This window comes from Pinus tabuliformis, chromosome 8 (assembly GCF_031772625.1).
Source record: "Pinus tabuliformis cultivar Carrire ecotype Pingquan chromosome 8, CPIR1, whole genome shotgun sequence".
NCBI classification, from domain to species: Eukaryota; Viridiplantae; Streptophyta; class Pinopsida; order Pinales; family Pinaceae; genus Pinus; species Pinus tabuliformis.
The window spans coordinates 1,448,657,401-1,448,729,489 of NC_142294.1; the positions used below are offsets into that span (position 1 = coordinate 1,448,657,401).

Sequence of the window (72,089 nt, forward strand, 5' to 3'; positions counted from 1 at the left end):
AATAACCCTTGTCCAAATTCAACCATAGTTTCAGTTTCTCACTTTTAAAAATTCAATGGCTCCTAAATTTTCCATTTTTGATGATGGTTAATTCTTATATTCTCATTTGGTCAACGTCTTAAAAATGACATGGATTTTATTGTTGAGTGATACTTCAAATGGTTGTTTATTGTAAACATTACATTCCACCTTATTGAACTCAAGTATTTACATTAAGGCTAGACAAAATCCCTTTCTCAAACATTTTTCATAGTACATTCCACCTTATTGCACTCAGGTATTTACAATAGGGCTAGACAAATTTCCCTCCTTGAACACATTTCATAGTGTGTGTGTGTGTATATATCTATATATATATATATATATATATATATATATATATATATATATATATATATGAGAGAGAGAGAGAGAGAGAGAGAGAGAGAGAGAGAGAGAGAGAGAGAGAGAAACTCATTCAATAGAAAATACAAAAAATTCCCAAGAAGTTGATGAAGATTTTGCATTGGCGAAATAAAGAAAAATTGTGTGGGAATGGTAGGTGGAATTATCATAAACATAGTGTGCTTTCCACTACAAATCTTTAGTTATTTTCCTACCCATTTGATTTCTAATGCCAAAAACAAGATGCCTGGTTTTACCCTGCTATACATTCATCAAATCCTAAAAATTATGTCCAAACTGGCTGAAAAATACAAATACAACTTTATGTAGAAAACCTTGTCTAGAAAAAAAATCAGAACCGATAATAATGGAGAATGAAGGTTCTATTTAGAATTTTTTTTCTTATTGTTTTTTGGGTGAATATTGAAAAACTTGTCAAGTACTTGAAAGTGTAGTCAAATTTGTTTTTTTATTTGTAAGTTTGACCAAGCTTGATTTGTCAATTATTTTAGGATTTAGTCAATGACTACTATAGTTACTAACCAACAACTATAAAAAAACAAATAACATGTTGAATATTATTTTCAATATTATTAGGCATGTTTTATGTTGAGGGAGAATTGGCCTTATTCCGTTGATGCATGACTTCATGCCCATAAATCCAATATCCAATGCTCAACTTTCACATTTTTGAATATTGTTTATATTTTTGGTTAAATTTAGTATATTGTTGGGGATGCATATTGCGGTCAATCCAAATGTTGTAAATACAACATTTTGATGATTAATTATGTTTATTTCCCTGTGTAGACTAGTGTAGACTATTGTGACTACATAAATTTTCCTTTCTGGTAAGAGAGAAGAAATTTATGTGCTTCTTTGATATGTCACAATGTTAGCTTAGGACATTTGGCAAAAGAGGAAACCAACTATTGCCAAACATGTTAGATAAAATGCATGGGTTAGAACAATGCAAAACTTGATGTTGAAGCATGTTTTATGTCCTTTTTTCCTAATGAATTTTAAGGATCTAGCATTTTGGATTTATTCTACGGATTTAGTGTTTATGTAGCATTCTTGGTTTTTATTTATGCAACTTGATTTATGATATTTAAATTTGGTTTTCAATAGTGCCATGAATAACATAACTAGGTGTTACTCAGGGTAGAGCAAGTTCTTTTTTCCATAGGTGTTACTCATGGAAAATAAAGTTCTTCTTTCCACATTGGCCTTTGTCCTTTGCTTTTATTGTGCAACATCCATACGAATATCTTGTTTCTCAAATTAAGATTTTTAATGTTTAAGAAAATTCTTTAGCACAAGTAGCATGGAATTTTAAGTAACGGGTGAGGGTTCTAGTCTCTACATCTTTGTTCTTCCATATTTTATGCTTTTTGGATTGCACGCATCTATGGATTTTCAACAAGACTAAAATTGTTTAATGTGTTACATGGATTACAACCCTCTGTCTCTAGTGCAAGCCTTTAACATATTGTTGTTGGAGTTATATTTCTTGTTGCTAAATTTTTTAAGGTTAAACTGTCATTAGATGGATAGAGGCCTTGGTGGGGGTATTTTGATGTGACTCCTCACCAGCATGAGTGTTAGTTTATATGCTCTGATCTAATCTGGTGTTTCTGTAGAGTGTTTATAATTATAATATGCTCAAACTTTGCATATTGTCATCATATCTATATATGTTCTTTGATTTCTTATACACCTCTTGTTGTTAGGCGAGATATATTTGAAAGCAGGGGACTCACTATTGTAAGCGACTTGTCAATTTGTAGCATGTGCGCATCTACTCACTACAATTGTTAATTTATGTGCAGAGGTTGGCAATCAAATGCTAGATCTATATGAATAAACGAAGTCAACATCCACTTCAAATGACATCAACTCTCCTCAAGCTGTGGATAATAAATTAAAGTCTTTATATGAGAATATTATCCAAGTTTAGTCAAGTGAAAATACCATATCAAATGTCACTGACATATGCAAGATTCCATATTAAGAAGTGCATATGTTTTTTAGAAAAGAAAATTTTCATACTTTTTAGGGAAACATCCACCATATATTTGTTAGAGTTATTTTCTTCATAATATCCCGAGTTTGATGATATTGTAGGTTAAAAACCAAATATAAATCCATGTAATGCCAAGGATGCAAAGAAAGAGCACATATGAAACAATAAAGAACTCAACTATTGAGAGTAAGCTAACGTCAATGATAAGTCCACGTAAAAGGAGTAACTGCATGGATATACAAGAGCATTTGGTCAATACAAATTCTAATCTTATTTAAGTTAGAGGCATCTTAATTTATTTGTTGTTTATTTAAATATTGAGTGTAGTGCAATGTAGGGAAAGTAACCTGGAGGATAATTGATGAAACTATTAAAATATCTATGTAGAAACACTATATTATAGTGAAGAGGTAGTAGCAAAAGTGAGTTCTCTTTTGGTGCAAAATACATGCTACCTACTATGAAATTTTCATCTTGGTCTTTGTTTTATATTTCTCAAAATATATTTGGTGTGGATTTAATATTTTTCATAAGATTTTATGGTCTCTATTTAATACTCTTTTATTCTTTAATGTGCAGGATGGTCATGGACAATTTTTGAGATTGTAATGAAGAATTTGTCTACTATTTCTCTTTGTTTTTTTTGTTATTTTCATTTCTTTTTGCTATTGTTGTTGCTATATTTTTTTTTATTGCTTGTTCCTTTGTTTTTGTACAACTATGATTGTTATATGTTTACATTTGTGAGCAAGGCCATGCTAAATTGTGGTTTTGCAGTTTGTTTTTCTTGTTTGCTTCTTCTTTTTTTAATTAATATATTTTCATTTATTTTATTTTATTTTTATATACCTTTGTTCATGGTTTTTATTTTGGGTTCCATGAGTGGAAAAATTAAGGCAAGTCTTAAAAAAACATATTATGGATTTAGCATTGATGAAGGTTCAATAGATGCAATGGGAAAATATGAAAGATGTATGTATGAGGGACTTCACTAGTTTGTTGTTACATAATTTAATGGTTCCACTTTGTTTTAATTGAATTATTTTGTTTATTCTTATGTCATGTGTGTACATGTAAATTTATTACAGGAAATATTGATAAAGGAAGGTAATTGCAATCTTCAAGCATAAGAAAAGCTTTCTTCTTATTGAGTAGAGTTTGTAAATATGGATGAAACAAAAAAAAAAAATCCAAGTTATGACATACTAGTTTTCATCTACAATTATGAGGGTAGTAAGCACTTTGTGCCACTCGAGAGTATGTGTTTCTTACATTTGTATTTCATTCTCAACATTTTCATTAAAACATGAGACAGGTGTCTTTTTAGCCCCATAATATCTACAACTTTATATATTGTTGTCTCATAAAACATGATACATTTGTCTTTTTAGCTCCATGATATCTACAACTTTCTATATTGTTGCTTCATAATTGAGTAGAGTTTGTGGATATGGACAAAACAAAACAATTTTTTCATCCAAGTTATGACCATAGTAGTTTTCATCTACGATTGGGAGGGGTACTAACCACTTTTTCAATCCAATTTATGACCATACCAAATTTCATCTACAATTGGGAGGAGTACTAAGCAATTGGAATGTTCAAAACTCCGTTGAATTTATATACACCAGAAGTTGGATACATTACTGATGTGATGAGTACTACATCCCTTGTGGGCTCTTCCCTTGGCTCAACACTTGTGTTGGATGTTAACTTGATGTTGAGTTGAGATTATATTCAGTGAATTTCGACCTTTGGTTAACTATGGTGATGGAATAAACATAGAGATTGGAATATAAGCCTAATATTTTTTTAATAAACATTATAATTTTAAATAAATAATTCTATAAAAATATATAAAATATTTCTATGGAATTTTAAATTTATTAAATATTATAATTATCATTTAAAAAAACCATGTAGCTTGTTTAATAACCAATTTCGCCATTGAGGTTCACATATATTTTAGAGTATGGCTGGAACCAATTGGAACAATTCAGAAATTGTTTAGTAGCATTTCCTTTACCAATATAGGTTTTACAATCCCCCATACCATTTCCTCTAGTGTTATTCCTTGGAAAATTTTAGGACCTGGCTCCTTTCTCTCCGGGATATATGAATATTGATGGTAAAGGCTTCTTATGATGTTTGGTCTATAGGAAAATACTTTAGCAAACTTTGAAACATTTACAAACTTTCCCTGTAATACTAGACGAAACTAAGATGTGGAAAAACACCTTAGATGGTCAATCATAGGCTAGTGCATAACTTATGAATTTAGGTTGTCTATTCCCCACAAAGGACTAGATAAATTTATGCAAACTTCTTTTATTTACTTCTCTTAAGAACCATAAGGTTATTTTTTTAGTGACATCTACTCCTAAGAAATATGTCCTTATTGGTTATACATTTTGAAGCATTTAATGTATTCTATGACTATTTTCTTGTGGATGGATTTTCAAGAATGTGATAGGACCTCGAACTTTGATCTATATTGTATGTTTGAAATCAGTTTATCCCTTCATCATAATATTGCAAAACTGTCTATGCTGAAGAAAAATGTTGTGCAAGGGATTTTCTCACAACTCGGACAACCTCAACCAAAATCGCACCCTTAATAACTTTAAATCTTAGATTTTTGAAATTTAAGTAACAAACAATGAGAACCTCAATAGTATCCTACCAATATGGTATCTAGCAACATAGAAAGGTAGGTCTAAATAAGACCAAAATATCCCTATCACTTTCTCAACTTCACCCTTCCTGTGCTCTTTAGGCTAGGTTGAGATTCAACCCCTAGGTGTAATATGTGAAGCAAAAGAAACCATGCTTAAAAAATACACTGTTATTAAAGGGGGAGAAGTGGTTTCAGCTGGAGGAGGTGGACAAAATGCAAAAAATGAGTTCAACCATAGTTTTAGTTTCTCACTTTTGCAACTTCAATGGCTTCTAAATTTTCCATTTTCATGATGGTTAATTCTTATATTCTCATTTGGTTAACTTTTTAAAAATGACGTGGATTTTATTGTCAAGTGGTACTTCAAATGGTTGTTTGTTGTAAACATTACATTCCACCTTATTGCACTCGGTATGTATAATAGGGCTAGACAAATTTCCTTCCTTGAAATTTTTTTGTAGTGTTTATATATATACATACACACACACACACACACACACAAACACACACACACACACACACACACACACACACACACACACATAGATGTATAATAAGGCTAGAAAAATTCCCTTCCTCGAATTTTATTTGTAGTGTTTATATATATATATATATATATATATAGAGAGAGAGAGAGAGAGAGAGAGAGAGAGAGAGAGAGAGAGAGAGAGAGAGTGAACGAGAGGGGGAGAGGGAGAGGGGGAGAGAGATACAGAGAGAGAGAGAGAGAGAGAGAGAGAGAGAGAGAGAGAGAGAGAGAGAGAGCAAAAAGTTCCCAAGAAGTCGATGAAAATTTTGTTGTGTGTGGAGCATGATTGTTCAGAGGTCTTTGTTTCAGCCAGATGTATACCCCAGGAAGTTTGTACACCCCTCCACGCGGGGGGGTGCAGGGGGGACTTGTCCCCCCGCGGGGGTTCGGGGGGGGCCGATCCCCCCCGGCTGGGGGGTCCGGGGGCCAGCGCCCCCGAAGCTAAAAACAAATGTAAAATTGCCTTGTAAAAGTATAGTAATTTCTAGTCAATCTGGGCTGTTCATTAGGTAGATGATCTGACGGTAGAACTTATGTTTAGTTTAGGGTTTTTTCCCTAGAAGGCAACCCCTCTCTTTGTATGAGGCATTGTATTGGAGGCTGAGATATAGATGTGTATTCTGTGAGCGAAAAATAGAGAGGTGAGACTGTGAGAGAAAACAGAGGATATTACAGCGGATTTGTTGTAGGTTGTGTCTCTTCATTTTGCTGGATAATAGAAAGGAAGGACTGGCTGTTCGAGGTGGACGTAGCCCAAACTGGGTGAACCACGTATATCTGTGTCTCTCTTGTTTTGTGCGTTTTCTGTGTTTATATTTCTGCAATATCTTATGTGTTCCATTGCTCCGTAATATATAATTTTCTAACAAATTTTGCATTGGCAAAATAAAGAAAGATTGTTTGGGAATGACTCCACTACAAATATTTAGTTATTTTCCTATTCATTTGAATTCTAATGCCAAAAACAAGATTCCTAGTTTTACCCTGCTATAGATTCATCAAATCCTAAAAGATATGTCCAAACTGGCTGCAAAAATACAAATACAACTTTATGTAGAAAACCTTATCTGGAAAAAAAATTAGAATCGATAATAATGGAGAATGAAGGTTCTATTTTGATTTTTTTTTTTCTTATTGTTTGTTGGGTGAATATTTGGATCCCACATGATGAATATTGAAAAACTTGTCAAGTACTTGAAAGTGTAGTCAAATTTATTTTTTTATTTGTAAGTTTGACCAAGCTTGATCGGTCAATTATTTTAGGAATGAGTCAATGAGTAATATAGTTACTAACCAACAAATGTAAAAAAATAAATAATATGTTAAATGCTATTTTCAATATTGTTAGGCATGTTTTATATTGAGGGAGAATTGGCCTTAATTGTTTGATGCATGACTTCATGCCCAAGAATCAGATGCTCAACTTTCACATTTTTGAAATTTTTTTTCATTTTTTTTAGTTCAATTTAGTATATTGTTGGGGATGCATATTGCGATCAGTCCAAATGTTGTAAATACAACATTTTGAAGATTAGTTATGTTTATTTCCTTGTGTAGACTATTGTGATTGCATATATTTTCCTTTCTGGTAAGAGAGAAGAAACTTATGTGCTTCTTTGAGATGTCACAATTTTAGCTTAGGATATTTGGCAAAAGAGGAAACCAACTATTGCCAAACATGTTAGAGAAAAGGCATGGGTTAGAACATTGTAAAACTTGACGTTGAAGCATGTTTTATGTCCTTTTTTTCTAAAGAATTTTAAGGATCTAACATTTTGGATGTATTTTACGGATTCAGTGTTTATGTAGCATTCTTGGTTTGTATTTATGCAACTTGATTTATGATATTTAAATTTCGTTTTCAATAGTGCCGTAAATAACATAACTAGGTGTTACTCATGGTAGAGCAAGTTATTTTTTCCACAGGTGTTACTCATGGAAAATAAAGTTCTTCTTTCCCCATTGGCCTTCATCCTTTGCGTTTATTGTCCAACATCCATACGAAAATCTTGTTTCTCAAATTAAAATTTTAATGTTTAAGAAAATTCTTTAGCACAAGTAGCATGGAATTTTAAGTAACAGGTTAGGGTTCTAGTCTCTACATCTTTGTTCTTCAATATTTTATGGTTTTTGGATTGCACCCATCTATGTATTTTCAACAAGACTAAAATTGTTTAATGTGTTACATGGATTACAACCCTCTGTCTCTAGTGCAAGCCTTTAACATATTGTTGTTGGAGTTATCTTTCTTGCTACTAATTTTTTTAAGGTTAAATTGTCATTAGATGGAGAAAGGCCTTGGTGGGGGAAATTTTGATGTGATTCCTCACTAGCATGAGGGTTAGTTTATATGCTATGATCTAATTTTGTGTTTCTGTAGAGTGTTTAGAATTATAATATGCTCAAACTTTGCATAATGTCATCATATCTATATATGTTCTTTGATTGTTTATACACCAATTGTTGCTAGGCAAGATATATTTGAAAGTAGGGGACTCACTATTGTAAGTGACTTGTCAATTTCTGATATGTGGCCATTTGCTCACTACAATTGTTAATTTATGTGTAGAGGTTGGCAATCAAATGCTAGATCTATATGAATAAACCAAGTCAACATCCACTTCAAATGACATCAACTCTCCTCAAGGTGTGGATAATAAATTAAAGTATTTATATGAGAATATTATCCAAGTTTAGTCAGGTGAAAATACCATATCAAATGTCACTGACATATGCAAGATGCCGTATTAAGAAGTGCATATGCTTTTTAGAAAAGCAAATTTTCAGAATTTTTAGGGAAACATCCACCATATATTTGTTAGAGTTATTTTCTTCATAATAGCCTGAGTTTGATGATATTGCAGGTTAAACACCAAATATAAATCCATGTAATGCAAAGGATGCAAAGAAAGAGCACATATGAAACAATAAATAACTCAACTATTGAGAGTGAGCTAACGTCAATGGTAAGTCCGGGTAAAAGGAGTAATATGGATATACAAGAGCATTTGGTCAATACAAACGCTAGTCTTATTTAAGTTAGAGGCATCTAAATTTATTTGTTGTTTATTTAAATATTAATTTTAGTGCAATGTAGGGAAAGTAACATGGAGGATAATTGATGAAATTATTAAAATATCTATGTAGAAACACTATATTATAGTGAAGAGGTAGTAGCAAAGGTGAGTTCTCTTTTGGTGCAAAATACATGCTACCTTCTATGAAATTCCCATCTTGGTCTTTGTTTTATATTTCTAAAAATATATTTGGTGTGTATTTAATATTTTTCATAAAATTTTATGGTATATATTTAATACTCTTTTATTATTTAATGTGCAGGATGGCCATGCACAGTTTTTGAGATTGTATTGAAGAATTTGTCTATTATTTCTATTTGTTTTGTTTTTGTTATTTTCATTTCTTTTTTCTATTGTTGTTGCTATATTTTGTTATTGCTTGTTCCTTTGTTTTTGTACAATTACGATTGTTGTCTTTTTACATTTGTGAACAAGGCCATGCTAAATTGTGGTTTTGCAATTTGTTTTTCATGTTTGCTTCTTCCTTTTTAAATTAATATATTTTAATTTATTTTATTTTATTTTTATATACCTTTGTTCATGGTTTTTATTTTGGGTTCTATGAGTGAAAGAATTAAGGCAAGTCTTAACAACACATATTATGGATTTAGCATTGATGAAGATTCAAGAGATGTAATCGGAAAAAATGAAAGAGGTATGTATGAGGGAGTTCACTAGTTTGTTGTTACATAATTTATTGGTTCCACTTTGTTTTAATTGAATTATTTTGTTTATACTTATGTCATGTGTGTACATGTAAATTTATTACAGGAAATATTGATAAAGGAAGGTAATTGCATTCTTCAAGCATAAGAAAAACTTTTTTCTTATTGAGTAGAGTTTGTAAATATGGATGAAACAAAAAAAAATATCCAAGTTATCACATACTAGTTTTCATCTACAATTATGAGGGTAGTAAACACTTTGTGTCACTGGAGAGTGTGGGTTTCTTACATTTGTATTTCAGTGTCAACATTTTCATTAAAACATGAGACATTTGTATTTTTAGACCCATAATATCTACAACTTTATATATTGTTGCTTCATAAAACATGATACATTTGTATTTTTAGCTCCATGATATCTACAATTTTCTATATTGTTGCTTCATAATTGGGTAGATTTTGTAGATATGGATAAAACAAAACAAAATTTTCAATCCAAGTTATGACCATATTAGTTTTTATCTATGATTGGAAGGGGTACTAACCACTTTTTCGATCCAAGTTATGACCATATCAAATTTCATCTACAACTAGGAGGGGTACTAAGCAATTGGGAGGTTCAAAACTCCGTGGAATTTATATACACCAACAGTTGGATACATTGCCGATGTTTTGAGTACTACGCCTCTTGTGGGCTCTTCCCTTGGCTCGACACTTGTGTTGGATGTTAACTTGATGTTGAGTTGAGATTATACATAGTGAATTTCAACCTTTGGTTAACTATGGTGTTGGAATAACCATAGACATTGGGCTATAAGCCCAATAATTTTTTAATAAACATTATAATTTTAAACAAATATTTCTATAAAAATATCTAAAATATTTCTATGGAATTTTAAGTTTATTAAAAATTATAATTATCATTTAAAAAAACCATGTAGCTTGTTTAATAACCAATTTCGCCACTGAGGTTCATATATATTTTAGAGTATAGATAGAACCAATTGGAACAATTCAAAAAAAATTTGAATCAGGAACCGGAGAATCCACAGTAGGTATAAAAATGTTCATACTGTGGATTCTCCGGTTCCTGATTCAAAAGATACAAACCACAGATCTCTTAAATACAAATTCAAAAATTGTTTAGTATCATTTCCGTTACCAATATAGTTTTTACAATCCCCCATACCATTTCCTCTAGTGTTATTTCCTCGAAAGTTGTAGGACCTGGCTCCTTTCTCTCAGGGCTTTACGAATATTGATGGTAAGGGCTTCTTATTGATGTTTGGTCTATAGGAAAACACTTTAGAAAACTTTGAAACATTTATGAACTTTCCCTGTATACTAGACGAAACTAAGATTTGCAAAAACACATTGGATGGTCAATCATAGGCTACTTCATAACTTATAAATTTAGGTTGTCTCTTCCCCACAAAGTACTAGATAAATTTATGCAAACTTCTTGTATTTACTTCTCTTAAGAACCATAAGGTTAATTTTTTAGAGACATCTACTCCTAAATAATAATTCCTTGTTGGTTATACATTTTGAAGCATTTAATGTATTCTATGACTATTTTCTTATGGATGGATTTTCAAGAATGTGATAGGACCGTGAACTCTGATATATATTGTATGTTTGACATCAGTTTATCCGTTCGTCATAATACTGAAAAACTGTCTACGCTGAAGAAAAATATTGTGCAAGGGATTTTCTCACAACTCGGGCAACCTCAACAAAAATCACACCCTTAATAACTTTAAATCTTAGACTTTTGAAATTTAAGCAACAAACAATTAGAACTTCAATAGTATCCTACCAATATGGTATCTAGAAACATAGAAAGGTAGGTCTAAATAATACCAAAATATCCCTATCACTTTCTGAACTTCACCATTCCTATGATCTTTAGTTTAGGTTGAGATTCAACCCCTAGGTGTAATATGTGAAGCAAGAGAAACCATGCTTAAAAAATACACTGCTATTAAAGGGGGAGAAGTCGTTTCAGCTGCAGGAGGTGGATTCAATGTAAAAAATGAGCCTTGTCCAAATTCAACCATAGTTTTAGTTTCTCACTTTTGCAACCTCAATGGCTTCTAAATTTTCCATTTTGATGATGGTTAATTATTATATTCTCATTTGGTCAACATTTTAAAAATGACATGTATTTTATTGTCAAGTGGCACTTCAAATGGTTGTTTGTTGTAAACATTACATTCCACCTTATTGCACTCAAATATTTACAATAAGGCTAGACAAAATCCCTTCCTCAAACAATTTTCATAGTATATTCCACCTTATTGCACTCAGGTATTTACAATAGGGAGAGAGAGAGAGAATAAATTTTATGAGAAAAACTCATTCAACAGAAAATCCAAAAAAAATTCCCAAGAATTCGATGAAAATTTTGCATAATTTTGCATTGGTGAAATAAAGAAAAATTGTGTGGGAATAGTAGGTGGAATTATCATAAACATGGTGTGCTCTCCACTACAAATATTTAGTTATTTTCCTATACATTTGATTTCTAATGCCAAAAAGAGCATTCCTGGTTTTACCCTGCTATACATTCATCAAATCCTAAAAAATATGTCCAAACTAGCTGCAAAAATACAAAACTTTATGTAGAAAACCTTGTCTGGAAAAAAAATCAAAACCGATAATAATGGAGAACGAAGGTTCTATTTCGAATTTTTTTTCTTATTGTTTGTTGGGTAAATATTTCAATCCCACATGGTGAATATTGAAAAAATTCTCAAGTATTTGAAAGTGTAGTCAAATTTGTTTTTTATTTGAAAGTTTGACCAAGCTTGATCGGTCAATTATTTTAGGGTTGAGTCAATGAGTACTATAGTTACTAACCAACAACTGTAAAAAAAACAATTAATACGTTGAATGTTATTTTCAATATTGTTAGGCAGGTTTTATGTTGAGGGAGAATTTTCCTTAATCCTTTGATGCATGACTCCATGCCCAAGAATCCAATGCTCAACTTTCACATTTTTGAGAATTGTTTTATTTTTTTGGTTCAATTTAGTATATTGGTGGGGATGCATATTGTGATCAGTCCAAATGTTGTAAATACAACATTTTTATGATTAGTTATGTTTATTTCCCTGTGTAGACTATTGTGACTGCATATATTTACCTTTCTGGTAAGAGAGAAGAAACTTATGTGCTTTGAGATGCCACAATTTTAGCTTAGGAAATTTGGCAAAAGAGGAAACCAACTGTTACCAAACATGTTACAGAAAAGGCATGGGTTAGAACAATGTAAAACTTGATGTTGAAGCATGTTTTATGTCCTTTTTTTCTAATGGAGTTTAAGGATCTAACATTTTGTTTGTATTTTACGGATTCAGTGTTTATGTAGCATTCTTGGTTTGTATTTATGAAACTTGATTTATGATATTTAAATTTCATTTTCAATAGTGCCGTAAATAACATAACTAGGTGTTACTCATGGTAGAGCAAGTTATTTTTTCCACAGGTGTTACTCATGGAAAATAAAGTTCTTCTTTCCCCATTGGCCTTCGTCCTTTTCGTTTATTGTCCAACATCCATACGAAAATCTTGTTTCTCAAATTAATATTTTGATGTTTAAGAAAATTCTTTAGCACAAGTAGCATGTAATTTTAAGAAATAGGTGAGGGTTCTAGTCTCTACATCTTTGTTCTTCACTATTTTATGCTTTTTGGATTTCACACATCTATGGATTTTCAACAAGACTAAAATTGTTTAATGTGTTACATGGATTAAAACCCTCTATCACTAGTGCAAGCCTTTAACATATTGTTGTTGGAGTTATCTTTCTTGCTGATAAATTTTTTAAGGTTAAACTGCCATTAGATGGACAAAGACATTTTTGGGGGGATTTTGATGTGACTCCTCACCAGCGTGAGGGTTAGTTTATCTGCTATAATCTAATTTTGTGTTTCTGTAGAGTGTTTAGAATTATAATATGCTCAAATTTTTCATAATGTCATCATATTACATATGTTCTTTGATTGTTTATACACCAATTGTTGCTAGGTGAGATATATTCGAAAGTAGGGGACTCACTATTGTAAGTGACTTGTCAATTTGTGACATGTAGGAATCTACTCACTACAATTGTGAATTTATGTGCAGAGGTTGGCAATCAAATGCTAGATCTATATGAATAAACCAATTCAACATCCACTTCAAATGACATCAACTCTCCTCAAGGTGTGGATAATAAATTAAAGTCTTTACATGAGAATATTATCCAAGTCTAGTCAGGTGAAAATACCATATCAAATGTCACTGACATATGCAAGATGCCGTATTAAGAAGTGCATATGCTTTTTAGAAAAGCAAATTTTCAGAATTTTTAGGGAAACATCCACCATATATTTGTTAGAGTTATTTTCTTCATAATAGCCTGAGTTTGATGATATTGCAGGTTAAACACCAAATATAAATCCATGTAATGCCAAGGATGCAAAGAAAGAGCACATATGAAACAATAAATAACTCAACTATTGAGAGTGAGCTAACGTCAATGGTAAGTCCGGGTAAAAGGAGTAACATGGATATACAAGAGCATTTGGTCAATACAAATTCTAGTCTTATTTAAGTTAGAGGCATCTTAATTTATTTGTTGTTTATTTAAATATTGAGTGCAGCGCAATGTAGGGAAAGTAGCATGGAGGATAATTGATGAAACTATTAAAATATCTATGTAGAAACACTATACTATAGTGAAGAGGTTGTAGCAAAGGTGGGTTCTCTTTGGGTGCAAAATACATGCTACCTGCTATGAAATTCTCATTTTGGTCTTTGTTTTATATTTCTCAAAAATATTTGGTGTGTATTTAATATTTTTCATAAGATTTTATGGTCTCTATTTAATAATCTTTTATTATTTAAGGTGCAGGATAGCCATGGACAATTTTTGAGATTGTAATGAAGAATTTGTCTATTATTTCTCTTTGTTTTGTTTTTGTTATTTTCATTTATGTTTTCAATTTTTGTTGCTATATTTTGTTATTGCTTGTTCCTTTGTTTTTGTACAATTATGTTTGTTATATTTTTACATTTGTGAGCAAGGCCATGCTAAATTGTGGTTTTGCATTTTGTTTTTCATGTTTGCTTCTTCTTTTTTTAATTAATATATTTTCATTTATTTTATTTTATTTTTATATACCTTTTTTCATGCTTTTTATTTTGGGTTCTATGAGTGGAAAAATTAAGGAAAGTCTTAACAACACTTATTATGGACTTAGCATTGATGAAGATTCAACAGATGTAATGGGAAAATATGAAAGAGGTGTGTATGAGGGAGTTCACTAGTTTGTTGTTACATAATTTAATGGTTCCACTTTGTTTTAATTGAATTCTTTTGTTTATTCTTATGTCATGTTTGTACATGTAAATTTTTTACAAGAAATACTGATAAAGGAAGGTAATTGAAATCTTCAAGCATAAGAAAAACTTTCTTCTTATTGAGTAGAGTTTGTAAATATGGATGAAACAAATCAAAAAAAATTATCCAAGTTTTGACATACTAGATTTCATCTACAATTATGAGGGTAGTAAGCACTTTGTGCCACTAGAGAGTGTGGGTTTCTTACATTTGTGTTTCAGTCTCAACATTTTCATCAAAACATGAGACATTTGCCTTTCTAGCCTCGTAATATCTACAATTTTCTATATTGTTGCTTCATAAAACATGATACATTTGTATTTTTAGTTCGATGATATCTACAACTTTATGGACAAAACAAAACAAAATTTTCAATCCAAGTTATGACCATACTAGTTTTCATCTACGATTGGGAGGGGTACTAAGCAATTGGGAGGTTCAAAACTCCATGGAATTTATATACACCACCAGTTGGATACATTACCGATGTTTTGAGTACTATGCCCCTTGTGGGCTCTTCCCTTGGCTCAACACTTGTGTTAGATGTTAACTTGATGTTGAGCTAAGATTATATTCAGTGAATTTCAACCTTTGGTTAACTATGGTGTTGGAATAAACATAGAGATTGGGCTATAAGCCCAATAATTTTTTAATAAACATTATAATTTTAAATAAATAATTATATACAAATATATAAAATATTTCTATGGAATTTTAAGTTTATTAAAAATTATAATTATCATTAAAAAAAACCATGTAGCTTGTTTAATAACCAATTTCTCCACTAAGGTTCACATATATTTTAGAGTCTAGCTGGAACCAATTGGAACAATTGAAAAATTGTTTAGTAGCATTTCCTTTACCAATATAGGTTTTACAATCCCCCATACCATTTCCTCTAGTGTTATTCCCTGGAAAATTGTATGACCTGGCTCCTTTCTCTCTGGGATTTAAGAATATTGATGGTAAAGGCTTCTTATTGATGTTTGGTCTATAGGAAAACACTTTAGAAAACTTTGAAACATTTACGAACTTTCCCTGTAATACTAGACAAAACTAAGATGTGCAAAAACACCTTGTATTGTCAATCATAAGCTACTGCATAACTTATAAATTCAAGTTGTCTCTTCCCCACAAAGGACTTGATAAATTATGCAAACTTCTTGTATTTACTTCTCTTAAGAACCATAAGGTTATTTTTTTGTGACATCTACTCCTAAGAAATATGTTCTTGTTGGTTATACATTTTGAAGCATTTAATGTATTCTATGACTATTTTCTTGTGGATGGCTTTTCAAGAATGTGATAGTACCATGAACTCTGATATATATTTTATGTTTGACATCATTTTATCCCTCCGTCATAATATTGCAAAACTGTCTATTCTGAAGAAAAATATTGTGCAAGTGATTTTCTCACAACTCGGACAACCTCAACCAAAATCAAACCCTTAATAACTTTAAATCTTAGAATTTTGAAATTTAAGCAACAAACAATGATAACCTCAATAGTATCCTACCAATATGGTATCTAGCAACATAGAAAGATAGGTCCAAATGAGACCAAAATATCCCTATCACTTTCTCAAGTTCACCCTTCCTATGATCTTTAGGCTAGGTTAAGATTCAACCCCTAGGTGTAATATGTGAAGCAAAAGAAACCATGCTTAAAAAATACATTGTTATTAAAGGGGGAGAAGTGGTTTCATCTCCAGGAGGTGGACTAAATGCAAAAAATGAGCCTTGTCCAAATTCAACCATAGTTTTAGTTTCTCACTTTTCAACTTCAATGGCTCCTAAATTTTCCATTTTGATGATGGTTAATTCTTATATTCTCATTTGGTCAACGTTTTAAAAATGATATGGATTTTATTGTCGAGTAGTACTTCAAATGGTTGTTTGTTGTAAACATTACATTCCACCTTATTGCACTCAAATATTTACAATAAGGCTAGACAAAATCCCTTCATCAAACAATTTTCATAGTACTATCCACCTTATTGCACTCAGGTATTTACAATAGAGCTAGACAAATTCCCTTCCTTGAAGAATTTTTGTAGTCTTTATCTATATATATTTGTCTAGCTCTATTGTAAATACCTAAGTACAGTAAGGGGAGAGAGGGAGAGAAAGAATTTTATGAGAATAACTCATTCAACAGAAAATCCAAAAAATTCCTAAGAAGTCGATGAAAATTTTGCATTGATGAAATAAATAAAAATTGTGTGGGAATGGTAGGTGGAATTATCATAAACATGGTGTTATCTCCACTACAGATCTTTAGTTATTTTCCTATCCATTTGATTTCTAATGCCAAGAACAAGATGCCTGGTTTTACCCTGCTATACATTCATCAAATACTAAAAAATATGTCCAAACTGGCTGCATAAATACAAATACAACTTTATGTAGAAAACCCTGTCTGGAAAAAAAATCAGAACCGATAATAATGGAGAATGAAGGTTCTATTTTGATTTTTTTTCTTATTGTTTGTTGGGTGAATATTTGGATCCCACTTGGAAAACTTGTCAAGTACTTGAAAGTGTAGTCAAATTTGTTTGTTATTTGTAAGTTTGACCAAGCTTGACCGGTCAATTGTTTTAGGGTTGAGTCAATGTGTACTATAGTTACTAAACAACAACTGTAAAAAAATAAATAATATGTTGAATGCTATTTACAATATTGTTAGGCATGTTTTATGTTGAGGGAGAATTGGCCTTAATCCTTTGATGGATGACTTCATGCCCAAGAATCCAATGCTCAACTTTCACATTTTTAGTATTGTTTTACTTTTTTGGTCCAATTTAGTATATTGTTGGGGATGCATATTGCGATGAGTCCAAATGTTGTAAATACAACATTTTGATGATTAGTTATGTTTATTTCCCTGTGTAGATTATTGTGACTACATATATTTTCCTTTTTGGTAAGAGAGAAGAAACTTACGCGCTTCTTTGAGATGTCACAATGTTAGCTTAGGACATTTGGCAAAAGAGGAAACCAACTATTTCCAAACATGTTATAGAGAAGGCATGGGTTAGAAAAATGTAAAACTTGATGTTGAAGCATGTTTTATGTCTTTTTTTTCTAATGAATTTTAAGGATCTAACATTTTGGATGTAGTTTACGGATTCAATGTTTATGTAGCATTCTTGGTTTTTATTTATGAAACTTGATTTATGATATTTAAATTTGGTTTTCAATAGTGACATGAATAACATAACTAGGTGTTACTCATGGTAGAGCAAGTTCTTTTTTCCACAGATGTTACTCATGCAAAATAAATTTGCTTTCATTGTGCAACATCCATATGAATATCGTGTTTCTCAAATTAAGATTTTTAATGTTTAAGAAAATTATTTAGAATAAGTAGCATGGAAGTTTAAGTAACGGGTGAGGGTTCTAGTCTCTACATCTTTGTTCTGCAATATTTTATGCTTTTTGGATTGCACACATCTATGGATTTTCTGTTAGGTCCCTATACTACTAGTGTAACCCCTTATTGTTACTAGTACACCCCCTTATTATATTGTTTTGCCCATGTAGTCCCCATATTTTTATTATTGTGCCCCATAGAAGACCACTATTGTTATTATTGTGCCCTTACATTATTATTGTTATGTCGGCTCTAATTATATTATGACCCCTTAGACTCCTATATATAGAAATGAGGTCTTGTCATTTGTATCATCCAAGAATTATTCATTTGTGTAATGTAAAGGAGGTTTCCCCCTCGAAGAGGCTTATTTTGAAGGCGTTGATCTCTCTTTTATATATTTTTGTGAGCTGGTTTCATAACATTTGTTATCAGAGCTTTGGATTCTAGGGTTTTCGCTGCTCCAAACAGGCCATCATGGCATTTTCACTATAAAAAAAAATTTTCTGTGACGTTTCAGAAGCTAAAAAAAGAATTTGAGTTGAAATCATACTAAAGCTCGCATCCGAATTTCAGATATTGTCTCGCTATATTTTAGGATATATGTCTGAGGAATTTAGGGTTTTTTCAGACTCCCAGATTACATCTTAAACAAGTGACCTTGGGAAAATCATCATAACTTTCTCCCTGAGCATCAGATTGAAATTTCGTAAGAACTTACAGAAAGAGGACAGTCTTTAGTTTCTTGTTTATAGTTTCCAGATTCCAAGGTCCAAAAAGTGACACGTGGCACTTCATACAAGTTTGCTCTTCTAAGAAGGTAATAATCAAGCCATCTTGGGAGATTGTGCATAACTCTTTCTTGGAGAATCCAATTTTGATCAAACTGGTGGCATTGGAAAGAGGATGTAGAGGACTACTGTAGGTCGTGATTTCAGAACTGGAAAATCTGAAATTACATAGTTATAGTCATTTCAATGTCGAGCTCCTAAAATCAAGAAAAGGTAAGATGAGGAAGTTTGATGGCAAGGTTTCAGTAAATTGGATACTACAGATGGAGAAATATTTTGATCTACATGGTGTACCACTGTTACAAAAGGTGTGTATTGCATCTAATTATTTAGAATCAAATCAATTTTTATGGTATAAAGGGCTTTGTTCTCGTAAACCACTTGTCATGTGGTCAATTTTCACGGAGGAAATGATAGCACATTATGAGGATAAAAAGAGCAACAAAAATGGGTCACAAAGATGTTGGGTTATGACTTTGAAATCATCTCCACAAAAAGGAAGAAAAATGTTGTGGCAGATGCACTCTCAAGAAAGGATAAGGTTGTGGAAGCATTGTTTTGTGCTATTTCTATTACCCAACCAGATTGGATAAATGAAGAAAGGGATGAATGGAAGAAGGATGAAGAAGTGTGGCCACTCATTCAAAAGTTGTAGAAGGTCCTAGTTCAAACAATATTTCCAGAACTTGACGAGGAAGGAAAAATCATATTGGACCCTGGAGCAGTCACAGAAACAAGAACTCGATAGCTATGAAATCGATCAATTTCAAAGTATCTCATCAAGTGGAAGAAATTACCCACTGAATATTCCACATGGGAGGACAAGAATTTTATACAGAAGCATCAAGAACTACTCAAGCGTTGAGGACACCACTTTTTGAAGGAGAGGGGCATGTTAGGTCGCTATACTAATAGTGTAACCCCTTATTGTTATTAGTACAACCCCCTTATTATATTTTTGTGCCCATGTAGTCCCCATATTGTTATTATTGTGCCCCATAGAAGCCCACTATTGTTATTATTGTGCCCTTATATTATTATTGTTATGTTAGCTCTGACTATATTATGACCCCTTAGACTCCTATACATAGTAAGGAGGTCTTTTCATTTGTATCATCCAAGAATTATTCATTTGTGTAATGTAAAGGAGGTTGCCCCCTCGAAGAGGCTTATTTTGAAGACGTTGATCTCTCTTTTATATCTTTTTGTGAGTTGGTTTCATAACATTTTCAAAAATAATAAAATTGTTTAATGTGGTACATGGGTTACAACCCTCTACCTCTAGTGCAAGCCTTTAACATATTGTTGTTGGAGTTATCTTTCTTGTTGCTAAACTTTTTAAGATTAAACTGTCATTAGATGGATAGAGGCCTTGGTGGGGGGATTTTGATGTGACTCCTCACTAGCATGAGGGTTATCTTATCTGCTCTGATCTAATTTGGTGTTTTTGTAGAGTGTTTATAATTATAATATGCTCAAACTTTTCATAATGTCATCATATTTATATATGTTCTTTTATTTCTTATACAAAAATTGTTGTTAGGCGAGATATATTTGAAAGTAGGGGATTCACTATTGTAAGTGACTTGTCAATTTGTGACATGTGGGCATCTACTCACTACAATTTTTAATTTGTGTGCAGAGGTTGGCAATCAAATGCTAGATCTATATGAATAAACCAAGTCAACATCCACTTCAAATGACACCAACTCTCCTCAAGGTGTGGATAATAAATTAAAGTCTTTATATAAGAATATTATCCAAGTTTAGTCGGGTAAAAAGACCATATCAAACGTCACCAACATATGCAAGATGTCATATTAAGAAGTGCATATGCTTTTTAGAAAATCAAATTTTCAGACCTCTTTAGGGACACATCCACCATATATTTGTTAGAGTTATTTTCTTCATAATAGCCCAAGTTTGATTATATTGCAGGTTAAACACCAAATATAAATCCATGTAATACCAAGGATGCAAAGAAAGAGCACATATGAAACAATAAAGAAGTCAACTATTGAGAGTGAGCTCACATCAATGGTAAGTCCAGGTAAAATGAGTAACATGAATATACAAGAGAATTTGGTAAATACAAATTCTAGTCTTATTTAAGTTATAGGCACCTTAATTTATTTGTTGTTTATTTAAATATTGAGTGCAATGCAATGTAGGGAAAGTAACATGGACAATAATTGATGAAACTATTGAAATATCTATGTAGAAACACTATATTATAGTGAAGAGGTAGTAGCAAAGGTGAGTTCTCTTTTGGTGAAAATACAACCTACCTGCTATGAAATTCTCATATTTGTCTTTGTTTTATATTTGTCAAACTATACTTGACGCATATCTAGTATTTTTCATAAGATTTTATGGTCTGTATTTAATACTCTTTTATTCTTTAATGTGCAAGATGGTCATGGAAAATTTTTGAGATTGTAATGAAGAAATTGTCTACTATTTTTCTTTGTTTAGTTTTTGTTATTTTCATTTTTTTTCTATTGTTGTTGTTATATTTTGTTATTTCTTGTTTCTTTGTTTTTGTACAACTACGATTGTTATATTTTTACATTTGTGAGCAAGTCCATGCTAAATTGTAGTTTTGCAGATTGTTTTTCATGTTTGCTTCTTCTTTTTTTAATTAATATATTTTCATTTATTTTATTTTATTTTTATATACCTTTTCTCATGGTTTTTATTTTGGGTTCTATGAGGGGAAAAATTAACACAAGTCTTAACAACACATATTATGGATTTACCATTGATGAAGATTCAATAGATGTAATGGGAAAATATGAAAGAGATATGTATGAGGGAGTTCACTAGTTTGTTGTTACATAATTTAATGGTTTCAATTTGTTTTAAATGAATTCTTTTGTTTATTCTTATGTCATGTGTGTACATGTAAATTTATTACAAGAAATATTGATAAAGGAAGGTAATTGCAATCTTCAAGTATAAGAAAAACTTTCTTCTTATTGAGTATAATTTGTAAATATGGATGAAACAAAACAAAAAAAATTATCCAAGTTTTGACATACTAGTTTTCATCTACAATTATGACGGGTAGTAAGCACTTTGTGCCACTGGAGAGTGTGGGTTTCTTACGTTTGTATTTCAGTCTCAAATTTTTCATTAAAACATGAGACGGGTGTCTTTTTAGCCCCATAATATCTACAAATATTGTTGCTTCATAAAGCATGAGACATTTGTCTTTTTAGCTCCATAATATCTATAACTTTCTATATTGTTGCTTCATAATTGAGTAGAGTTTGTAGAAATGGACAAAACCAAAAAAAAAATTCAATCCAAGTTATGACCATACTAGTTTTCATCTACGATTGGGAGGGGTACTAACCACTTTTTCAATCCAAGTTATGACAATACCAAATTTCATCTACAATTGGGAGGGGTACTAAGCACTTTTACAATCCAAGTTATGACCATACCAATTTTCATCTACAATTGGGATGGGTACTAAGCACTTTGTGCCATTGGAGAGTGTGGGTTTCTTACTTGTGTATTTCGATCTCAACATTATCATTAAAACATGGCATATTTTCCGTATTAGCCCGATAATATCTACAACTTTATATATGGTTGCTTCATGTTTTTATGAAAGAGCCAAAAGAATCACGAACTTCTTCCATCATTTTATCATATAGGAATGCACATTTGACAAGAAATTATCATAGTTAGGAAATATAACGAACATAAAAAAATTGGCCTCCTAGAAGGCTAGGAAGGAATGCTCCAACTTTGACCTCATTCCATAAACTCCTTTTAGCCCTTATCCTACATATTTCTAGCATTCTTCAATCAAATTTAGTTGGGCCTTAATTCACACACTAACATATCTTGAAACAAAGCCTCATACTTCATCCTAGAAATATGTTTTTCCCATTCCTAAATCAACTTTCATTTGGTCTTAGTTCAATACACTAACTTGTATTGAGACCAAGCCTTAGAAAACCTAGGAACATAGACTAGGTAAAACCAAATAGGGTCTTTATCTAGACAAAAAGGTGATGAAAACGATACTGAAAAGAAACAAATGTGCTACAATATTGAAGATATGGATTCTCTTCATTATCAATACTTTTTTTACTTGGAAATTCATAGGATTCTTCCATCTTGCCAATTCATACAATAATGTGACTTCTGCACAGGGTGAAACAATTTTTAATCGTTCTCTTGGGGTTAAGATCCATCAGTTCCATATCATGAAGTTGCATTGTTATTCACCCTACTTTGTCATGCTGGTTTGAGGTGAAGGTACCATGCATGTTTGCTCTCATGTACTCATGATAGGTGTGACCACTTTTGTTGGTCACTTGTCCAAGATTTTTTGATTTATAATGATCTCATTACCATGGGCATAAACATTGATATATCTAAGCAATACACTCAAAATAACCTAAGAATACAACAACTAAAAGGAACAAGATATATTATCAAACAAAAAAAGGGAGATGGAAGCTTGCAACAAAAGCAACAAACACATAAGAATATTGAATCCATTGCTTTATCTCGATTCTCAAAACCTTATCCACATGCACTTGTTATGATTCTTCTATTTTTCCATTCCACTTAGTAATATGACTTCTAGAAATTAATGTTAGTGGAGGGGAACAACCTCCAACTACTACGAGAAGATGCGTAATTTAAGATTCAACTTAAAAAAACAACGAGAGTGTTATTTTTAATGTGGTGATTATTGTTGAAGAAACAATCTAGCTAAGCATTTTTCTTTTCAACTGCAATTGTATTGACTAGATCCATTGTCCAAAAGAGAGTGAGAAGAGTTATACCACTTAATAGAGATTCACAAACCCCAAACCGGGGCTGATGTTAATGACAAAGAAAAGGGAGGGAAGGCGAAGGACATGAAGAGAGGAAGGAGACTTGTAAACAAGAGGAATGAAAGGGGGAGGACTAGAGGTTACTACAATATGGATAAGTTGGCTATGGATACTACTTGCCAAAAATAGTCATGCATGCCATGACGTGGATTGAGGTGAGAACATTGAACTTCCACATCAATTATGTAACATCCTTGACCCCCAACAAGGCAACACTATTAACCCAGAAACCAAGATTCCCTAAAAATTCTTGTGGAAGCACGTAAATACTAATTTCAAATATTAAACCTTAACTCACTGCTAAAAACCCTATAAATATGTGCAAACCTCGTTGTAATTATGTCACCTAGGTATTAACCACAACATTGAATCCATTAAAAACATGTAAAATTAAGGAGTAATTAGCACAATGATTTAGCCATTAACATTCACATAGTAATTAGGGTTTACGTAATAATTCAGAGTCATACATAGCAAAATATATTTAACTCAAAAAATCCTATTTAGTAAAACCCAATAAGAACATCACCAATTCACACTTTGCTAATTGGGGTTTATGCACAAGAAAAGTGGGGTTTAAATACACCATATTAATTTCATGCACAATGGAACACATACATATATAATAAACCCTAACTAGGGTTTCCAACAAGAAAACATACAATTATAAGCATGGCATGAATATAATAAACTGCACAATATACACTTATCTGCAATTGAATTCCAACTAGATATGGGCTCTCCATGTTCCACCCAACCATAGATCGTGTGGTTCATAAATTGCAACCATGGATCACCCCCAAGCTCAGGCTAAAACTCCACAGACAATGGTGAAAACTAAATAAAAAACACGTATCCTCAAATGAGATACTAACTTCGCAAACACTACAACCATAAGCTCCCACTCTCCCGAACTTGTGCCTAAGTGGCACACCCCTTCTTTGTGCCCTTCTAGTCTTCTGTTGTTCCCTCCTCTTTAGGGTGCCTTACCTCCATCTAGAAACAGTCTCAAATTTGGGCTTACAGGAGATCATGCTACTCTATAGGCACATTTATAGCCATAAACCAAACTAGCTTCTAGTTGGTGTCAATACCCAAGCACAGTGCTCACTCTTTGGTCCCACAAAAACGTATTTCACCAGAATGATGGATAATGGATGCTTGAATGAATGCCAAAATGAATGAACGTGTTCAAGAATTTCCCTCTCATGCAAACATACACCTTTAAATATGCATGGCCCCACTCTTCCATGTGGCACCCCTTGATACCATGTGGGCCCTAAGTGTCCTTTTTCACCAACCATAGCTATAAAATAGAATGCTACCTAGCACCATTACTATTGGAGGAAAATATTAAATTCATTAGTTAGTGGGTTTGGTTTATATATTGTGCATATTTTGTTTTAATATGAATTAGCAGTTTCAAAACATTCAATTTTTTTAGGAGCAGTCAAATTATGTTCCATTTCCATCTACGAATTTGTCTTTGTAAAAAATGGTTGCTTTTTGTTGCTTATTTACCATTAAGTGCCCACTTGGAATTCAATGATAAGTTGATATAAGGTAGCAATACTGACAACATACACAATGTTATTGAACATAATTAATTTATCTTATGTAATTCTGGTAAAACTCGTTTGCTTTAATGATTATCTAGTTATGTTGGAAACCATGCACTTATATGGGTAATATTTAAATGAATCTATCCCTATGCAACATATGGGTTACAATTGTCAAGTTGGTCTAGCATTTATCTTATGATCCTGCTGCAAGAGAGTGTTTTCATTTCAAAGAACTACTACTACTGCTTCTTTAGATATTGTAAATAATGAGGATGGTAGTTTCTCCAGCTTTCCTTTCAAACCTCTTTTTGATTCCAACCTTAGTATAGACATGAAACCTTTGGGAAACCTGATAATCATCATGCAACTCTTTGCCTTTGGATTTTTGGAAACACAATTTGATAAAGCTATAGTAAAATTTTTGTTTTTGAACAAGACTGCAGTCAAGTATTTGATGTTTTTTTTTCTTTCCATGACTTTGTAAAATCCAGTCCTTACTAGACTAGAATAGAAAAGAAACGACAAGATGTAATGGATGTTGGGCTATATTGAAAAGTAAGGATCAAGCTAGAAAAGGGAAATCCAATTTGGACTATACTTATGGAATTAGAAATGTATTTCTATTTGGATTTGTCACCCAATTCAAACAATTTCAATTTATGAGGGATTGTTTCAACTGCACACACTAATAGACTTAGATGGGGCTATAGTGAGCATGTTGATCTTGGGATTATTGGAATCCTCTCTCTATAGTTTTCTAATTGATTGATTTTTCCATTTTATCTCTCTATAGATTTTATTTCAAGTTAGTAACATTGGAAGTTGGAAAACTGACAGTTGTATGGGTTTTATCTTGAAGGCAACTTTTGGTTACAACCACCACCAGTCTCTAAAATGGGTTCAAGATGATGCTCAGATGTGGAATTTGCCAATATTTAGCAAGAAAAAAGATCTTGTGGCAGAGTCTTCATCTGAACCACGAACGACTTGGGCTACTATTGTGAAAGTTGTTCGATATGTATATGAAAATTCTTGAGGATTACGTAAATTGTAAGTATATAAAATGAGTTTTTATGGATATTTAAGTTGAATTCATACACACATTAAAACATGAATTTAACTCATAAACTGCAGAAAGTTGTAGACAATAAAACCATAACAGTAACCACAAAAAAACAAGTGAGAAGGAGTTCACTCCTCTTGGGCTACGTCTCCTAGTCCAGCTTCCAATGCTTGGCCCTCTTTCATTATGCTCACATAATAGTGATTACATCAATTTACAGTGCTCAAATGGCTTCAAAAACTGATCCAAAAGCTTCAAATCTATCAAAAACCCCTATCTAGCCTCTTTCTTCTCCAAAAAATACCAAAAACTGAGAAAGTTATGAGCTTCCCATGTTTTGTTAATAGTTGGCCCACAATTTCGCCAAATCTAGCTAACTGTCCTACATTTTCGCCCCCTTTTTCGCTAATTGGGTGACAAATCAGTGTAATTTCGGTGCAAATTGTGGGTTCATTAAATTTCCCAATGAACCTTGTGCACACACTCCTGGTCACATGGACTCCATAAGGTCAGGGGCTAGCGCCTAGGGTATAGCCCTCCTTTCGGCGCGCCCTTGGTTCCGGGCTTTTGGTTGCATGGCTTAAATTTAAGGTTGGGGGGTCAAGGATAATCCCTGGCCCCTAGTCCCGCCCCTGGTCCATACGGGTGCGGTGACCAAGGCTAGGGCTAGCCCTTTGTCCTTAACCAAACCCCTACCCAACATTATGTTTAAATATAAAACATGTGGGTCCTTTTAACAAGGCCCACACATAGCTCATTGGTAAGAGTAGAGTTTAGTTGCAATGAGGTTCCATGATTGAATCCCACGGAGGTTAATTCGACCTACCAAATTTTTTAGTGGCCATCGAGGTGCCACGTGGCAGACTCTTGTTGGTCCACATAACCCACACCAAATTGACCAATAAGACACTGCAAACTTAGCACCACTACAAACTTGACAAGTGGCGTGATGTCATTGGCTCTTTTTGAAGTCCAATCATTTTCCAAATCAAAAGGCCCAGTCAGCATGCCATGTTAGCTGTATGGACTGCTGATTGGGCAACCTTGCACAAAATTTTACATGTTTTCCAAATCGATCAGAACTCATTTATGGGAGCATACGAAATCCGTTTTCGCGAAACAAGTTATATCAGATTCAGGATGACGAGATCTACGCGGTCATTCAGGTTTCACATCAATCTGACAACTTTCATTTTTGAGCATATTTTTTAGCACCAAATCACTCCTCCCCACTAGAAGATTTGAGACCCCAAAAGCTATTTATTACTGAACAATTAGATGAGGGTACAACCCCCTCACCCTTCCAGTCTCAATCCACTGGAATTTTCCTAAATTCAACAATTTGAGCCTTTCATGAAAACTAATTTTTTCCTTTATTCTAGAGACCTTGTCTTGTTGTTGTAGATACCATCTTGCTCCATTTTCCCATAATTTGCATAAAAAAAATTGTCCTTCAAGGAACAAATATATTCCCTCCTCGGTCGTCAATGAAATGAAACTTAAACAACTTGAAATTCTTCTCACCTCGAACATTGTTGACATGACGATGTTTAGCTTGTCTTTCTCTGTACTTGGCTTGAATCTCAACCAAGTTTCTTCTCCATTTCCATGAACCATTTTGAAACCCACAAGAAGAACTTGTAGATTCTTCTTTGTCAAATTTCTTTAGCACTTTCTCTTTGACCTTTGTACTCTTTAACACTGACATCTTGTTCCTGTTGGGAATCACGATTGTCGTTAGATCAAAACCTGCAAGTGTAGTCAATGATCGTATCGCCAAAGATAAGGATCCATGAGATTTGGTTAGTCAATGTCGTGAAAGACATGGGGAATGTTGGTTTATTCAATGTCCAACAATCTCCCCCCCAACGTGAGTCGGGTTTGTATCGAGCTTGTGACCTACGCTCTCATACCACTTATTGGGAATTGATGAACCTCATAATTGGGTAATTATATGGGCCTTAATTCACCTCCTAACTTAGTCAAACCAACTATTCTCACAACTTATTACATGTTTTGATTATATTTTGTTTAATGAGATGAGTTAAAGTGAGATATTATGCATAGTGAACTAATATGCATTGAATGCAGGTTTGGAAGAGAAAATCAAGGAATTTTGGCAAGACTAAGGTTTGAAACTTGAATGGGACAAGGGAGAGAGATTGTAGGAGGTAAATCCTCCTCATTTACTCCTCCCCCATTTGAATATTCCTCCATTAATCCCACCAGCTCAGAGTGCAAGCAGCCAAGTCATGAAGATCAGAAGGCAGCCGAGCAAGTGATAGACAAAGAGTTAGTTCATCTCGAGTTTGGGAGCCGAGCCTCCCTAAATTTAAGGAATTCGTTGGGGACTTTAGTTGTATAAGTAGAGAGGCCTAGAGCCTCATTAGGATTTGAATTTTTGTTGTAAAAACTCTAGTTATTTTCGAGCTCCAGACTTGTGGAAGACTTTGATGTAATTTTCTATTTTGGTAATAAGAATGAGCTTTTTCTTGATCCAGCACTGAGTTAACTCAGAGGGTTGAAGCTCTTGGGTTAGGGCCCAACCCTAGCAGCAAAGGCTCCTCTTCTTGTATCTATATTCTTAGCTTAGTTTCATAGATTCATGGTTAAACTATCTTTAGAAGTATTTCATTGCAAGTAGTGTAGATTTGATTAATTGTTTATTAGTTTGCTTCCATTTGTGCCTTACTTCAGTAGCAAGTTAGAAGGGATAAAAGAAGCACCACAAAGCTATTAGTAGGTGTCCTGGCCTCACTTCTTCCTTCTGGGATCATGATTTGAGGAAAAGACCCTTATGCAACCCCAAAAAGATAGATTTCCATTTCTTTCATAAGATTTAGAGTTTACTGTACTTGAACTAGCATTTGATCAGTTTTGCAAGTGTAGGATTTCATTTCCATCTCTTCTATATTCATTCTTGCAGTAGATCTCATCCATGATTCCATTTTATTCAGCAATTTCCTCATGCATAAGGTAGACAGTTAGTTCATTAAATTATGTTTTTCTAGCTCATGAGAATTCTTCTTGTTTACATGACTTTTTGGAAATTACACATGTTTGATGTAGAGTAGGTGCTTCAGAAGTAGAAAGAGATCTCATAGCAAGCAACCACCTTCCAACTTCATCCACCCATAGGCATTCCTTGTTTTCATCAAGACTTCACCAATTTCATCATTTTACATAGAAATTCCCCCAAGCATGTTGAACAAATCCAACCATCTCCTAAACTTGGTTTTGGTTTTGAATGATCCTAGGCCTTTTCTCACTCCATTCCACCCATCAACCACCTTCCCTAAGCCTTCCATCACCTCCAACACCCATCGTTTTTCTCTTGGTTGTATCCTGTAGAAATACAAGGAATCCTGTAGGTTTCTAGTACATCCTGTAGGTTTTCTTGTAGTGGCATGTTTTGAGGCCGAATTGAGGGAAAACCTCTAGGAAGCCACCCAAGGTCACCCAAGGGTCTCCAAAACCTTCCAACCATCTCCTGAACCTTCCAGCCATCCACTAGCATCCCTAAGCCACCTGCCACATCACCAAAAGAGATTAGCTTGCACACTTGATTTTTCATGAAAAGCATAAAAAGACAAAACAAATTTATTACAGTCCTTTACATGCATAACAATGATGTTTGATGTTTTTGACTTCCATTCTTAGGAAAATAGCATTTTTTTCATGTTAATTTAGCATTATTCCAAAGCATAGCTCTTAGCAGTTAATTAGGAAATGGTGTGCCTTAGCAGGAATCACGATTTTTGTCAGACCAAAACTCGCAAGTGTTAGTCAATGATGCATCACTAGAGATAAGGATCCATGAGAGGCGGTTAGTCCATGTAGCAAAACACATGGGGAGCATTGGTTTATCCAATGTCCAATAGTTCCCATCACTGTTCAACAATGACGTATGTTGCTGCAATTTTTCCTCATCTTGTTTATCTCTTTTAGGAGGCAACATGTTAGAACCCTGAAACAACTTATTACAACCATTAGAAACCTTAATGAAATCAGATTTTTCATTTGATTCATTTCCTTGAAAGGCCTCATTCACAACATCTTGATGCTTGAACATTAACAAAGCAAAAATTTGACTTGCATTCACAATTCTCTTCATTTGTCCAGCATGCATAAGAGACAAACTCATCTTCTTACGATGCACTCTAACTATATACTCAATTCCATTCTTGAATAAGTGGTACTTATTCTCATGGCGATGAAATATTTCCCTCCTATCATAAAGATATGGGCTTCCCAAAACAATACTAGAAATCTCAAGCGAAACTACATCAAGTTCAACTTCATCAAGAAAGATTTGCAGTAATTGCAAATCTAAGGATGCACTTCTTGTTACATGCAAATTCACATTCTTACATATCCAGCCTAAGGGATTAGGTCTTGGATGTGTAATGGTTTCTAGATTTAACTTTTGACTAAGTATTCAGAAATCAAATTTTCTTGAGAACCACTATCAAATAATGTGTCAATTTTGGTATGCTTTGAAACAACTCTAATGTGGAAAAGTTCAATTATTGTTTCATCATCTTGAGTATCATTGGAACAACTTGGAGAACTAGTGCTTGCTATGTTCTTACCTTTCAAACCCATCGTTGTAATCTTGGTCTCATCTCTTGAATCATAACCTAAATCATGTTCTATAATTGCAGATGTTTTCTCCTTCTCTTTGTTTTTAAGTTTGTTGGGTCTCATTTCTGGATGGAGTTTCCAACAATGATCTTCATCATGGCCATTTTTCAAACAATGTTTACATGTGATTTTTTCTTTTTCCATTTTAATAGAAGCATTCTTATTCCCTTTTCCCTTAAAATTACCCTTTCATTTTCCTCCATACTCAATGGAACTCTTAGTTTTCTCATCTAAACTGTGTTTCCCTCTTTCTTCTAGATGTGTGGCTTCAACACAAACCTCATCTAAATTTTTGGGATTGAACATGAGAATAGTGTGCCTAAGGTAGCTATGTAAACCTCCAATATATATTAACAAAGTGTCTTGAGATGACAAATATACACCCAATATTAGTGCTCTTCTCCTGAAATCTTGAGTATAATTTTGAACACTTTGTCCTTTTCCTTGTCTAAAATTATACCAATCCATAATAGCCTTCCACATAGAAGATAAAGGATAAAATTGTCTTCTAAGTGTAGCAATAAAATCAATCCAAGATGTTGAGACCTTACCATGCTTTTTCATTTCCTCTTGTGTTTTGGCTTCCCACCAAATCAATGCAGCACTTTCCAACCTTAATGAAGCTAGTTAAATCTTTGTTTCATCATCCTTGATGTTTTGAATATTGCAATATACTTCAAGTTGACAAACCCAATTATTTAGTCTATCAACATTAACCTCACCATCATACATAGGCAAATCGAATTTAATATCAAGTTTCAATAAGGGAGTTTACCATGTCCCTTTGGAGATTGTGGAGGTGTTTGTGAAGGGGTAGTTGTGGAAGAAGATGAAGATGATTATGAAGATGAATATGAAGGTGGAGAAGGTGGTGGTTTAAATCCATTCCCTTTTGTATGCTTGTCCTCATCTCCTCCTTTTCCTCCTGAAGAACCCTCTCCCTTTGGAGGCTAGGAGCTCTCATCCTGCAATCTTGTGTTTCTCGCTTCACAGAGAACTTTCACCATCTCATTCATGTCAAAGAATGATTTTCTAAAAGCCTTCTCATCATCTGGCATGTTATCATCTCCTCCTTCATGAGACATGCTTACTGAAGCTTCAGGAACAACTTGAGGTGAAACTTGTGGTGGAGATTGTGGCAAATGTGCTCTCCTTGTCCTTGTTCCAACTTGAGAACTTGGACCCACAATATTTCCTTCTCCTCTCTTGAGCTTCAACCTTGTAAGCATCAGAACACTTGAAAATAATTAAATCCTCATAGTAAAAAGGAACCTATGCTCTGATACCAAACTTGATATGTATATGAAACTGCGTGAGGATTATGTAAATTGCAAGTGTATAAAATGAGTTTTTATGGTTCTTTAAGTTGAATTAATACACACATTAAAACATGAATTTAACTCATAAATTGTAGAAAATTGCAGACAATAAAACCATAACAGTAACCACAAAACAACAAGTGATGAAGGAGTTCACCCCTCTTGGGCTACGTCTCCTAGTCCAACTTCCAATGCTTGGCCCTCTTTCATTATGCTCATAAAATAGTGATTACATTATGTTACGGTGCTCAAATGTCTTTAAAACATGCTCCAACAACTTCATAGCTATCAAAAACCTCTATCTAGCCTCTTTCTTCTCCCAAAAAGGCCACAAACTAAGAAAGTTATGAGCTTCCCAAGCTTTGTTGCTAGTCGACCCACAATTTCGCCAAGTCTGACTAATTGTCCTACATTTTTGCCCCTTTTTCTGATAACTGGGTGACAAATCGGCACAATTCCAGTGCAAATTGTGGGTTCATTAAATTTTGAAATGACCCCTATGTGCGCGCTCTTGGTCACATGGTCTCCATAAGGCTAGGGGCTAGCACTTAGGGTCTAGCCCTCCTTCCCATGCGTTGCTGGTTCCGGGCTCTTGGTCGCATGGCTTAAATTTAAGGTTGGGGGGTCAGACCTAAGCCTTAGCCCCTGTTCCGTATGGGTGTGGTGACCAGGGTTGGGGCTAGCCCTTAGCCCTTAACTAAACCCCTGCCAACGTTATGTTTAAATATAAAACATGTGGGTCCTTTTAACAAGACCCACACATAGCGCATTGGTAAGAGCCAAGTTTAGTTGCAAAGAGGTTCCATGATCGAATCCCATAGAGGTTAATTTGACTTTCAAAAATATTTTAGTGGCCACAGAGGTGCCACATGGTAGCCTCTGACTGGGCGACGTGGCAGCCTCTAGTTGGGCCACATAATCAACACCAAATTGACCAATACGGCACTGCCAACTCAGCACCATTACAAACATGAAAAGTGGCACGATGCCATTTTCCAAATCAAAAGGCCCAGTCAGCATGGCATGTCAGCAGTACATATTGCTGATTGGGAAACCCTGCACAAAATTTTTCCTATTTGCCAAATCGATTAGAACTCATTTCTGGGAACATACAACGTCTATTTTCTGTGAAACGAGTTGCGCCAAATTTAGGATGACAAGATATATGCGGTTGTTTAGGTTTCACATAAATCCGTCAACTTTAATATTTTAGCATATTTTTTAGCACTGAATCATTGTTCCTCTTCAGGTTTTTCCTTCACAGGAAACTTCTTTTGAGGAGCAGCAACAGAGGAAACTTTTAGATTTTAACCAAACATCAATATTTCCTCCTACTTGAATTGAAAGGCCTTATGACGATGGATACAATTGGCGCAAATATGGGAAAAATCATGTTAAAGGTGATGAGTATCCTCAGAGTTATTATAAGTGCACACACCCTAGTTGTTTAACCAAAAAGAAGATTGAACGTTCTCTGGATGGACATGTAACAGAGATTGTGTACAATGATGTTCATAACCATAATAAAACTCATCCCAGTCATCAGATTAGATTTTTTTTGCTGTTGCGACCCTTCCTAAAGAAAGTATTGAAGGTTGTGGTTCTCTTGTCAAATTTTAAGGTGGGTTCTCTTGGAAAAATACTAACTTAGTGTTAATGAAAGTTAAATATGCTTCAAGTTATTCTCAACAAGGGAAGAGAGAAGATCTTGAATTGTCCTTATTATTTTATGTCGTTACTGATCTCTTAGATCCATTCTCTACTAGACTGCACAGGAAAAACTCTAATCACCTGGAGTCACTAGGTACACTGGAGCAATCATCAATTTCTGCAAGTGAAGATGATGATGGAAGGACACAAGTGGACAATTTCTCTTGTGATGAAGATATTGGTGCAGAATAATCTGATTCAAACCATGGGTTACTTTTATGATAACTCATATTAATTTGTTCATTTGGTAGAAGCTATTTGATCATTTCTATAGATGTAATTAATTACTTTCTCTAATATGTGTCAAATGCTTCTTTGAAAATTGACAGGAAGAAAAAAACCTGATACGATGGACATCATATGGGAAACTAGAGTTATTTGGTGGCCTTGAGTTGTACAAACAAACAATGATATCAATATCCTTGACGATGGGTATCACTGGAGCATGTATGGACAGAAAGTAGTAAAAGGCAATCCCAACCTAAGGTATCCTAAATTATTATTTTCTTCATACTGTGTTTTCTTTCTTCTGGATGGTCAACGATTGTAATTTCCTTGAAATTTTAAATTGTCATGTATGTTTAAAAGTATTTAATAACAGTCAAATGAATTTTGGTAAAATTTATGCATTTTTTTTTGGTACATGTCATGTAAGTTTATGCTTCCATTTGGTATTTAAGAATGTTGCAATGTTTGGAACATGGATTTTATAGATTTTTAACGTATCATAACAATAGAAAATAAGTTGAATTAAGTCTTGTCAAAGTGTGTACGTCTGATACAAAACTTCCTGACATGATAATTCTGGTATAATTTTAGCAAAATACTTGGAAAAGAGGATAAGGACAGGGAAAGAAAACTGCAAAGTATAAGGTAACATAAGTGAAGATTTAAAAAGGAAAAAAGATGTTATGTTCATGTGTAGGATAGATACCAGATAAGAGAGTTGGAAGATATTTGTGGTTGAAAGATTTCAAAATCATGGGGGTGATACATCTAATCTTCTGAGAGATTATGCACTTTGCCTCTTGGAGAAATCACAGACTTGATTTACCCATCATGAGTTTCCTTGCTAGGAGTCTCCTCTTTTACCTGGAGCATTGAGTCCACTAATATTTCAGGATAGATTTTTCATTTTAGGTTATTATTCTTGTTTTGGAGATAAAATCTAAATCTCTCAAGGAATCTAAGTTTTAATTGAATCAACAAGTAACTAACCCTATTCTCTTAGTTTTTCCTTAGTTGTTTTCCATCCATTCTTCTATTTCTTTGGATTTTAGTTTTGGGACTTTAAAGAATTTGCTTTGATACCCAGTGCTTTGACTTTGAGAGGTTTTTAACTTGATTTTAGATGAGGCCTTGCTTGATTATTGTTTTGGGACTTTAAAGGATTCACTTTAATGCCTAGTGCTTTGAGTCTAAGAGTTTTTTAACTTGATTTTAGTTGAGGCCTTGTTTCCATTTCGTATTTTGGGTTGTAGAAAATTAAACCTATCTTTAGATAGAGTTTCTAAGAAGTTATGATCATACAATAATGCTAAAAATCCAGGTTTACATCTTCCATTTTCTCATAAAGGATTATGATTATGTCTCCTCATCAATGTCCTGTTGTCATGTCTCCATTACATCTCAATCCTCCTAGTACCTGGATTACAAGTTTGATCTCCCTTGATCTCACTGTCATTGGTGGTTGAGGGAAAGAGTCTCATGTTAGTCCACCTGGTTCAGAAGTTTGGGAAGGGAAAATGTGATTTCTTAATTATATATTTGTTGGATATTTACTTGAACAACTCCATTTGTCCAAGTCTCAAGATGCTCTTTGCTTAGCTCTTTGTTTTCATTCATGTTGTTTAATACTTTTTTTTTAGGGTTTGGTTTGACAAAGGTAATTGTGATTTTGAGATTCCTTGTCCTAGAATTTTTTGGTGATTTACTTGGAAAACTCTATTTTTTGGAGTCTCAGGACTCTCTTTTTCAACTCTTTGCTTCTCATTCGGGTTGTTTAATGATTCCTTTTTGTTAGGGTTTGTCTCTTGATCTTCCTATTTATTTTTTATTTGTTTGATTTGTTGGATTTAGATTTAACCTCTTTTTGAAACCATCTGGATCAATTTCTCCTTGTACCTAACTTTTTGGTTTACTAGGCAATCCCACATTAGGTGCCTATGGTTATGGAAATTTTTTCCTCCAAAGGGTATTTGTTAGTCTATATTTTGTACCCATTCTCGATAATGTGAAATAATAATGTTTGTATTAATGTGGTATATGATAAAATAAATAAATTTCTTTCCTTCTTTGGGTTGCTTGGTGAACAAATGCACCTTACTGGCATATATGGTTCTTTATCATATTTTCTTCCTTATTTCAATTTTTTTCAGGTTCTCTATTTATACTCCAAATTTGTGCTATTTAAACTACTTATTCTCCAATCATGGGTTTCATTTAGGAATGGCCCATTATCAGTCATAATCTATGTGGTTGTGGCAGCATATGAAAATAAGCATTTTCACATTTGATGTATGTTTGAACATGAGGCTATCTAGGCCACCTCTTTAATGTCTTGAATTTTCATATCTCCCTTTCATACTTTTCCTTTATGAAGAACTCTACTGACTATTGTCTTCCACTGAGACCTTTTGTTTTTACATATTAGAAAAATAAACAATATTACTAAGTAAACAGAGCTTGAATTGTCAAAGTAAATCAATTCTTGTGTGAATTTTTTTATGAATTGTTGATTTTATTTCTCAAGCTTCAAAGAAAAGCTTCAAATGAAAAGCATATATAGGTGTACAACCCAGCATGAGGGATGTGTAATGTATAAGTTCAAGCCACACCCACACACTTAAGTGAAGGATAGGGTTTGGGTGTACCTTGCCATTGCCTTCATTGTCTCAAGTTACCTGTTCAACCACAACCTGGTAGGGTTAGATCAATTTTTTGGAACATATACCACATGCATGTTCCTAATGGGAGATCACATGTTCCAAAGTGGGGAAATCACCTTACTTTAACTCTTTACACCCTCAAAAAAGTTTGCACATCCAGGGATTTGATATTTTTGATAGGTTTGCTCCTCCACTTTGACAAAAAATGGGCCATTGGATTGTCTTTGAAGGACATAGAGTCTTCTTGTCCATGTATAATGACTGGTGCAAATTGTATGTCACTTCTTCAGCTGCTACATTCTCTCATAATATAATTCATTTGTTTTAGAGCTATGGCATTTTCTTCCGGATCTGGAACCTCTTCTATGATTCATCTTCAGGTGGTGACATTGCCTTAGCTTTTTTGTAAGATTAATGTTCTTATGAGTTAAGATAATTGCACCACTCTTGAATGAGTATTATTCGTTTTGTTGCATTCTGTGTGAAGGTCGTTTTCTGATATAAGATTTCCAATAGCTAAACAATTTTCTAAACAAAATATGTGAACACAACATACAATATCGTGCATTTGGTATGGAACTTATAAATAGTAGAAATGGTGAATGCTATATCACAGTATCGTGAATACTTTTTGTCTTAATATGGTATATGATAAAATAAATAAAGTGATAGCCTTCTTTCTGTTGCTTGGTGTACAAATTCACCTTGCTATTTAAACTACTTATTGTCCAATCATGGGTTTCATTTAGGAATGCCCCATTATTAGTCATAATCTATGTGAGTTGTGGCAGTAGATGGAAATACGATTTGTTGCATGTTTGAACATGAGGATTTCTAGGCCACCTCTTTAATGTCTTGAATTTCCATATCTCCCTTCCATACTTTTCCTTTATGAATAACTCTACTGACTACTGTCTTCCACTTAGACCTTTTGTTTTTACATATTATAAAAATAAACAATATTACTAAGTAAACATAGCTTGAGTTGTCAAAGTAAACCAAATCTTGTGTTGATTTTTTTGATGAATAGCTTATTTTTATTTCCCAAGCTTTAGAGAAAAGCATATTTTTTATAAGATTTTCCATGATATCAGTGAATCTAGATAGTTCTTAGGATATATATATATATATATATATATATATATATATATATATATATATATATATATATATATATATATATATATATATATATATATATATATATACATAGATATATGTGTGTATGTGTGTATAATCCAACATGAGGGATGTGTAATTAATATATATGTGTGTGTGTGTGTGTGTGTGTGTGTGTGTGTGTGTGTGTGTGTGTGTGTGTGTGTGTACAACCCAGCATGAGGGATGTGTAATGTATAAGTTTGAGCCACACCCACACACTTAAGTGAAGGATAGGGTTTTGGTGTACCTTGCCACTTCCTTCCTTGTCACAAGTTGCCTGGTAGGGTTAGATCAATTGTTTGGACCATATGCCATAGGCATGTTGCTAATGGGAGTTCACATGTTCCAAAGTGGGGAAATCACCTTACTTTAACTCTTTACACCCTCAAAAAAGTTTGCACATCCAGGAATTTGATATTTTTGATAATTCTTCTCCTCCACTTTGAAAAAAAAATGGGCCATTAGATTTTCTTTAAAGGACATACAGTCTTCTTGTCCATGTATAATGATTGGTGCAATTGTATGTCACTTCTTTATCTGCTACATTCCCTCATAATATAATTCATCTATTTTAGAGCTATGGCATTTTTTTTCAGGATTTGGAACCTTTTCTATGATTCATCTTTGGGTGGTGACATTGATTTAGGTTTTCTGTAAGATTAATGTTGTTAAGCGTTAAGAGAATTGAACCACTCTTGAATGAGTATTATTCGTTTGGTTTCATTCTCTATGAAGATCATTTTCTTATATAATATTTCCAGTAGCTAAACAATTACCTAAACAAAATATGTGAACATGGCATGCAATATCGGGCATTTGGTATGGAACTTATAAATAGTAGAAAAGGTGAATGCTATATCATAGTATCGTACATGCTAATAACACTTACACATTTTCTTATGTGGTCCACCTTGGATATATTTATTTCTATACTTGCAAAATAGAATAGTGCATTTGTTAGAATAGGTTTTACCACAAATGTGAATACGTTTCCAAATCTCCTACACTTTCCAAATATTTTTTTTTTAGCTTAGCTATAGGTGGTCTTTACTTGAGCACTCATCTCTAATCTAGCTTAGACTGTATATTGTTGTTACATGCTTTGTACTGCAGTGAAATTCCAAATGTGAAGGCCCTTAAGATATTAGACTTTTCCGTATAATTTTGTTTTACGTTTGTGAGGTGAAGATATGAAACACTATAATCATCATATTTTTCTTTTCAAAATTTTATTTCCAGAGTCCTTACCATTAGAGAGTGTGGTATTGGCAGGAGCTACTATAAATGCACAAATGCAGGATGTTCAGTGAGGAAGCATGTTGATCTTAACAATGGCTATGGGAACAACAATTACATGTTTGGAAGAATTGTAAATGAGAGTTTTACTTCTCCAAAAGGTCGTGCAGGTGTAGGTATTGCTGAGAGAAGTATGGGGTTGGGGATGGGCCTTGGGGCATTTGGTCTAGAGAGTAAGCACTCAAAAATACAGCAAGCAAAAGCACCCACTTCTTTTTCAATGCAGATTAAGTCTGCAAGTCATGAATATTCTAGTATTGGTTCAAGTAATTTTGTTCACTTAATACAACAAGTAGAAGCATTGACTTCTTTTTCAATGCAGATTAAGTCTGCAAGCCATGAATATTCTAGTATTGGTTCAGGTAATTCTGTTCACTTATATTACAACCAGTCTAATGAGAGAGATGGACTAATCAGGCCTAAAGAAGAACAAAAGGGGCAATTTCTTGTTTGATACTTCTTTACATTGAATTGTGCCTCTAATATATACAAAGAGAGAAGAGACTAACATTTGTATGTCTCTACCATTCTGTATTCTTTTGGACATTGGTGAGTGTGGCTCCAAGCTATGTATTTTTGCTATCATTTGATGTTATTGGATGATTATTGACAGGTGGTGCATACTATAGAGTATAACTAAACAGCTAACAGTGGATATTTTCCTTACCAAGTTAAATTTCTTCGCAAGCAAGCAATCTGGAATATTCTTGGCTTCAAGTTGACCTTCACATAACATGTACATGCGAAATTTTTGACATGTTAATTTGTGGGGCCAAGTGTGTCATTTTGTTCTCGACTGCATCTTGTCGAGCTCGTTTACAGCTTTAGTTTTTGACCCCTCTTCTGAAAGGATCAACAAGTGAATTATTTTATTGAAACTTAATTATTGTTTATATATTTTATCAACTCAATCTCTAGACCTTGTAAATAGTTTCTAGACATTGATTTATTCCTTCCTAATATATTTCACTTACAATACCAAATATGTCAACCATGTTTTGTTTACAAGGTATTTTCAAGGTGATAACCGTTTTATGCAGATGTTGTAACCACTAATATTGAATTTTGTTTTACACCATATTTGGATTTTATCAATAAATCATATTGAGGACATATTACAATATTTTTTCAAGAAAATGCAAAATTATGCGTGGACCAGTCTCATCTATCTGTTATTTATCTATCTCTATATGTATATTTATTCTATCAAGAATGATATTTGAGGAAGCTAGATGGGTGTACACATTTTTATTTTGTGGCAATCTCCTTTTGTTCTTAAGTTACTTTTTTGATGGATTGGGACTTATTGGAAGCTTAGGGTTAGGAGGAGACTATGTAGTAGTATAGCCTTGGGAAGCCAAGCCTCTTTAAACATATTCATGTCACTCCTTTGTAATTTTTATTCAATGCATAATTGTTGTTTTCTCCACATTATGTAAAAAATATATACATGACATTCATTCAAGGATGCTCCAGGTATGATTTAAAAATTAGTTGGTTCTTTATTTCTGATCTCACAATATATTTCATGTGAGTGAATTTGTGTTAACCAGTTCTAGTAGTCAGGGAGTATGGATAGTGGAAGTTGTTGCTAAGGATTTTTAATAAGAATATTTATCATATGAGGTGTAATGATATCAAACATTATGTTAAGGTAAATTTTAGACCATCTTGACAAATGCTAGCCTCCATTTCTGGGTTGAAAGATAAATTCTAGACCATCTTGACAAATTCCAACCTGTACTCATGGATTGTATGGTAAATCCTAGACCATCTTGACAATTATTAGCCTCCATTTGTGGGTTTTTTCTAGGTAATTCTTTGATGAGGTGCTCAAAATTATTCTAAAAAATAAAGTTGTCATAATGGTATGGAACCTGAATGACTGCGTAGTGCTCGTCATCTTGAATCTGTTGCAACTTGTTTCGCGTGAAATGGACACCATATGGCTTCAGAAACACATTCTGTTCACTTTGGCAAATAGGTAAATTTTTGGAAAAAAAGGGGACAACCTAGTCAGCAGTCCGTACTGCTAACTAGGCTACCCAGTTGGCACTGACTGTGTAGCTGAGGTGGCACCATAATCTCATCAGTGAATGGTTGAGTTCCATGTGGCACATTCGTATAGGCATGAGTTGGCAGGATGCTATTGGTTGAAGGTTATACAGGTGGACCAATGAGAGGGTGACATGTGGCAAACCCAGAGGCTGCCACGTGCCCTCTCAAAGGTCGAATAAAATTTTATGTGGGGAGGTTGAGGTTGAACCCACGACCTCACCCACAAAAACACCAAGATTTACTACCACACCCGTAGGTTGGTTCTTAACTAGCATATTGCAGGTGGGTCGACGTTAAAGAATCGACCCCAGAACAAGCCAGGGTGCAATGCAATAATCACAATCGCACATCGCAGAAGGGAAGTTCAACAGAATCGGACCCGATAGTATCAGGTTGTGATTGCAATATCGCAATCACATATCGCACAGTGCAACTCTCGTTATATGTATTACCCTGGCTCTGTCGATTGCGATATATTTTAGATGTGATACAAGTTATACTGCAGTTGATAGTCTGTCGGGTCCACCGCTTATCGCAATTGCATATCATTCACGTCGTGTTGTCTTGGAGTGGCAGAATGGATCAAGGGTCATGGTCTTGGTATCTATCAATTGAAATTTTTATAAGAAGAATTTTGTGTGGGTTTTCCTCTCCACGAGGGAGAGGTTTTGGCCTTGGAAAAAAGCCAAATATCTTGTGTTCTTGTCTCTTTGTTTTGATATCAGTTTGATGAAGTAAACACACACTAATAATACAAAGAACATCAAGCTAAGATAATTGTAAAAACACTTCACAAATTGTTATCATGGTAAGAAGAATCACTTTAATTCTAAATGCCCTAGATTCTTCAACACAAACACTATAGCATTGGCCATGTTGGATCATGCAAACAAGGTCTACTTTTTTGTTTCTAATAAAAAAATTCATATCGAAAAATTATGTTTCAACCACTTGAAGGAGAAGTACATGTTTTTTCAAATTGAGTTAAGAGATGATGGCATGCATGTAGCTAGTGGAGTTAGCACTATCATTTTTTAGAGGGATTCAAGTATTAACTTCTCCTCGTAGATGTCCTTTATGTTCCAGGATTAAAGCAGAATCTTGTTTCGACAGCTACCCATGATGACAAGGGTTATCATGTAATCTTCAGGAGGGGTAAGGCTTACCTACAACATTTAGCTTCTGGATGTAAGAAGCAAGATAGGTGTGAGGGTAAAGAATCTCTACAAGTTCTAGGTAGAGACAAGCACAACCTTGAGTAGAAAGGCAAGTAGTTCTCAGAGGGGGACAAAGCTCAAGAGAGAGATTGGATCTTCCAGTATCACCTTCAGAGAGAGAGGGCAGAGGTTTTGTTTAAGGGAGATCAAGAGAGAGTTGGATCTTCCAGTATCACCTTCAGCCAGAGGAAGCAACCCCATAGGTACACAGGATACATGACACTTATCACTAAAGTGATGGACTCATAGAGCATGGTTGGAAAGAACAGGTCTTCAAATCAAATTCTGCGAGATAAAGCAAGGAAGCCTTTGAATTCATAGGGAGCAGTTGCAACCGCAAAAAACGTAGTAGCAAAGGAGACAAATCTAGGTGGACCAGGTTCTTCCAGAAGCACCTTCCTCGCTAAGAGGGAGTGTTGAAAAGTAGCGAGTGAAGGTCTTCTTTACTCATGCCTTAGTCAAGATAACCACATGGTTAATTATTGAGAACAATGGAGTCGGATACTATCAGTATTATCATAATCCATTCATAGATTATATTGGCAGCAATGAAGACAAAGCATAACAAAAGGATTCTTGTCATTTTGTGGAGATTTTATGCACTTATATGATTTTACCACACATCTACCATGCTTTTATTATGTTTAATTTTCTCATATGTATGACGATGTATATATAGATAGGTATGTATAGACATATCAGTATTATGTTTGGATACATAGTGGGATCTGAATTGTAAGACCTACTCAGTTTTGGACATGTTATCACAACATCAGCTACACAGTTTTGGATATGCTTCACATCATCTCCTACATGCAATTTTCAATATATTATTAATGAAAATTACGATCTTTCCTTTGGGAAAAAAACGCAAAGTCTTTATCCTCTTGGTTGGAAATATTACTTCATGAAAACAACATATTTGACAAAGAGAACTTTCTAAAACTAACGAATGCTAGTGTATCCAACAACATTGACATTTCCATTGGCATGCCCTCAAAATGTGTGGAATTATCAAACAAGTGTAGTGCACTTCCCTATACACACTCCTCTTTCTTCATGTGTCTTTGTATAAAGCCTTCAAGTTCGATACTTCTATAAGTACTGGTACAGAGCTCTAGCTCTATGTGAGCCAATTATTCTTCTTGTTTTTGACGTATTAATCATTATACAACCTGAGTGGGCCTAATGGTTAAGAGCATGTGTTTCCTCTTAAGAGGTCACAAGTTCAAAACAGAAGGGGTAGAGTATGTACGCCTTCATACACTTAGCAGTCAAATCGTTGCGCAGAGGTGGGTCCCTTGTCCCACAATCAAGGGGGTCTCATACACCAATTTGGTTTTTGGCTTGGATGTGACCTTAACATTGTATAATAATTATTATTATTATGAGTTAAATTCAAAAAATTAAAAACTTCTTGATATATCATCTAGTCGTGTCGGAGGCATGTCAATTTAATTAATTTAGTTTTATCAAACAATATAGTGTGGCATCAAATGATGATCCTCAACTTTCACTCTGCTTTGTTCTTTTGGGTAGCTCCATAAAAAAGGATCTCAATCTGCATTTTATTGGAAACTTTGCCTAGCTTTATCAGTGTTTCACAATATTTTACTAATAATATGAGCATGATAACATGTATATAGTCCTCACTATCATCTTCTCACACTTTCTCTCTCGTGTTTTCTCTTATGTATGAGTACCATTTCATATTTTTGTAACTAAGGTCATATCAAAGACATAATGTTAAGGTGTTTCAAAAGCTTTATGACCTTGGCCTCCACTCAAAATTCTCCTTTAAGTTCTCCTTAAGAAATTCTAGTGACTCACAAATATAGACTCCAAATAATTTGGTTGATTCACAAGAACATTACATTAGCAAACAATTGTTCTTGAGTTTCTACCCTAAATTTGCCTATCAAGAACCTATTCCTTTGAAGTTTGGTACACTTGGGCTCCTCCCAACACTGTTGTTTTTATCTTCTAATTTTTTTGCACTTGGAGTACTTCGGGGTCTTCCAACATCTTCTTCAAAGGAAAATCAATAGCAAAATGATTCTGATAATAAAGGAAACAAACAACATTCTTAACACTAGATTTGGGCAATTTCAATTGCTTCATTGTCATCACATACTCTTCTTTTGCACCATCCATCTGCATATAGGTATGGGCAAAGAATCTACCCGAAGTCTCAAAGACTCAATCTACTTTACTACCTCAGCCTACTTTTGTCAACCTGCTTAACTTGCCACCGAAGCTTGAAGCGCCCTTCTAAGTCATGGTTAAGAGAGGTTGAAGTATTCAACTTTTGTGCAAAAATGTAGTCTTGATTGCTTGATTAAAAAAGGAACAAAGTTTTTTTTCCAACCTTTAAGTCACTCTTGTGGTTGATTTTGTCCCCAAACCTACTAATTTGCCTCAAGTTTGGTCAAACATAATGAACATTTGCACTGCTTTGATACGATTTGTCATGAACCTACAGTTTGCTAGAATTTTTCTACAAGAACCTAAGTTTCCCCAAGCCTGTTTTGACTCTTGAGGTTGTGTGACACTAGTTTTACTCAACCACAGTCGGTTGGCCAACATACACCTACAACAACCACACTACACACTTTAACTTGAGGTCTACTCATAACTCTACTGCAAGCTACAATGTGTCAAATGCAATTGAATCCAACTTAATCAAATTCATTAAACAATAGGCACATGTCCCACCACAACCTTTAAAACATCCCAACAATACTTAACACTTAACCAACAAAATACATTGCAAGGAACATAACATTCATTCAAGTAAACATATTATAACAACACACAAAGTAGAGGTAGCATCCAAGGCAAGTGCCTTACTGTTATCATATAAAAAAAGTCACAGATATATAACAATATAATTGCAACTTTATTATAGATATACAATGAGTCAAAGAAAGTATTGCCTTAACTACTACCCAATAGACTTTCACAATCCAAACCCTTTAAAAAATTGAAAGATTGCCTCTTGTAATTCTTGTCTTCTTATTCTTCTCACTCAATTAGTGCAGTTTCACCCTACCATGCCAACCTTGAACTTAGCACGATAATCGAGCTCATTTACACTCTTGGTGAATGATCAATGGATGATGCCTTAGCAACTTTGAGGTGTCCACTACTTATACAAGACTTGTCTCACACTTGCATCCTTCTTTGGCATATTACAAACCTCTCTATGCTTAAGTGGACTCAAGTGTCCACATCACCAACTTCTATGATCAATGATGCATTTAACCCCCTTCATTACTTGATTTCAAATTGTCCAACATCTAATGGTGTTGTGCTTAAGTCACAACACACCTAACAAGTGTGCCCAAGGCACCCAAGCACACATGGCAAGGGTGCACCCAGTAAGCATGTCTAACATATGTGTGCCTATTAGTCTCTACCCCTTCTTGTCCATCCACTATCTGACATCCAATGGTGTTGTGTAGAAGGTGCCCAAGCACAACCAGCAAAGGTACACCCAACAAGTGTGTCCAATTGATGTGTGCCTGACGAATGTGTAGCCATTGGTGCCTAAGGGTGCACCCAGTAAGCATGTCTAACATATGTGTGCCTATTAGTCTCTGCCCCTTCTTGTCCATCCACTATCTGACATCCAATGCTGCTGTGCTGAAGGTGCCCAAACACAAACAACAAAGGTACACCCAACAAGTGTGTCCAATTGATGTGTGCCTGATGAATGTGTGGCCAATGGTGCATTTTCCCACTTCATTCTTGTTCCATCAACTATCAAACATCTTTATCACGTTGGGCCCGAGATGCCACACACCCAACAAATGTGCCCATCGCACCCAAGTGTGCTTAACAATGGTGCACATAAGAAGTTCATCCAGTGGATGTGTGCCAAATGAATGTGAACCCAACTAGTGCATTGTACAATTGTACTCTCGGATGCTTACGCCTTAGGGCACTTCTACCCATCCATTGCAACCCTAAAATAGCAAATCCCCAACTCTTGGAATCTACATGTATCCTAGGATCACAAGTCTATAAAAGTTAATCAAGTTCTTTATGCCAATATTGTTCATCATGTGTCATACTTGCAAATCGCCAAGTTCCCTTCCGAGCTTCTCTTAGTAGGCCTAACTAATGGGAGCTACACAAATTTGCAACGTGCCAAGTTTGACAAAGGGCAATAGACATGTCCATGGTGCACCTTGCCATCAACAAGGGTACCTATAAACTAACTATTTTTAGCTATCAACCTTTTGTCATGTCCATCCATGCCAATCAATAACCACAAAGGTTATTGTCTCGTCTTAGTAGCTCAAGTGGTTGGGAGCATAGTTTGTTCTCCTATCCACCCAGGTTCAATTCCAAGGGGCATGTTCCGCCTGTTGTGATAAGGCTAGAAGGTTTGGCACCCTCACTACAAAGGACATCTCAACCCTTGCTAAGTCATAAATTATTGGTATATCCAGTTTTTGCATTGTTGGATATACCATTGGTGTTATAATGGTAGCCAATAAGTCCAAGGTTGATATGTCCTTACGTTATGAAACTTTATCGTTTCGATTAAAAGATAAAAGACGCTACTTATAATTAGTACATCCCACTGAAACTATATGTTATGAAATGCATGTGACGGCTCTACGCCCATCATATGCATGTGAATTCAATGAAGGTTTTGTGAGTTCTGTTTTGTTGTTTTTTTAAATGGAAATGCATTGCACAAATACTTGTCAACAATAAACAACAACTTTGCACAATAATATAATGTGTTGGAAGCATTTCGGAAGTATGAAAGTATCCCTTTGATTAAGAAGTCAGAATTGGTACCTAGCATCATCTCCACACAAATATGTGAACATTGTTTTTACTAAAATGTAACAGGAGATTTGCATGGGACACCATTAGCAAACATAATACAAGTACAATAGGAGATATTCTAGAAAGCTTTGCATGGGACACCATTAGCAAACATAAATACAAGTACAATAGGAGTTATTCTAGAAAGCTACGATATGTATACCACTGTAAATTAAACAATGAAAATGGCACAACCAGTTAGTCTAGATATACACTATTGTAAATTAAATAATGAAAATATTATGTGGAGAGGGTTTTTTGTCTCAAAAACAAGTGGGTCTCATACATCATTTTAGTGTCTAGATAGGCCATGAGCTTGAAATAAATTATAAATATACAACTATCTAACTTTACAGCCAAAGGATGGCTCTTGTGGAAAGATTTGGAAAACCATGTCCTTGGAAACCCTTCAAATATCAAATCTGGAATTCTCTCCATTTAGAAGATGGTCTAAAGTTAACAATCCTTCATTTTTGGCACATATATCCTCCTAGGCTGATTCACATTCTTCCCCTTTAAACGAAGTGGATCTATCCCATTTCCCTTCTTAATACTCTGAACACCCTTTGGACCTTTCTGACCCAAGTCCTGGATGGGAAAGCTCCAATAAGAAAGGAATAAGTAAAACAGGGCACCCAATCAAGAAAATAGATTGTTAAAGAAGGATACCTCAAACTTCGACCCAAGTCCCAGATGGGAAAGCTCCAATAAGAAAGGAATAAGTAAAACAGGGCACTAAATCAAGAAAATAGATTATTAAAGAAGGATACCTCAAACTTCTTGGAAGGAGCGGATCCTTCCTCTCTCTAGAAATCAAATGAAACAAGATCGAATTGAGCTATTCCATCTCCAAACTTGACTTTTAATGTCTGGCCAAATGAGACACTTTTAACAGAGGAGAACCTGGTGAAACAAGGAATCAATGATCCTTCAAGATGTGACTATTGTTTTGTAAACAACGAAACCCCCTTTCCTACGTTCGTCGGTTATAGAAATGAGTCTCCCCTCCTCTATTACAGCATCTTCTAAAGAAGAACTGTTCAGTAACTAGTTTCTTTTATTGCTTGAAGGATTCAAAAACAAGCCAATTATAAAGGTAATTTGGAATATTATTCTCTTTCGAAGATACAGCTGATCAAAACGACAAGATATTCAATGAAAATAGGTATATTCCCAATACGTCTAAAGAATCAATGCCAACTTGATTAGAAAAATTCAAAAATTAGGCAGAGTGAATTAAGCCAACAAGAAAAAGGTTGGAAGAATACTTATGATTTGGCAAATTGGGAAGAGAAAGGGAGGGAAACCAGCACCGAAAAAAGTACATGAATGTAATCCCATTTAAGTAATCTCCTGAAAATTTGATTATATTAATGATTGGATGCGAAGATTTTAACAAATGCCCTTTGATGAACATCAAAAGGAGATCCAAGCCATTCATTCATGGCATGGATAATCTTAACAACAAAAGAAAGGTTATTTGAAAATTTAACTTGGGGCATTGGAGTAGCAATCAACAACTATGTAGAATCCTTGGCATCACTCAAAAGGAATACTCATATTAAAACTTACAAAAGAACACCTCAGAAGATCTAACAGTACTTAGAGACTGACAAGTAGTAGTAGCTCCATAAATGGGAATTTCAAGTTCTTTGAATGTCGAGATAGAAAGAAACATAAACAGATTTAGAGAGACTCTAAGGAAATTCCACGTTTGGGAGGGAAAGCGCATTGTGTTGGAAAAAAATATAAACATGTCCGAATTTTCCATGAAAATGAAACACAAAAAACAAGGAAAGCTTAATGTTATCAGGACTCAGATCGCAGTATGGAAGAAAGGAGGAGCTGTGGTGTCCTTGCTTCAACATATAACATTATGACTCAGCTAGCAGGCTATATTGGGAACGCTTTCCTTCTCTCCGTGCTTCCTCTGTTCTCAACTCTCTGTGAAGGATTGGCTTCCAGCATTAATTCCTTGCAAGTGAGACCAACAACTATTGAAGTTCTCACTCCCTACAAAGCAACTTCACAAGACCAAATCCCAGCTTCAAAAGGCTCTCAACTTCAAGAGACCAAATCCCAGCGTCAAAAGGCTCTCAACTTCAAGAGACCAAATCCCAGCTTCAAAAGGCTCTCAACTTCAAGAGACCAAATCCCAGCTTCAAGAGGCCTCTGTACAGAGATTATGCAACATAAAAGTTCCATTGAACAACTCTGTTTTCTTATCCCAATATGCTAGAATCTATGGTCAGCTTTCAAGGAAGTACCTCCCATCATAGTGGAGTGAAGGCTTTGATTCAAGCACTTCTTACTCTACTCCAAATGACACTCCTCTGGAGGATACCCTGTTGGGGGTTCCTGTAAGGCAGACAAAGATATACTTCGACATATTAACAAGTGGTGAATAGTTTTGTCAATCACGGCAAAGCAGTATTGAGAAATTACAAACTATAAGGATGACTGTCTCAGGAAGTCGGTTTCAATGCAGCTTTTTATGTAGCTAAGTGTCACTCTAAGTATGTATCTAAGTATGTTTTGCCTCTAAACAAGACTTCACAGTATGTAAACTATCTTTCATAATATAAACATAAATTGTTCTTGTTTAAAAAATAAAAGAATGAATTCGTGTTCGCTTTTATATCCCAGAACACTATAGATGTTGGACCTAGATTTTCTAGCATAATTTTGGCTATACCTTTCATACTTTTTTCCAAATTTGAATCAGTCAACCTATGGTGTTGTTCAAGCTCAACATAAAAACAATATCAAATTCCATTAAATATAGCATCGAGATGGGGAGAAAGGGAATACTGTGATTGTAAGTAGTAAATAATGAGAACGACCAAATTTTGTTTTATGCATAAGTCATTCCTCATGGAAGTAAAATTCCCAAATTTTGCTTTCCATGCTTTTGTTGTAGCCCTATTCACCAGTCATTCTTGATGGTATTAAGCCTTAGCAATAATAATCAACACAGTTTTGATAAATAAAGATGTTTTCTTCCTTTGTTCTTTATTCTAGTTCCGTTTCTGAATGAAACGAATTCCTATGCATTTCCTATGTTTGTGTGTAAGTGAGTGAAGCTTAGATGCAATAAAGTTGTTGAACTTGAGCAACAATGGAATGAAGGAAATTATATTCCAAAGCTTGAAACACAGGAATGAAGCATGAACAAGTGAAAAATACCAAAAAATCCACCAACAAAGTGATCACTGGAAAGGAAAATATAATTATAGTATCTTCGGAGCCAATCAACCATCCACTGTCAACCTAATCTTCTATATGCTGTATTTGGATTTTCATTACTAATCTCTATGACTAAACTTGGCATAGCATGCTCACTACATCTTTTATCCATAACAAAAAAGAAAACTGAGAACTGAGAAATAATGAATAACTTCATATTCATGGAATAGCTACTTCCTAAAAGAGATTCTGGAAATACAAACAACCTCATTAAACAAAGTGAAGGAAGCATCAGCTGATCCTGAACTCAATTATATGTCTCTATAAAATAGCATTAAGGAAACTGTTTCTATAAACCATTATGTGTAACTCAGCATGGACAAAGAATCAAGGTTTGACTTAAAATTAGGCAAGACTTAAGACTTAATTCAGGAAAGTTGGGCAAAAGAAAATAACTTGGACAAAACTTTTATTTTCTAGTTGTCAAGTTTTACCTAATTCTTGCCCAAGCCCAAGTCAGATCCTGAGATAACTCTCAAGTTTTGTTTGAGTCTGAGTTAGACCCTTAGTTCTGACTAAGTTAAGCTTCAACTCCGTCTGATCTGCTCATATTTAGATCCCAGCAGAGTCAGACTAGCCAAGTTAACTCAGCTGAGTCTAGTAACTATGGATACAATTATCTTTACCAGCTAACGTAGCAATGGCCCAAACGTGATATGAAAAATAAATACAATGTGATAGAGTCATCACATTGTATGTTGGTTAAAAACACAGTAAAAGTGAATTCCATGCATGCAGCCATTAGCCGTAAGAGAGAATATGGATGGCTAATTTATTCTCAATTGCTAGCGGGCAAAGACCAATCGAGGGAACAAAGATTGATAGTAAACAAACTTAATTCAAATAATGAGTATTAAGTCAAAGATTATAAAACAAATTGAATGGAAACACTAAAACCCTGTTGAACCCTGTTTTTTAAATTTTATTTGCTGATGATCAAAAATGCCGGAGCTTTTATACTGAAAGACCAAACTTGACAGCTAAATACTGGAAGACAAAGTTTATGGAAATTTTTTATATTTTAAGCTAGTAGGACAATGTTCTCTGCTAAGGACAATACCCCAAGGGCCTAACCAATATTCTCTCGCCAGGCCATAAGACTGGTTTAGGGCGATGTACCTTGCAGATGATGCATCGCCTCTTATGAATCCTAAGTTGTACGAATGGTTGATGAACAGATAAATGCAAATTGGGAGACTGGGGGTTATCCATATAGACATTCTTAGTCTCTATTCTCAGTTATCTTTGTGATATCCATATCCACAATAACTGCAATTCTTATTGCTACAGTGGCATGTCCCATTAATAGCCCTCTTACTCTTAACACAAGCTTTTAGGAGTAGCAAAATGAATTACTTCCACTAAATTTGTAACTTCAAATTTATTAGGCATTTACATTACTAATATGAGAAAGAAACTCTGATTACTATTACGAAAAAGCAACTCCTATCACTAATTTACAAAAGAGGGAAGAAAACCTGAACACCTAAACAATGGCAACCAAAATAACACTGACAAAAAAGCCATGTAGAACGTAAAAAGTTGTCCTCCAGTTGTAGAACAGGCAATGGTAACCAAAATAACACAGATACAAAAGCCATGTAAAACATGAAATGTTGTTCTCCAGATGTAGAACATAAAATGCAACCAGTAAGGTAGTGAGTGCAACCAGTAGGTTTATCAGCGCAGCCAACAAGTTTATGAGTGCAACAACAGTTGATGGTTACTTTCCAATGATTTCCAGCATTGAAATGGTTACATCTTCATCTCAAAGTGCTAGCCAAGTCATTAAATCCCCATTGTTCAAAGTAATTATCCTCTTTTGTCACCATACCACCAAATTGACTCTTAGGCCAAGGGAAGAACACATGAATTTAATTGTTACAAAGTGATAAGTTTTGCCAAGAGTCTTGCACTCCCATAAGGGCCCACTTTTTGCATGAGTGGTCATGGAGTCTAGCTCCACCCTAATACACTCAACATGCTGAACAGGATGCCTTATATAAGAAACACAAGCCAAGCTGAAATTGCAGACAAAGCAACTCAAGGAGAATGCATCCCCTAGAAGGAGGACCCACCATTCAACAAGTACCTCTGATTGTCTAAGTAGCAAGGTAGGAACAATAGTCAGATGGCAGAAAGGATGCCATGTGGTACAGTGAAGGAAAAGAAGTTGATAGGAAGATCACAAGGTGCACTTTTGCATGTTGTAACATCTATTTCCAATTTCTCACCATCCTGGAACAACATCCTTCAGATTGAAAAATGAATATCTGAGAGGACACAAGCCCCAATTCTCAAAAGGTGAGAACAACATTGTTTTCAAAGGAAAGGAATCTTATGAAGGGGTGCTTGAAGAGAAATCTAGTTGAAATAAATCTGGAGTTTCCATTATTTCTGATGGTTGGAAAATTTATCATTGCTTCTTCACAGAGTAGTCACATGCCCATTTATGCCACACACTGCCTAGTACAGGAGAAAAATATAGGATCGACATATTAACAGGTGATGAATAGTTTTGTCAATCACGGCAAAGTAGTATTGAGAAATTAAAAACTACATGGATGACTGTCTCAGTAAGTCAGTTTCAATGCAGCTGTTTATGTAGCGAAGTGTCAGTCTAAGTATGTATCTAAGTAGGTTTTGTTGTAGTCCTATTCACCGGTCATTCTTCATGGTATTAAGCCTTAGCAATAATAATCAGCATGGTTTTGACAAATAAGGATGTTTTCTTCCTTTGTTCTTTATTCTAGTTCTGTATCTGAATTAAACGAATTCCTATGCATTTCCTATGTTTGTGTGTAAGTGAGTGAATCTTAGATGCAATAAAGCCGATGAACTTGAGCAACAATGGAATGAAGGAAATTATATTCCAAAGCTTGAAACACAAGACTGAAGCATGAACAAGTGAAAAATACCAAAAAATCCACCAACAAAGTGATCACTGGAAAGGAAAATATAATTATTGTATCTTGGGAGCCAATCAACCATCCACTGTCAACCTTATCTTTTATATGTTGTATTTGGATTTTCATTACTAATCTCTATGACTAAACTTGGCATAGCATGCTAACTACATCTTTTATCCATAACAAAACAGAAAACTGAGAACTGAGAACTGAGAAATAATGCATAACTTCATATTCAGGGAATAGCTACTTCCTAAAAGAGATTTGGTACAAAAGAGATTCTGGAAATACAAACCTCATTAAAAAAAGTGAAGGAAGCATCAGCTGATCCTAAACTCAATTATATGTCTATAAAATAGCATTAAGGAAACTGTTTCTATACAGAATTATGTGCAACTCAGCATGGACAAAGAAACAAGGTTTGACTTAAAATCAGGCAAGACTTGAGACTTAATTCACGAAAGTTGGGCAAAAGAAAATAACTTGGACAAAACTTTTACTTTTTAGTTGTCAATTTTTACCTGATTCTTGCCCAAGCCCAAGTCAGATCTTGAGATAACTCTCAAGTTTTGTTCGAGTCTGAGTTAGACCCTGAGTTCTGACTAGGTAAAGCTTTGACTCTGTCTGATCTGCTCAAATTTAGATCCTAGCAGAGTCAGACTAGCCAAGTTAACTCAGCTGAGTCTGGTAACTATGGATACAAGTATCTTTATGAAAGTATATATGTGAAATAATTAGAAAGAGACTGACATTGCGATTTTTTGCAAAGCTGGCAGCAAGCTTTTTTTTGCAGAGGTGGTGGTCAAAGAAAAGCTTCTTTTTTGCAGAGCTGGCAGCAAGCTTTTTTTGCAGAGGTGAAAGCATGATCGTTGAATCCAACCATTATTTATTTGCAACCCTGGTCAGAATCGCTGCCTTTTCCATTCCCTCTCCTTCTCCCATGGCTGCCTGCACTGTATGGGTCGTCCTGTGTGTATTGAGTCTTGGAGCTCCATGTCATGTCATGTTTTGTTTTGTTTGTATGAGTTTTGTCTGGTTTGGTCTGTCTGAGTTTTGTCTGGTCTGGTTTTGTCTTGTTTGTCTTGTGTATGTGTGTTGTGCAGTGCGGTACTGGGAGGTGGAGGTAGACATTCACATCAATTCATTTTTGTTTAAATCAGCAGGTGGGCGCTAAAGGAGGATTCAATCCCATCCCAAGTATGTATATGAGAAGATATCCACCCACATCCATCAGGCTTCTCAATACCATACCAGGTATGCAAATATCTGTATATGTAATAGTTTCGTTACAGATTTTAGATTGGCTACCTACCTTACAAGATATTTAATTATGAATTTTGTAATTCAATGCAATTGACTTGCTCTGTTCTTACAAGATATTTACTTATGAATTTTGTAATTCAATGCAATTGACTTGCTCTGTTGTTGTTCAAGTATTATTGAATTGAATTGGCAGGTTAAACTTAAATATGAATTGGTATTGGTACATCCAAAGGCGTGCGAAAGGATTGAATCCCAGGTAGATTGGGTAAATTTCTTTGCATCTCTCTCTGCTTTTATGGTTATATATTCAAATTAAATGAGTGGGATGAGCAGGAACAAATTTGATTTGAGATCGGCCATTTTGGTTACACGGCTATGTGGTGGCTCCCAACGTCCCTAAAATGCATAAATCGCAGTTCCAATGGCAATGGCCATTATTGTTCTTAACGCAAAATTCCTGCTCTGCTTTGCTCAATTCAACTCAATTCCTGCCTCTTCTTAACACAGTGCCTGCTCTGCTTTGCTCTAACCAATTCTTGCCTCTCGACAGGGACGGAACCAACCATAAGCTCAGCCTCCGCCCGTTGCTGTGTTGCTGAAAATTGAAGCGCTGAGATTTTTTGTTACCCACCCACATGCCTTGGAAATGTGAGTGTGGTGAGAAAGAGTTTGAGTTGCAGCCCACGAAATGAAAGCTAGCGGAATTGGGCAGATGGGTGAGGTTGGGCCAAGCAGAATGGGCGAGGTTGGGCCCAGTGGAATTGGAATTGGGCAGATGGGCAAGGTTGGGCCCAGCGGAATTGGAATTGGAATTGGATTTGATAGGTGAAGTGCAGATGGTCGAGGTTGGGAGTGTTATGAAGGGATATCTCAAGGACGAGCAAAGCAATTGAAGATCCTGACCTGGCAATGATGCACACAGAGAACATGAAAGATCATCCACACCTGGGACACCACGGACTGCTGCTGTGTTGCCGAAATTAGCTTACATCCGCGACTCAATGCGACGCAGAATGAACGTGAAATAAGCTTCCCTTTGGATTTGAGATCCATTTCGATTCAGCATAGCATAGGAATGGCGGGATATCTCAAGAGAGATCCTGGCAGTGGTTTCCCTACCTGTACAAGTGTGTGACCCTTGTTTGGTTGCTGCCTAGCTGTGCCAGTGCGTGGCCCTTGTTTGGTTGCTGCCTACCTGTTCCAGTGCGTGGCCCTTGTTTGGTTGCTGCCTACCTGTGCCAATGCGTGGCCCTTGTTTAGTTGCTGCCTACCTGTTCCAGCGTGTGGCCCTTGTTTGGTTGCCTTACCTGTACCGGTCCCTGTGGGACTTAGTGCGTGCGTGGAACAAATTCGGTACTAAAGCTCCAAGGGATTTTCTGTGAATATTAATCCCGGGAATCACAAATCAAATCCAAGGGATCAGATTCTGTATTTTTTGTGAATATTGATCCCCGGAATGACAAATCAGTAAGTAATTTGATTTCATTGGTGTGGGTTTCTAAAATTTGGATAACTCACTAAATTTTATTTGTTCCACTCCAGTAAGTAAAAGTAATTTGATTTCATTAGTCTGGGATTCATTTTCAAACAGGAATGGACGCAGCAAAGAACTGGTGGGCTTCCGTATACTCAGGTGCTCAACCATTTTATTGATGAGCTTCAACATACATAGGTGCTCACTATTTTCTTTTTTCGTTATAGTTATGTTCAAAAAAAAATTACTAGATAAATCATAAATATTAAATCTTAACAGTTGAAGAAAAAAATGTCGAATAGAGAGTAGTTCAAGATAAAAACTGTGAAATAGAAAGAATAGATATAGAGAAGATAGGAGTCTAAAATAATGTTCCTAATGATTTTCCAGAACTTACATTAGGAATTAAAAGGATGATACTACCAACTTTTACAATATAAGCAGTGAAATTTCACCCTGTTGAATTATGAAGATAACTTCAATCATCAAATTATGTTAGTCTCTTTCTTAAATGATGAACCAATTTATGTATTTTTTGTTACACTATATAGAAAGCATGGATTGTCATTGAGTTTTAAACTATATTATTTTTGCAGAGAATCATTGGAATATATGTGCATGTGAAGCATTCTCATGTCCATCATGTTCGTGACTGAAGAGATGGAATGATTATGACATTAATCACTTTCAAAAGAAATTAACATGTATTTATTCATTGTGTAATTACTCTGGAAACTCTCATAATAAAAAAATATATTTTTTTTGTTTGAAGGGGCTAGAAAGCCCCTTATCCATGCCCTTAAGAATGAACCATGGTCATTCTTAAGGGTTTGTGCATCCTCTCTCTTTTTCCACTTCTTAGTGTTTAATTTTCCTTTTCTGTTACATTTAAAAGTAGTTAGCATCATGATAAATTGATTTTAAGTTAATTTAGCGCCATGATCAATTGTTTAATTTAATGTTATTTTAATGTAATGTTTCATGATTGATGACATTTTGTGTTTTTCTTATGATTGTCTATCATAATGTTTGTTGTTTGAGTTTTAATGTTTGTGTTTAAAATGAATATGTATGGCATGTTGATATGTATTGTTTGTTAAGGAGAAGAGAGCAAGCAGGAGACCATGGCGGAAACGAGGGTTTCTGAGTAACTGCTACAGTTTCAGAGCTGGAAGTGAACAGATCACGGATAGCAGCACTGTTAAGAAGGGGACAAAGGCTGACTGTCCAGATGGGTGCAGAGGGGTCCATTGGGACCCCCACCTATAAACAAATAATCATGCAGAAACAGAGACAACAAGCAAAGGAGGGAGTCAGAATCCCCGGGAATGACAGGCTCAAGCAGAGCGGCGGGAAAAACAAGGAGAAAACACAGGTGGAAGACAATGAACCAAGCAGTAATACAATAAACCAAGGCAAAGAAGATGAGGGTCTGGAAGAGAATGAAGACAGAAACGCTTCAGGACAAAATCTGACAGGAAACAAGGAAAAACAACAAGGAGCAAACAAGGAGCCCACAGACAGCAGGCGGGGGAACAAAGAGAAGGAAGGGGACACAAGCTCGAACCCCAACAAAGACTCAACAGCAAATGGTATTTGTAAACCAAGGAAAGCTGACAGTCTTAGAGTTGTAATAACGGATCCATAAATACAAGCCTATAGAGAGCACATGACAGAACATGCGGTCATTTGCAAGTTCATGGGAATGTGGCCAACTGAAAGAGCCTTGTGTCAGTGGATCAGACAGCATTGGAAGCCCAGAGGAGATGTCAAACTGCATTTGGGAGCCAAAGGTTTCTTTACAGTTGTGTTCACTAACCTGGAAGACAAGGACAGGATTTTCGATGGAGGCCCGTATTTCATGGCCTCAACTGGTTTATACATACGACCATGGAAACCGAACTTTGCTCCGGAGAAGGAATCCTTCACTCAGGTTCCAGTGTGGATCCGCTTGTTTTCTCTCCCGATAGACTATTGGGGTTTGAATGCTCTAAAGCAGATTGGAGACCAGTTGGGGACTTTTGTTAAAGCCTCAGAGGCAACATTGCAGAAGAAATACACTTCCTACGCAAGAATATGCGTGGAAATGGATGTATCAGGGGCACTGTACGAGGGATTATGGCTCGAATACAGGGATGAGGATTATTTTCAGGCAATAGACTATGAGCAGATCCCGTTTCGCTGCCGGAAATGTCATGAACACGGACATCTAATAAGGGAATGCCCTATGAACAAGAAGGAGGAGGACATTAAAACAGAACCAGCAAACAAAGGCAAAGATAACTTTATAACCCCGAAGTCAAGGCAGAGAGCCAACAGAAGAAGGGCACATAGAACAGGAATAGAAAGAAACAACAACAGCAACACTTTTGAGCTCTTGGATCTGGAGACAGACTCAGAGGAGTTACAGAAAACCAAAGCAGCAGTAAGGAGCCAAGAGACAAGGAAGAACGAACCAGGAAAGAAGAAGAAGAGAACAACAACAACAACGAAGTCCAAATGGGGGAGCAACCAGAAGAGCCGGAGGAGGACACAGACATGTTGACCAGTGATGGAGGGAGCGAGGACATTGAGTTGGAGGAATTTTCAGCCAGGGAAGGGATGAATCTACCTGCCATAGTGGAGAATTGGAAAAATCAAGGTATAGAAACTGTACCAGAAGAAGAAATCAAAAAAATCAGTGATCTGTTTACAGCAAGGCAGAAAGCATCTCTAGAAAGGCAACATAGAAAGCTAGGCATCGCAAGAGGTAATAGTCTCCACCCGAAGAGTCTTCTTTGGAACTCATCAAGCTCACGGCAAAAGAAGAAAAGGGGCCGAAAGACAAGCAATGAAGCTGTACAGGAGCTAGGAATGATAATTATCAACTCAGGGAAAATGAAGGCTCTTAGCGCCTTCCCGTCCTTTCAATAACCCCTTAAGTTTATCATGAAGATCATTTCTTGGAATGAAAGAGGGCTAAATAGCCAAGCAAAGAACAGAATGATGAAACGCAAATTCCAGAAATATAGACCGGAAATCATGTTCTTACAAGAAAAAAAATGCAATGGATCCAACATGACAAGGTTAACCAAGAAGATAGGAAGGCACATAAATTTTCTAGAAGTTGAAAGTCAGGGCAGAGAAGGAGGACTGGCAACCCTATGGGACACAAGAGAACTTCAAATACTATCTGCAGAAGCGAACAAGCACTTCATTGCTGTGGAAGCTCAACCCACAGGTAATTCTGAATCTTTTTTATGTGTAAATGTATATGGACCTCAGAAGATAGAGGATAAAATCAGTTTCCTGGATTCTTTAAATAGGCTTATTAGCAGGCACCCAATGTCCAAATGTATTATGGGGGGTGACTTCAATATGATAACAACCCTTCTAGAGAAGAAAGGGGGTCTTAGGAAACTCAATAGGGATGCAGAGTCTTTCATTAGTTTCATTGAGAATGCTAAATTGGTTGACATTCACACCAAGAGTGGCAATTTCACTTGGAACAATAGAAGAGGGGGAAATAGAATGATAGCCTCTTGCTTGGACAGATTTTTAGTTTCCGAGAGCATCATAATGGATGGTATCCTTGTAGAGTCAGATATCCTTCCCAGTGGAGGTTCGGACCACTGGCCAATATCGCTCATAGCAGATGTTCATGGCACACCAAGGAATAAACCCTTCATATTTGAAAAATTTTGGTTGGATCATCCTAGCTTCCTTCAGATGGTTGAAAAATGGTGGTCAGAACCTATGGAGGGTGAAGGCTCTAAAATGTTCAATTTGCAGAAGAAATTAAGACTTACAAAGGATAAGATAAAAGAGTGGAATAGAACAGTTTTTGGGGACATTTTCAAGGAAAAAACCTCTATAAAAAATCAGTTAGAACAAATTAACAAAGAATGGGCAGCTGGACAAAGCAGTGAGGAATCCATCGAACAGGAAAAGACCCTAACTCAACAGTGGCATAGTCGATGTCGGCATGAAGAAATCCTATGGAGGCAAAAATCAAGGATTCAGTGGCTAAAAGAGGGAGAGCAGAACACAAAATTTTTTCATAGATCTGCTCTAGATTACAGAAGTTCAAACAAAATTCTTGAGTTGAGAAATGAAAATGGGGAGTCAGTTAAGAACCACCATGACATATCAGAGTTTCTCACAGCTCACTTCAGATCCATAGCACAGGAACCGCAGTCAAACAGAGGAGAAGCCATTAGGAAACTTCTAAAAGCCATTCCTAAAGCCGTAAACTCTGATAAAAACTGGGCCCTTAATAGGGAAATCACATTGTAAGAGGTAGAGGAAGCTGTAAGAAGCATGCCAAACGATAAAGCCCCTGGGCCGGACGGGTTCACAATCAATTTTTACAAGGCCTGCTGGAACATTGTGAAGTAGGATATCTGGGAGGTTGTAGAGGACTCCAGGCGTTCTGGAACCATTCTCAAATCCATTAATTTGACCTTCATAGCGCTAATTCCAAAGGTAGAGGAAGCTAATACACCTGAAAAGTTCAGACCTATTGCTCTCTGTAATGTTATCTATAAAATAATATCAAAAGTTATTGCCAATAGGCTGAAGCCCATTCTCCCAGGGATCATCTCGGAAGAGCAATCGGGTTATGTAGAGGGAAGGCAAATATTAGACAACATTATCCTTGCTCAAGAGATGATCCACACTCTCCACACGAGGAAAAAAGCAGGGATGCTAATGCAACTGGATTTATCAAAAGCTTATGACAAGGTGAGCTGGAAATACCTCGAAGCAATTTTGGATGCTTTCGGTTTCAACAGGCATTGGGTTAACTGGGTTCTGGCCCTCATCAAATCCGCGAGATTCTCGATCTTAGTCAATGGGGCCCCCTCTGAACCATTCTCACCTTCGCGAGGAATAAGACAGGGCGATCCTTTATCCCCTTTCCTATTCGTTATCCTCATGGAGGGTCTCAGCAGAATTATAGCCAAGAAGAAAGTTGAAGGGGCAATTAAAGGTCTTCAACCGATCCTAACTATTCCTGCTACTACTCATCAACAGTTCGTGGACGACACTATGTTACATGGCAGCCCCACAGTGAAAGAGGCCTTGGCATTCAAGGAAATCTTAGATCTCTTTAGCAGAGCCTCAGGGATGGAAATCAACTTCTCCAAATCTACGATCTTCTTCTTCAACACTCATCATGCTATTCAAGCTCACCTTTCTCAACTTCTAGGCTTCCGGATAGGTAGTTTACCTTCGAGATATTTAGGAGCTCCCCTCACTCTGCGGCCTTGGCAGAAAGTGCACTGGGAAAAGATCATAGCCAATATGGAAAACAGATGCAAACATTGGACACACAGGGCGCTTAACTTTGCAGGAAGATTAATCCTCACAAAGGTTGTGTTACAGTCTATACCGCAGTACTTATTATCCATGCTACCGGCCCCCAAAGGGAATGGGGACAAGAGAAAATGGGCGTTAGTAGCCTGGAACAAATTATGCAAGCCGAAATATTTGGGGGGACTAAATCTTGTGGATCCGGCGGTGATCAACATAACCTGTGGAGCAAAGCTATGGTGGAGATGGATTAAAGAGCCCAATCTGCCATGGGCCAGACATTGGAAACACAAGTACATCCCTAACTGCAATCATCAGGATCTAATTAGATTGCAGGAGGTTCCAAAGGGCTCGCCCATATGGAATCTTGCAAGACAAAACCGCAGCCTAGTGCAGGAAAATAGCTTTTGGGAAGTACGCAATGGTAGGCTAGCCCTGTTTTGGGAAGATGCATGGCAACAATTCCCCAAATTAGACACCCCAGAGTTAGCACATCTCAAACAGTTCAGCCAGCTCGAAGGCAGAAGCAGAGTCTGTCATTACTGGGACTTGAGCAGCAGAGATGCAAACTGGAGAGAATGGAAACACCTCAACGTTGATAAAAACATTGAGGGAAATGAGAGCATAAAACAACTCATCAGTCAGATTCGTAAGAGAAGGATAAGGAAAACAGAGGAAGAGGATCAGCTCAGATGGGGTATGACAGGAAATGGGAATTTCTCATTAAAAGAAGCGAGGGAACTGTTAGTAAAGGCAGAACAGGAGGAAGCAACGCCCTGGTGCAACAAAGTGTGGGACAACTTATTTTGGCCGAAAATTAAGACCTTTTTATGGTTACTAATGCAGAACAAAACCCTGACATGGGACAATCTACGAAGGAAAGGGTTCGAAGGGCCTTCCAGATGCCCGATGTGTTCAGGTGAAGAAGAAACTATAAACCACCTATTTAATTCGTGTGATTGGGAAAACCATCTATGGAACTGGATGGAGGGAATTATGCGGAATTCAGTCCAAAACCGAGAGTCCATCCAAAATACGATTTTAAAGTGGAAAAACAATTTCTCCAAAAACCAGAGAGTCAATAATATATGGAAAGCCATGCCAAGCTTTGTACTGTGGACAATATGGAAAGAGCGCAACAGGAGGGTATTTCAGGATGAAAACAGGAGTATTGAGCATTCAAAAGTAACTATTCTTACAAATATTAAACAATTGATTCAGACAAAGTGCAAGACAGATCCCAACGAAAAGCCTTCAGATCGAGACTTACATATCTTGAAATGCTTTCAACTGGAAATCAACCACAACATCGCAACGCCGAGACACCAGCAACAACCAAACTCGGAGGCCGATAGATGGACTTGTCCGCCAGCGGGAGGTTTGAAGCTGAATTTTGATGGTGCCTCTAGAGGCAACCCCGGGATAGCTGGCATTGGAGGTGTTATCAGAGACCAGGAAGGAGAAATTGTGCATATTTACTGCAGAGAGTTGGGGGAAGGCACGAACAATGAGATGGAGTTCGCGGCGTTAGAACAAGGATTGAAAATTCTAAGGAATCTACCGACAGGCAATGCAGTGGTAGAAGGCGACTCGTCCCTGGTTATTTCGGTCGCAAAGAGAATTCAGGGAGGCACTCAGGCATGCAAAGCCACGAGACACTGGAGGCTCGCCAAGGTGATGGAGAACATTGCAAAGTTAATCGGCGAAATGAAAGGTTTAGTCTTTCAATCGGTCAGGCGTAAGGCAAATGGGCTAGCTGATTACTTGGCAAACTACAACATTGACAACCAAGACAGGGGATTGGACACATGTTGGCAGCAAGTGGACTGTCCTCACCTTAAGGAGAGATGCCTATAGCTGGCAAGAGAGGACGTGGGAAATTTAAACTGGGCTTAACCGGAAAGCAGCAGACTATATCGGTCCCTCATGATGAAATACTCGGGAGATGATATGAGTGGCGAAGGTTGGCACAAATCGAAAGGACAAGCTAGGCGTATGCACTTATGGCAACAAAGGGTGAACAGAGATCACATCTTCAAGTTGATACTTCAAAGGGACTACTGCAGCTGCCCCCTCAACAGGATCGACATTTGGCACGAATATATTCATCAATGCATGAACAACATTTATTTGTATAGCAGGTGACATCACGCAGCATTCACGGCCACCCACAGGAACTATGATAGCAATACTCCCACGATGTTTCGGGAGGTGAGGCTTAGCGTGGGAAACCTCACGGCAAAGAGTTATTTAACTAACTGCTGGAGCAATGTTGCATTCACTCCTTCTAAAGGCATTAATTTGGGTTACAATTGTTCTCGAGTCCGAGCTGCTATTCAAGCGACGGGTAACAGGGACGATATGGATACTGGGAATTGTCGGAGCATCAATGCAAACCAGGAGCTCCGGGCTGCAAGGAGCGCATATGAAACTCGAACAACTACAAGAAACAAATGAAGAATTGCTGAGATGGAGGCTGCAGTAAAGGAGGAGGAACAGCCGCGCGATGAGGAGGAAATCGCAAGGGAGGTAGATTGGTTGATCGACCCAGGCACTGCATCCAGGCGCGCCACTCAATTCGTGCGCACACAAGTAGAAAGCTGGCGGATCAAGACCCTTTTGGCGAAAGCTCTGGATTCCATGGATGCTGGGAACCAGAACTCTCAAGGGGAAAACCATATATCTGAAGCCCAACTAAATAGTCTGATTGAGATTTGCGGAGCGTTGGACAATAAAATTTCAGCTGTGCATGATGTGGCGGAAACTGTCAATAAGAAATTAACACTGCTTATTAGACTTCTCCGGCAGACCTTAAGTCCGGATCCCCTGAGTTCTGATAGCAAGCAGCAAGCACCGCCGAAGGAAATTCACAACTACCGATCCCTGCTGGAAAGAGTGGACAGGCATGTCCTGGAACAGGGATTGGACACTGCAAGTAGGTTTGGAATGCCCCCGCAGTGAATCGGGTTTGTTGGTGCCATCTCTTCGGCCTGGTCTGCTGTCATGTTTGTGCCATCTCTCTGGCTTTGTCTGTTGTCTGTTTCTGTAGGCCTCTATGGTTTTTTGTCTGGTGTCTGTCTGGTGTCTTGAACTGTAATTTTGTCTTATCCTGATAGTGTGCTAGTTACAGTGATGCAGTTCAAGAATTATCTATGTTATAGATATGCGTAGGAGATAAATGGCTAACGCCACCCTACGCGGTGTGCGGTTAGCTTTTTGAAGAATCATAGTTTCTGGTTGTCTCAGGGCTGGTGTCTTGTGTCTTTTGTACTGTCTTCATCAGGTCTCGATCTGCCACTGCAGATGTTTTGTACAATATTTTTGTTTCATAATATATCTATCCGACTTACACAAAAAAAAAAAAAAAGATATGTATTGTTTGTTGATTGTCTATCATAATGTTTGTTGTTTGAGTTTTAATGTCTGTATTTACAATGAATATGTATGGCTTGTTGATCTGTATTGTTTGTTGTTTGTCTATCATAATGTTTGTTGTTTGAGTTTTAATGTTTTTATTTACAATGAATATGTATGGCATGTTGATATGTATCGTTTGCTGATTGTCTACCATAATGTTTGTTGTTTGAGTTTTAATGTTTGTATTTACAATGAATATCTATGGCATGTTGATATGTATTGTTTGCTGATTGTCTATCATAATCTTTCTTGTTTGAGTTGTAATGTTTGTATTTACAATGAATATCTATGGCATGTTGATATGTATTGTTTGTTGATTGTCTATCATAATGTTTGTCATTTGAGTTGTAATGTTTGTATTTACAATGAATATCTATGACATGTTGATATGTATTGTTCGCTGATTGTCTATCATAATGTTTGTTGTTTGAGTTTTAATGTTTGCATTTACAATGAATATGTATGGTATGTATTGTTTGCTGATTGTCTATCATAATGTTTGTTGTTTGAGTTGTAATGTTTGTATTTACAATGAATATCTATGGCATGTTGATGTGTATTGTTTGCTGAATGTCTATCATAATGTTTGTTGTTTGAGTTTTAATGTTTGCATTTACAATGAATATCTATGGCATGTTGATATGTATTGTTTGTTGATTGTCTATCATAATGTTTGTTGTTTGAGTTTTAATGTTTTCATTTACAATGAATAGGTATGGCATGTTGATATGTATTGTTTGCTGATTGTCTATCATAATGTTTGTTGTTTGAGTTTTAATGTTTGCATTTAAAATGAATATGTATGGCATGTTGATATGTATTGTTTGTTGATTGTCTATCATAATGTTTGTTGTTTGAGTTGTAATGTTTGTATTTACAATGAATATGTATGGCACGCTGATATGTATTGTTTGTTGATTGTCTATCACAATGTTTGTTGTTTGAGTTTTAATGTTTGTATTTACAATGAATATGTGTGGCATGTTGATATGTATTTTTAAATTTGTATGCGTGTGTTTGTGTCCTTTACAACATGTGTTTTTGTGATGATTAAAATTTGATGGGTGATATTTGTATGTTTTTGTATTTGCAATATTATTTGTGTATGGTGATCAAAATTTGATGTGTATTCATGATTGTAACAATGCTTCTAGTTTTAGTTTCATTTCTATGGTTGTGTATTTACAATGATTGTGTATGGCATTTGGATATGTACTTTGGAATGCGTGTGAGATTTTATTTGCCAATGCTTAGTATCTTCATGTGCTTGTATCTTATGCATTTGCAATATTTTCAAGGTGTAATTGATGTGATGTTTATATGTTTGTGTATGCTTGTATTTTGATTTGTATTCATGATTATACAAATGTTTGTGGTTTTAGTTTCATTTGTATGGCTTTTTATTTACAATGATTGTGTATGACATTTGGATATGTACTTTAGAATGAATGTGTGTGAAATTTCATTTTGCAAAGCGTAGTATCTCCATGTGCTTGTATCTTATGCACTTACAACATTTTTAGGGTGCAATTGATATGTGATGTTTCTATGTTTGTGTATGCTTGTCTTTTGATGTGTATTCATGATTGTAGAAATGTTTGTGGTTTTAGTTGCATTTGTATGGTTGTGTATTTACAATGATTTTAATGACATTTGGATATGTACTTTAAAATGAATGTGTGTGAAATTTCATTTGGCAATGCGTAGCATCTCCGTATGCTTGTATCTTATGCATTTACAATATTTTTAGGGTGCAATTGATATGTGATGTTTCTATGTTTGTGTATGCTTGTCTTTTGATGTGTATTCATGATTGTAACAATGTTTGTGGTTTTGGTTGCATTTGTATGGTTGTGTATTTACAATGATTGTGCATGACATTTGGATAGGTACTTTAGAATAAATGTGTGTGAAATTTCATTTGGCAATGCGTAGTATCTCCATGTGCTTGTATCTTATGCATTTACAATATTTGTAGAGTGCAATTGATATGTGATCATGTTTCTATATGGTTGTCTTTTGAGTTTGATTTGCATGTAGTATTTCCAATGTTATTGTATGACATGTACTTTGAAGTGTGTGTGAATTTATTTTTTCAATGCTTAGTGCCTACATGGGCACTAGAGATTGGAGATATATATAAATTCTATCTCTGAAGGTACCTGTGCAGGTGAGGCGTCGGTCGGTCCTAGAAACGGCGGCAGCGGCGCGAGGAGGATTAGACATGCTGCAACCTAGGGATCACCAAGCAGCTCTTTCACCCGACCTACAAAGTTCCAATAAGACTCTAGCTCTTTGCTCTTGACCCTATAGCTTTTCGCTTTTGAAACTCTCGCTCTATGCTTTTATTCTCCTGCCTGCTATGCTCTAATCATTCCCGTACCGGTTCCTTCTTTTGTTAGCGCTCTGCTTTTACAGATCCATAGCTCTTAGCCTTCCTTCTGTGCTCTTTCTTTCTGCGCACAATGATAAGTTGTGCATGGCATCTAGTGTTTGTATGTTTGACAATTTTTGGGATTTGTGTATTTACAATTCCTTTGTTTGTAATGTGATTAAAAATATAATGCTTATATTTTTGTATGTTTTTATGTTTGCAAAATTTGATATGTAGTCATGTATTAATGGAAATTAGATGTGCATTGATGCTAGTGTATAATGTTTATTACTTGGTTTTCCTTTATATCTATGTATTTAGAATGAATGTGGATGGCATATTGTATGTGATTTAAAATAAAAGGTGGGGTTTGGGGAGTGATGAGTGTAGTGTAATTATAGGCTAGAAGTGAGGGGGGAGGCCAGATGAGCTTCCACCTTCACGTGGTTGGCCTCGTCAGTAGAGAATTTATGATTCTTGAAGCTAAGAGAAGCTCTTTATATAAATGCACACATACAAGCATTAGAGCACAATTTTTATCATTCCTCCAATATGTATATATGGGGAATGATAATATTTGATGCTTAATGTTTTTATGTTTATGTATGATATTACGTACTTGTATTTAAATAATTGTAATTGTTTTCTATTTGAATAATTGTATTTGTATAATTTTATTATTTAATTGATTTTGTTTGGATTATTTTATTTGATTTAGATACCGTGCATAATTGTATGATTGCATTTGATAATCGTTTTTAAATAATTATATTTCATTTGTATTACATCAATTTGTGTTTATATAATTGTATTTAATTTATATTTTTATAATTTTTTAATTATATTTGTATAATTATATTTATATAATTTTGTATTTTATTGGTAAATTAAATATAATAGAATTATTCAAACTTAATTTAATTTAATATCAATAAAATATTTATTATTTCAATTATATATATATATATATATATATATATATATATATATATATATATATATATAAAATACTGTATATAATATTTAAATATTTAATAAAACGATGTATATATATATTTTAAATATTTACCAAATATATATATATATATATATATATATATAATTTTATAAAGATTCAAATTTAAATATTTAATGTTTAATATATTTGTTAAAAAATTATTTAAAATAATAAGTTAAAATTCTATTTTGCATGTTGGAAAAAATAAAAAGTTAGGATCTATGCTCCTGAGACCTAGCCGCCCCTGCTGCTGGTTCTGACCGCCAGCCAGCTTCGGCTCACGAGCTCTTTGCTGGATGATTCAGCCTCTCTCCTGCGCCTGACGATCTACTTCGAATCTTTCATTTCTTGAGTGTTTGCCTACTAGGCCTGCAGCTGCTACGCCCCATCGCAAAGCCTTGCAGTACCCTTCATGGAGCACAGCGGGGGCTCTGCCCCCCCCCCCCCCCCCCCCCCCATACCCTTCCACCAGAGATCGCGGCGTTCAAAGCCATGGTAGCTACCAGCTCGAAACGCCCACCCTCAGCTAGCCAGCAGAAATTCGTTAAGAAGCTTGATTCCATCCCAACGATTGCCCTACCTGAAGAAGAAATATGCAAAGCTGCCATGAATCTAGCTGAGAAAGGGTTGATAGGCCAGTTTACGGGTCTCTGGCCTTCCCCCAAGTCGGTGGAGGACTGGACACAAAGAAACTGGTCTCCCTTGATCAAAGAAGGGGTTAAAAGCTACTTCGTAGGCAAAGGATTCTATGTGTTCGTCTTCGAGAGCTCGGATGACAGAAGCCTAATCTTCAGAAATGGCCCCTATTTTATGGGACAGCAGGGGTTGTATCTAAATAAATGGTCCCCAGATTTCGACCCCTCTGAGGACATCCCCTCAGCAGTTCCAGTATGGGTGCGAGTTCCCCATTTGCCTCTACACTGCTGGAACCAAAAAAATCTACAGATCATAGGCAGCATGTTAGGAAAGTATATAGATCAAGCAGTAAGGAAAGATCAGTACTCATGCGCCCGAATCTGCGTAGAAGTTGATATAGAGGAGGGTTTGCCTGAAGTAATAAAGCTCTCGATCGTCGGGTGGACCCACGTTCAGGAACTGGATTACGAACAGCTCCCATTCAAGTGCAGATACTGTCATGAACATGGTCACTTTGCAAAGAACTGCAAGAAAAAGATGGAGGAGCAGGCTGACAAAACAAATGAGGACCAGTGGACTGTAGTCCAAAAAACCGCCCGAAAAAAAAAAAAGGAAATGGCAAAGGCAGCTTGTCCGGAGCTCCAAGCGGTTTCAAGCCCAATCAAGAAAAGGAAGTAACCCAGAAAGGCGCAGAAAAAACCCAGACTATCCCTTCTACCTCGACTCAGGAAAACGTGGAGCACACAGCAAACCCATCCCCCATCAAAGAGGGGGAAGAAGCTCCACAGGTCGAGCCTGTGCAACGAAGCCCCTCCAGCCCCTCATATGTGGATGTAACAAGGAAAAAGCCAGAAGAAAGCTCAGGTTCTTCAGAAGACGAAACCTTTGAGCGACCTTCTAAAAGAGAAGGTAGGAAATCTCACAAAGAGCTAAGGGAAGAGGAGGCCGAGCGACTCAAAGTCCAAGGAAGCCAGGCCACCATTGAAATGACCATGGGAAGAAACACTAGACCTAGGCCTTCCGAGGGAGGCCACACTCCCATCCTCAAGTAAATGATGAAGCTCGCCTCTTGGAATTGCAGAGGGCTGGGGAATGCATCCAAAGATGAAGCAGTCATGGACCTTCTGAAAATAGAACCTTCAGATATCCTCATGCTCCAAGAGACGAAGATAGAAGGGGGTGCTCTTCTAGATATCAGCAAAACAAAATGGAAGAAAAGCGCAGGCAAAGCAGTTAGTTCAAGGGGATCCTCTGGAGGACTGGCAACTCTCTGGACCAAAGACTTATTTCAGCTAAAAAAGTCCCATGAAACCCAGCACTGGATGTTTCTATGTTTGTGTATGTTTGTCTTTTGATGTGTATTCCTGATTGTAGCAATGTTTGTGGTTTTAGTTGCATTTGTATGGTTGTGTATTTACAATGATTTTAATGACATTTGGATATGTACTTTAAAATGAATGTGTGTGAAATTAAATATAATAGAATTATTCAAACTTAATTTAATTTAATACCAATAAAATATTTATTATTTCGATATATATATATATATATATATATATATATATATATATATATATATATATATATATATATATATATATATATATATATATATATATATATATATACCAAACATATATATGATTGTATAAAAAATAAAATTTAAATATATAAGGTTTAATATATTGGTTAAAAGACCATTTTAAATAAAAATAAATTTAAATTTAACTTAATTTAATTTAATATCAATAAAATATTTATTATTTCAATTATATATATATATATATATTTAAATATAATACTTTATATAATATTTAAATATTTAATAAAACGATGTATATATATTTTAAATATTTACCAAACATATATATAATTTTATAAAGATTAAAATTTAAATATTTAATAATTTTATAAAGATTAGAATTTAAATATTTAATAATTTAAATTTAAATATATAATGTCTAATATATAAAGATTCAAATTTAAATATTTAATCTTTAATATATTTGTTAAAAAATTATTTAAAATAAAAATAAATTTAAATTTAAATTTAAATATTTAATAATTTAAAGTTAAATATATAATGTTTAATATATTTATAGAATTTAGGCTTCTGTGATCCATATCAATTTTGAGAAGAATTTTTGGCAAAAATCACGTAGAGATAATTTTGTCGACGCGTTTCGAACCAACCAGTGTGGTTCATCGTCAGGACAAGTTGAATGAGCAGATCTTGCAAAATATAAAATAAAATAATAAAAATATATATATAAAATAAAAATATTAACAATATATTTGATTATATTCTTACCCTATTTAAAACTTATATTGTTAAATAAAAATTAATTATATTGTGGGATAATTATATTGATTTATTATAATATTTTTTATAATAATTTAAATTTGATATTAATAAAATATTTGTTATTTAAATTTTATATATATATATTAAAAATCTATAATATATTTTGTTTATGAATATATAACAAATATTTAATATTTATTATGTTTATGTTTATTAAAAAAACAAAAAACCTCAATAAATATGATCTAATCGAAATTAATTATTCATCTAATCTATGTTAATAATAGGTATCCCCTCTCCCCCGATCGGGGTGGAGAATTACGGCCAATTCAGGGCAGTGATGGGATGGGGAGGTGGTCGGCAGGCGCCACACAGAAGGGCGATCATTAATAGAGCTGAGGTGAAGGGTGGTGGAGCAGTACGCATACCAAGGAAAGGAGTAGAACGAATTATGGCAATGACAGGAGAAAGGTCCGACGGCGATTATCTGCAACTACAGATGCTAAGTGGTGAAACCCATTAAGAAGAGATGCAGGTGGAATGACAGACAATCAGAAGCCGGGGAAGGTGGAGAGGGAAGGATTAGTCTGGCAGAGAGATGCGAAACAAAGACTCAGGCGTTGTCAAAGTATTATGGC

The 72,089-nt window shown here is 35.3% G+C and overlaps 1 pseudogene; it reads left to right on the forward strand.

The window, feature by feature from the left end:
- The first annotated feature begins 25,446 nt into the window (after window positions 1–25,446).
- LOC149241177 (WRKY transcription factor SUSIBA2-like) lies at window positions 25,447–39,872 on the forward strand (annotated as a pseudogene).
- The last annotated feature ends 32,217 nt before the right edge of the window (window positions 39,873–72,089 follow it).